This window comes from Nansenia antarctica (assembly GCF_963989245.1).
Source record: "Nansenia antarctica genome assembly, chromosome: 4".
Lineage (NCBI taxonomy): Eukaryota > Metazoa > Chordata > Actinopteri > Argentiniformes > Microstomatidae > Nansenia > Nansenia antarctica.
In genome coordinates, this window is record NC_137689.1 from 75,824,954 (window position 1) to 75,880,489 (window position 55,536).

At 45.8% G+C, this 55,536-nt stretch overlaps 4 protein-coding genes across 4 annotated transcripts in view; all 4 read right to left on the reverse strand.

The window, feature by feature from the left end:
* Positions 1-3,125: 3,125 nt before the first annotated feature.
* nt5c2l1 (5'-nucleotidase, cytosolic II, like 1) lies at positions 3,126-10,322 on the reverse strand (the record flags this gene model as incomplete). The annotated part of the gene is made up of 3 exons (XM_080528581.1): positions 10,227-10,322; positions 5,168-5,241; positions 3,126-3,247 (listed from the first exon to the last, which is right to left on the reverse strand). Exons 1-3 carry the CDS (start codon positions 10,310-10,312, stop codon positions 3,126-3,128), a joined length of 282 nt encoding a protein of 93 aa, XP_080384707.1. The 5' UTR covers positions 10,313-10,322.
* A 2,602-nt stretch (positions 10,323-12,924) lies between these two features.
* LOC308156394 (solute carrier family 2, facilitated glucose transporter member 11-like) lies at positions 12,925-32,821 on the reverse strand (the record flags this gene model as incomplete). The annotated part of the gene is made up of 12 exons (XM_080529732.1): positions 12,925-13,143; positions 14,126-14,253; positions 14,336-14,411; positions 14,961-15,062; positions 25,545-25,655; positions 26,282-26,472; positions 26,947-27,095; positions 27,641-27,770; positions 29,270-29,394; positions 30,187-30,347; positions 31,761-31,880; positions 32,798-32,821. The coding sequence occupies 12 exons, from the start codon at positions 32,819-32,821 to the stop codon at positions 12,925-12,927; spliced, it is 1,536 nt and encodes a 511-aa protein (XP_080385858.1).
* A 6,378-nt stretch (positions 32,822-39,199) lies between these two features.
* ska1 (spindle and kinetochore associated complex subunit 1) lies at positions 39,200-46,291 on the reverse strand (the record flags this gene model as incomplete). Its single annotated transcript, XM_080528580.1, has 6 exons — positions 39,200-39,348; positions 42,209-42,378; positions 43,124-43,258; positions 43,612-43,709; positions 45,639-45,763; positions 46,204-46,291. The coding sequence occupies 6 exons, from the start codon at positions 46,289-46,291 to the stop codon at positions 39,200-39,202; spliced, it is 765 nt and encodes a 254-aa protein (XP_080384706.1).
* Positions 46,292-54,573: 8,282 nt separating this feature from the next.
* smarcad1b (SNF2 related chromatin remodeling ATPase with DExD box 1b) overlaps positions 54,574-55,536 on the reverse strand; it is a 34,742-nt gene continuing 33,779 nt past the window's right edge. The window contains exons 23-24 of the mRNA XM_080529733.1: positions 54,974-55,080; positions 54,574-54,773 (exon numbers count right to left, since the gene is read on the reverse strand). Coding sequence (XP_080385859.1) covers positions 54,712-54,773; positions 54,974-55,080 — 169 coding nt within the window. The 3' untranslated portion in view covers positions 54,574-54,711. The remainder of the gene's footprint in view (positions 54,774-54,973; positions 55,081-55,536) is intronic.

The window sequence follows — 55,536 nt, forward strand, 5'->3', positions numbered from 1 at the left end:
GTCATTATGGTGTGTTATGCAGCAGTGTCAGGGATGGAGGGGCAGGGGATGGAGGGCAGGGATGGAGGGATGGAGGGAGGGCAGGGCCGTTATTATGTTTTATTTATTTGGTCCCGTCTCTTATCACAGGAAGTCTCTAATCTCTCCTCTGCCCTGACCGCTCCTGTCAGCCGCCGCCGAGGACTCTGGGAAAAATACAACCGTGGGAGGTTTGTTTGTCTGATGAGACCTCTGATGTGTCTCCAGCATAGTGCTCCCCTGGGCCGCACACACACACACACACACACACACACACACACACACACACACACTCACACACACACACACACACACACACACACACACAAAAGCACACACTGTAGCGACAAATAACAGTTTGACAGAAGAGGTCATTTTAATAAATGTTTTTTGTTTTTATTTTCCTGTTTGGGGATTTCTTTTTCATTTGAGGAAATATCTCATTGGGACCTGACACCTGACCTGACACACTGCAATGTCACTAAACGACATATATTATTATTATTATTATTAATAATAATAAGTTAAGTCCATATCAGTGAAGAGTCCCATCCGGTGTCTACACTTCCTCATCGACCAACAACTGAATTGTAACTCTTTTATTTGATAAATATAATCAACACTTACTTATTCTAGGGTGTTTCCACAGTTGAAAAGGTGAACAAAAGCAGTATTTACTATGAACACTAACCCTAACCCCAACCCTAACCCCAACCCCAACCCCAACCCCAACCCTACTAAGAACATGGTAAAGGTGGGGTTACCACCACACCAACATATCTGCAGATGTGTCATGAGACGTGTGACGTCAGTGCTGGTCACAAAACAGGACTGCAGAGTCACTGCCTCTCTGCTGCAGTAGACTGAAGACCTCCATCTCTTCAGGCTACATCTACATCTCTACATCTACATCTCTACATCTACATCTACATCTCCCCCCTTTCTCTACTGTAAATAATTCAAGAAATAATAATAATTCTTCCTACTTCTAAAGCGTTATGACTGCCAGGCCCCTGGTCTGAGCATAGATTACTTTTTCCAGCTATGGCTGATGGATAGATGAGTCACTTCCTTGGACAAATGCATTTGTTGTAAGTCTCTTTGGACAAAGGCGTCTGGTCTGGTCTGCTAAACGGCAAGAATGTCAATGTAAACGTAACAAACCTATAAAGCGGGGTGGGGGACATAATTTGTGGAGCCGTGACATATTTACTGTGTGAGTAAGGGCGTTTACTACCTGCTAGTGCAGTGTGTAAATAGTGTGTATCTCCTATCTCCCTCAACCACTCAGAGACTCACCCTCACTCTCCACTTTTAAATCCCACCTCAAGGCCTACCCGTTCTCCCACGCTTACAACCTCCCCTACCCCTAACCATCTCCCCTAACCCTGCCACCCCCCCCCCCCCCGGACATGCATACAACCTCCCCTACCCCTAACCATCTCCCCTAACCCTGCCCCCCCCCTCCTCCCCCCCTGGACATTGCTGTGTTAATTGTTCCCTGTGCCTGTTCGTTAACTCTGTGTTCTATGTGCTCATGTTATCTGTTGCTTGTTGTTTCTGTGTTTTCTGTTTTTCCCATATTGTCAGTGTCTTTGAGCCTCGGAAAAGCTCTATATAAATACAAAGAATGATTATTAATTATTATTATTATCAATTATTATTATTATTATTATTATTATTATTATTATTAAATGTGTAGGGAGATAGGGGACTCACCGCGTGGGGAAGGTAGGGTCGTACATGTAGGGAGATAGGGGACTCACCGCGTGGGGAAGGTAGGGTCGTACATGTAGGGAGATAGGGGACTCACCGCGTGGGGAAGGTGGGGTCGTACATGTAGGGAGATAGGGGACTCACCGCGTGGGGAAGGTAGGATCGTACATGTAGGGAGATAGGGGACTCACCGCGTGGGGAAGGTAGGGTCGTACATGTAGGGAGATAGGGGACTCACCGCGTGGGGAAGGTAGGGTCGTACATGTAGGGAGATAGGGGACTCACCGCGTGGGGAAGGTACGGTCGTACATGTAGGGAGATAGGGGACTCACCGCGTGGGGAAGGTGGGGTCGTACATGTAGGGAGATAGGGGACTCACCGCGTGGGGAAGGTAGGGTCGTACATGTAGGGAGATAGGGGACTCACCGCGTGGGGAAGGTAGGATCGTACATGTAGGGAGATGGGGCGGCTGTGGCGCAGAAGGTAGAGCCACCGTCTAACGATCACAAGGTTAGCAGATCGGTGGTTCGAGCCCCGGCTGGCCACATGTCGAAGTGTCCTTGGGCAAGATACTGAACCCCAAATTGCTCCCAGTGAGCGGGCCGGCGCCTTGTATGGTAGCTTGCCACCATTGGTGTGTGAATGTGTGTGTGAATGGGTGAATGAGAGGCCGTTGTAAAGCGCTTTGGATAAAGGCGCTATATAAGTGCAGTCCGTTTACCGTATAGGGGACTCACCGCGTGGGGAAGGTAGGGTCGTACATGTAGGGAGATAGGGGACTCACCGTGTGGGGAAGGTGGGGTCGTACATGTAGGGAGATAGGGGACTCACCGCGTGGGGAAGGTAGGGTCGTACATGTAGGGAGATAGGGGACTCACCGCGTGGGGAAGGTAGGGTCGTACATGTAGGGAGATAGGGGACTCACCGCGTGGGGAAGGTAGGGTCGTACATGTAGGGAGATAGGGGACTCACCGCGTGGGGAAGGTAGGGTCGTACATGTAGGGAGATAGGGGACTCACCGCGTGGGGAAGGTAGGGTCGTACATGTAGGGAGATAGGGGACTCACCGCGTGGGGAAGGTAGGGTCGTACATGTAGGGAGATAGGGGACTCACCGCGTGGGGAAGGTGGGGTCGTACATGTAGGGAGATAGGGGACTCACCGCGTGGGGAAGGTAGGGTCGTACATGTAGGGAGATAGGGGACTCACCGCGTGGGGAAGGTAGGGTCGTACATGTAGGGAGATAGGGGACTCACCGCGTGGGGAAGGTAGGGTCGTACATGTAGGGAGATAGGGGACTCACCGTGTGGGGAAGGTAGGGTCGTACATGTAGGGAGATAGGGGACTCACCGTGTGGGGAAGGTGGGGTCGTACATGTAGGGAGATAGGGGACTCACCGCGTGGGGAAGGTGGGGTCGTACATGTAGCGCAGCAGCTCGTGGGGGTAGCCGATGGACACCAGCCTGTCTCTGAGCAGCTCAAACCCCAGAGCCTCGTAGTCTGGAGACTTGTACACTACACAGAGACACAGGAAGTGTTAGTTACCTAGTCTGGAGACTTGTACACTACACAGAGACACAGGAAGTGTTAGTTACCTAGTCTGGAGACTTGTACACTACACAGAGACACAGGAAGTGTTAGTTACCTAGTCTGGAGACTTGTACACTACACAGAGACACAGGAAGTGTTAGTTACCTAGTCTGGAGACTTGTACACTACACAGAGAGACAGGAAGTGTTAGTTACCTAGTCTGGAGACTTGTACACTACACAGAGACACAGGAAGTGTTAGTTACCTAGTCTGGAGACTTGTACACTACACAGAGAGACAGGAAGTGTTAGTTACCTAGTCTGGAGACTTGTTCACTACACAGAGACACAGGAAGTGTTAGTTACCTAGTCTGGAGACTTGTACACTACACAGAGAGACAGGAAGTGTTAGTTACCTAGTCTGGAGACTTGTACACTACACAGAGACACAGGAAGTGTTAGTTACCTAGTCTGGAGACTTGTACACTACACAGAGACACAGGAAGTGTTAGTTACCTAGTCTGGAGACTTGTACACTACACAGAGACACAGGAAGTGTTAGTTACCTAGTCTGGAGACTTGTACACTACACAGAGAGACAGGAAGTGTTAGTTACCTAGTCTGGAGACTTGTACACTACACAGAGACACAGGAAGTGTTAGTTACCTAGTCTGGAGACTTGTACACTACACAGAGACACAGGAAGTGTTAGTTACCTAGTCTGGAGACTTGTACACTACACAGAGACACAGGAAGTGTTAGTTACAAGAAACTGTTAGTTACAAATGCAGCTCAAAGTGCTTTACAACAGGGAGATAAAAATATATATAAGCATAAAATGAATATAAAAGCAGGGGAAGTATATAAAACAGTAAAAAGAAGGTAAAAATTAAATACAATAAAAGAACAAGAGACACAGGAAGTGTTAGTTATGTAGTCTGGAGACGTGTACACTACACAGAGAGACAGGAAGTGTTAGTTATGTAGTCTGGAGACTTGTACACTACACAGAGAGACAGGAAGTGTTAGTTACATCCTAGTTACATCCTGGGAGAGGACAACAGCAAGGGGAAACAATGCAAATACTGTTACTGAGAGAATGTTTTTACATTCAGTTCTTCTACGCTTTATATGTAACTATCTCATTTGCTCTAAACGTCCAAGGACAAGGAGGTGTCGCACCTCTCTCTGCTGCCTCTGTGGTTTCTGGCGCTGCACATCATGTTAACCGTGCTGGCGTATCTGAGGCCTACCTTGTGCACTGTTCAACGCTTTTCACAGTCCAGTGATGACAGAATATGTGACACATTTTAATGCTTTGGTCCTCATGTCGGGATCTGATGTAATGATCGGTCTTTTCTTACGAAAAACTTAAACACATTTCCGCTTTGTTGAAAATCAACGACACATCGCTAGTCAACTAACACAGCTTGTTTTGTGAGCCTGTTTACAATGTAGTAGTGTAGTGCTATAAGTAGTGTTATAGTTAACTAGGTAGCAGTGGGAATTACTCAATCCATTGCGTTGTTGCAGTATTTTGGCTTGACTAGCGAGTTTGTGTTGTGATTCTCAACAACGTTGAAACGTAGTTCCGTGTTTCAAAAGAAAAGTCCGAACATTACGATCGGTTGCCGACAAGCGGACCAAATGATCAGACTGTGTCACATATCATCATTATCATATTCAGGTCATCGGCTGAAATCAACACTGACTCCACTAGAATCAGAGCACTCAGGTCAAAGGTCAACCAAGCTGTGTGAGCGTACCTGCCAGTGTGTAGTCCATGCCTGTGTGAGCGTACCTGCCAGTGTGTAGTCCATGCCTGTGTGAGCGTACCTGCCAGTGTGTAGTCCATGCCTGTGTGAGCGTACCTGCCAGTGTGTAGTCCATGCCTGTGTGAGCGTACCTGCCAGTGTGTAGTCCATGTCGAAGCCATAGCATCGGATGTTCTCCAGTGTCAGGCTCCTGTTGACAAACACCCTGCAATCACAGACAACATGACCATCGCACCTCCTTGGGAGATAATCAGGAGGGCAGGTATTTGAGGAGAAACCGGTAGCAGACTTGTTGGGCTTGTTGGAGCTCGTCAACAGCGTTAGAAGGATTTATGGAGAACGGACAACTTGGGCTTTTTCGTGCCTCTCGATCTGACGCAAGAATTAGACCTCAGCCATTCTGACAAACTAACTCAACCAACTTCCCTCTAAACTAACTCCTCTTTCCTCTGAACTAACTCCTCATTCCTCTAAACTAACTCCTCTTTCCTCTAAACCTAACCAGCTAATTATGCGAGTTATTCTATCGATCAAAGCCATTTAATAGTGAAGATACTGCATGATCACAGACATGGCAGACAGTCATTCACCGAGGCTCAGGCCTTATCAGCTCAGTAGCATCTGTCAACAACTCGGCCAACATGGCGTAAGACACACTCAGATAGCCCCGTCAGTGGAGAGGGGGGGTGGGGGTTCGTCTGAGGTGAAGAGATGTTGTGGAAGGAGGCTGCGCTGCCCTGGGCTCGGCTCTGTCCCGGTTTGGCCCCAGTCAGAGTATCTGGATGGATTGGAGATGCTCTCTCTGGGGACACTGATCCCCTACTAGACGCAGGCTTCGCGTGGGGGGGGGGGGGGGGGGTCTGGTGTCGTGTCCTGTGGGGGAGGGGTTCTGGTGTCATGTCCTGTGGGGGGGGGGGCTGGTGTCATGTCAGGTCCCTGACCTCTCTAACCTCTAGGCTACCTGCCTCTCTAACCTCTAGACTACCTGCCTCTCTAACCTCTAGACTACCTGCCTCTCTAACTCTAGACTACCTGCCTCTCTAACCTCTAGGCTACCTGCCTCTCTAACCTCTAGACTAGCTGCCTCTCTAACCTCTAGACTACCTGACCTCTAACCTCTAGGCTACCTGCCTCTCTAACCTCTAGACTACCTGCCTCTCTAACCTCTAGGCTACCTACCTCTCTAACCTCTAGACTACCTGCCTCTCTAACCTCTAGATTACCTGCCTCTATAACCTAGTCTAGGCTACCTGCCTCTCTAACCTCTAGTCTACCTGACCTCTAACCTCTAGACTACCTGACCTCTTTAACCTCTAGGCTACCTGCCTCTCTAACCTCTAACCTACCTGCCTCTCTAACCTCTAGACTACCTGCCTCTCTAACCTCTAGACCACCTGCCTCTCTAACCTCTAGACTACCTGCCTCTCTAACCTCTAGGCTACCTGCCTCTCTAACCTCTAGACTACCTGACCTCTCTAACCTCTAGACTACCTGCCTCTCTAACCTCTAGACCACCTGCCTCTCTAACCTCTAGACTACCTGCCTCTCTAACCTCTAGACTACCTGCCTCTCTAACCTCTAGTCTACCTGCCTCTCTAACCTCTAGTCTACCTGCCTCTCTAACCTCTAGGCTACCTGACCTCTAACCTCTAGACTACCTGCCTCTCTAACCTCTAGGCTACCTGCCTCTCTAACCTCTAGTCTACCTGCCTCTCTAACCTCTATACTACCTGCCTCTCTAACCTCTAGACTACCTGCCTCTCTAACCTCTATACTACCTGCCTCTCTAACCTCTAGGCTACCTGACCTCTAACCTCTAACCTACCTGCCTCTCTAACCTCTAGGCTACCTGCCTCTCTAACCTCTAGACTACCTGACCTCTAACCTCTAGACTACCTGCCTCTCTAACCTCTAGGCTACCTGCCTCTCTAACCTCTAGACTACCTGTCTCTCAAACCTCTAGGCTACCTGCCTCTCTAACCTCTAGGCTACCTGCCTCTCTAACCTCTAGGCTACCTGCCTCTCTAACCTCTAGACTACCTGCCTCTCTAACCTCTAGGCTACCTGCCTCTCTAACCTCTAGGCTACCTGCCTCTCTAACCTCTAGGCTACCTGCCTCTCTAACCTCTAGACTACCTGCCTCTCTAACCTCTAGACTACCTGCCTCTCTAACTTCTAGACTACCTGCCTCTCTAACCTCTAGACTACCTGACCTCTCTAACCTCTAGGCTACCTGCCTCTCTAACCTCTAGTCTACCTGCCTCTCTAACCTCTAGACTACCTGCCTCTCTAACCTCTAGACTACCTGCCTCTCTAACCTCTAGGCTACATGCCTCTCTAACCTCTAGACTACATGCCTCTCTAAACTCTCTAGGAAACTGAATGGACAACCAGTGATATGGACATAAGTCAACTTTAGAGGGTCAGGTCGTACTATAACATCATCTGCTACTACCTCATTGTTTACCCACGAAATACCAAATGACTATCTGAGTGAGGCTGAGTCTCTACATCACTAAGACGCCGTTGTCAGTTAAGCCACGGCCCGGTCGTCACGGTAACCCACGAAGGGCTTCCGGTGTCACATCTTCCTGTGTGTGACATGGAGCCTCTGTCACTAACTACCCCGCCTGTGTCCCCCCCCCAGCCCCCAGCTACCTGCCAACATCAGCCAGTTCAAACATATAAGGTTGCTGTTAATAATTAACCCGCCGGCTCCTATTCTGGAAGTGTGTTGTTGGGGAGAGAGAGGCCTCACGTGAGATAAGACAGGCTTGTCCTGGGAGCAGGGGGGGGGGTCAGGGCTGAGGGTGGGGTCGGGGGCAGGGCTGAGGGTGGGTGTGTGGTCAGAAGCAACCTCTGAACCCTGATAGTAATATTTAACTGACATTAAGCAGTTCTTATCTGGTGAGGGAAGATATCAGTGCTCATAAGTGTGTGTGTGTGTGTGTGTGTGTGTGTGTGTGTGTGTGTGTGTGTGTGATATACACTAACACACTCTGTTGTCTTTGTTGTCATCCTAATGAGTAGTGTGGTTGCAGGGATTTGCTCCCATTCAGCCAGAGGAGCATTACTGATGTAGGGCGAGAAGGACTGGCTCGCAGTCGGCGTTCCAATTCATCCCAAAGGTGTTGGATGGGGTTGAGGTCAGAGCTCTGTGTGCAAGCCAGTCAAGTTCTCCCAGACCAAACTCAACAAACCATGTCATTATGGGCCTCGCTTTGTGTATGGGGGCGTTGTCATTCTGAAACTGGAAAGGGCCTTCCCCAAACTGCGACCACAAAGTTGGAAGCAGGCACTTCTCTAATGTCTCATTGTCTGCTGTGGCATTGAGATGTCCCTTCACTGGAGCTAATGGGCCCAAACCATGACAACAGCCCCAGACCAGGGTTGTGTCCACATACGTTCGGCAGCTATGTAGTGTGTATGTACACAGTGCTGCCTGAAAGCACGTGAACCCCTCGTGCAATTATAGATTGTTTTTGTTCTTACTATGATATCTTTATTCATCTTATCTTTATCTGGTTGTGAGGGGGAAGCATGCTTCACAATTTCCACAGGAATTGTCCCTCCTGTGTCTAGTTACCATAGTTACTATATTCAAGTCCATATGTTGGTTTAGAGGAAATGTGCGTAGTGAAAAAACTAAATTATAAAACAAATGAGTGCAGGTTCAAAAAGAAGTGAACCCCAAGTTGCCTTGGTTAAATCAAACAGGTCAGTAGAATCAGGTGGGTAATAGTTGGATACCAAATTAACCAATAAAATGAGAGATCTTTAGGAGAGATTTTGGGTGGGACTCTGATAAATAGAGATAAGAAATGTTTTGCGTTACCTAAAGTCTTGCGTTGTGTGTTACCTATAAGGTTTTGCGTTACCTATACAGGTGAATGCAAAACACACCATGCCGAGAGGAAGGGAGATGTCAGAGAGGAAGGGAGATGTCAGAGAGGAAGGGAGATGTCAGAGAAGAAGGGAGATGTCAGAGAGGAAGGGAGATGTCAGAGGACATCAGGAGGAGGGTGGTGAGAGCACTTCAACCTGGGGAAGGCTATAAAATCATCTCAACAACATTGGTGCTCCATCAGGCCGCTGTGAGGCAAATCATTTACAAATGGAGAGATGGAGAGCCTTTATCATGACAGCAACTCGGCCTAGAAGTGGACTTCCAAAACATCCCCAAGAGCCACAAGACAAAGACTAACCCTAACCCTAACATCTGGTGATTTGCAGACCTCCCTTGCTCCCTTATCTCAGGTAAGTGTGTAAGTGTGTAAGTGTGTAAGTGTGTAAGTGTGTAAGTGTGTAAGTCTCTGCTGTCCAAACACACTGGCTGCTCCTCTGGACCTGGACGACTCCACAAGGAGGTTCTTGAACAGAACGTCAAGCCATCAGTCCAGGAGAGCAGAGAGCTAACGCTGGGCTGAAAATGGGTCTTCCAACAAGACAACGACCCAAAGCATTCAAGCAAATCTACCAAAGAATGACTCAGGAGATTTGTGTGTTTGGATTGGCCAAGTCAAAGTTCTGACCTAAATCCAGATGAGACAGGACCTGAGGCGGGCAGTTCACCTGAGGCGGGCAGACACCCTTCAAACCTCGCTCAAGGTGTGGGGGGAATTCCCTCAAAACAGATGTCAGGGACTGATTAGTGGCTATACGAGATGTTCACCCCCGCTAATGGAGGTGCCACAAGCTGTTGACTGAAGAGGTTGACATATTTTTGCACACATGAAATCAGAGTTGAAAATATGTCAGATTTTTGTTTGTGTCACTTATTTGGAATGTTATCTTTATTACAAATTGGGAGTTAAATAAAGATTTAGATTAAGTTAAGTTAAGTTTAGTATTTTATACCAAAAATAATGACCATCCCTGTTCAGAAACTTTCAAGCAGGGCTGTATATATATATATATATATATATAGCCTATATATATGGCCTTAAAATGTATTGCATGCCCATCTGTATAAGACGTGTCTATGAAGTCAGTATTGCTGGTTAAGCAGTGGCTTAGGTTGGGGCTTGTTGGAGTGGTTTCTCTGTCTCTCTGTGTGGTAACTGTTTCAGTAGATAACTGTTTCAGTAGACTCTCTGTGTGGTAACTGTTTCAGTAGATTAACTGTTTCAGTAGATGCTTTCTCTCTGTGTGGTAACTGTTTCAGTAGATGCCTTATAGATCTCAACTCACTTGTGATGATAGTCCCTCAGCAAGAGCAGATCCGACGGAAACTTCGGGTCTGTGTCCAACTTATCAGACTGATCATTGGACTCCATGTCACACCTCTCTGTCCCCCGGCGTGCAACTGTCACCACCTCGGCAGTAACTGAGGAGGCTTTAAAGGGCTAAATTACGACAAGGTTTCCCCCCTGTCGTCAGTCACCAACCCCTCCCTTAAGGACACACGCAGCCCCCCTCTTGTCTAGATGAAACGGTGACGCTCGGAGATTCTGGCGAGCGTTCGTCAATTCGCTCTGGAAATCTGATCAGCACTCGTGGAATGCCTCGTGTCCAATCAAATGACTCGGTCCCTTTATGACGTCGAAGCCAGCGTGCGCTCCGGCGCTCTCAGAGCGAGTTTACGAACGCAGCCCCTGTTATCAGAGGCGCACAGACGCAGAGGGGAGACGCGCTCCTCCAGATTAGTGCAACAGCACAGCTCCTCCTTAACCCTGGACACAGCCAGACATTAACACTAGTTAACACCCTAACCCTGGACACAGACAGACATTAACACTAGTTAACACCTTAACCCTGGACACAGCCAGACATTAACACTAGTTAACACCTTAACCCTGGACACAGCCAGACATTAACACTAGTTAACACCCTAACCCTGGACACAGCCAGACATTAACACTAGTTAACACCTTAACCCTGGACACAGCCAGACATTAACACTAGTTAACACCTTAACCCTGGACACAGCCAGACATTAACACTAGTTAACACCTTAACCCTGGACACAGCCAGACATTAACACTAGTTAACACCTTAACCCTGGACACAGCCAGACATTAACACTAGTTAACACCTTAACCCTGGACACAGCCAGACATTAACACTAGTTAACACCCTAACCCTGGACACAGCCAGACATTAACACTAGTTAACACCTTAACCCTGGACACAGCCAGACATTAACACTAGTTAACACCTTAACCCTGGACACAGCCAGACATTAACACTAGTTAACACCCTAACCCTGGACACAGCCAGACATTAACACTAGTTAACACTGTGTCTGTTCCAGATACGGCCTAAGGCATAACATTTATTGATGTTTTTTAAGACATCGGAGGCAACCGTTTTTAATATCACGTATTTCCACAATACAATACGATTACAGTAAACATACTGCGGTTCCTGTTGTTTTTGTTGTTAGTATTAATTATTATTAATTAATTAGCCAAATTTTTAGCCTAATTTTTAGCCTAATAATAATAATAACAAGAATAATAATAAATCACTCAGGTAGAGACCTCCAGAACCAGAATGTCAGGTAGAGAGCTCTAGAACCAGGATGTCAGGTAGAGACCTCCAGAACCAGGATGTCAGGTAGAGAGCTCTAGAACCAGGATATCAGGTAGAGACCTCCAGAACCAGTATGTCAGGTAGAGACCTCCAGAACCAGAATGTCAGGTAGAGAGCTCTAGAACCAGAATGTCAGGTAGAGAGCTCTAGAACCAGAATGTCAGGTAGAGAGCTCTAGAACCAGAATGTCAGGTAGAGAGCTCTAGAACCAGAATGTCAGGTAGAGAGCTCTAGAACCAGAATGTCAGGTAGAGAGCTCTAGAACCAGAATGTCAGGTAGAGAGCTCTAGAACCAGAATGTCAGGAAGAGACCTCCATAATCAGAATCACAATTACTTTTATTGCCAAGTATATTTGCACATACAGGAAATTGACTTGGTGCGGTTGGTGCATAGGACATAAAAAACAACAATATACAAGCAAACACAATTTAAAAGACAAAGGCAAAAACAGCAAAGACAACAGTCTGAACAGGCCTAGGGTTGTCAGGGAGAGAGTTTCAACAGGCTGAACAGGAATCAGGTTGTCAGGGAGAGAGTTTCAACAGTCTGAACAGGAATCAGGTTGTCAGGGAGAGAGTTTCAACAGTCTGAACAGGAATCAGGTTGTCAGGGAGAGAGTTTCAACAGGCTGAACAGGAATCAGGTTGTCAGGTAGAGAGTTCCAAAGGTGTGGAGCCTGGTTCTGGTTCATTAATGGAAAGAGTCCATGTCAATAAAATGGGATATAAAAACCATTAAATAAATATATGGCAGAAACAGGTCCTGGTTTATGACTGTTGGCTGTTGGAGGTACACCCTCCCTCATGTCTGTTTGCCTCGGTGACAACCTCACCCTCAACCTCAGACACCTAGGCTTGGTGACAACCTCACCCTCACCCTCACCCTCAGACCTCTGGGCTTGGTGACAAACACTAAACAAACCAATCACGTTAGCCTTGGAGGCCCAGAGGCTCAAGGATGTCATTAGCCTGTACGCACAATCCATCTTTTAATGTTTCCAAGTTAAAACCAGTTTAACGATTTACCATTAAAACGGCTAGCAAACAGGAAATGGCTCGGAGGTTGAGCAAATCTTAATTGCAGAGGAGTGTCAATGTAATGCACACGGTTAGGTTGTCATCAATCTTTAAGCAGGAAAAGAGAAAACCCAGTGTGACACACAGGCGAGTCATTTTTATAATTGCAAACAGCTGAGGCCACGGGCCGTTCATTATGTGGATCACTGTAGCCGGTCCCAAACACATAACGCAATAATGATTTTTGCCTCGTACTTCGTTTCAAACACACCATTATTTATGTTGGTGCTATATTTACATCTCAATACCAAGAAGACACAAAGGCAATATCAGCTTTCAGAGTTTAGTGGCTCTGCAATACTCTGTGTCGCCGGCTTCTAACTGCCTGGGTTTGCTCTCTCCTGAGAGGGGGTGTCGGGGGTGCATCCGGCTGAACTCAGACGTGATCTCCAGGATGGTCCGGTTCTTGGTCTCAGGGACGTTGTACCACACAAACACCCCGGACAGGAAACAGAAGCACAAGAAGATGAGGAAACAAAAGTAGTCCAAATGTTCCTGCAACAAAAATACACATTTTGTTTGAGTGTGTGTGTGTGTGTGTGTGTGTGTGTGAGCTTTTATAAGTGGACATCTGGTGCCATTACAGTCCAAATAAAAAAGATTGGTCAAACCTCCGTTTCATGTCATGAATCAAACTTATTCAAGACATCTTCTGTCATTTCAGGATTCAATGCGAATGAATGAATGTATTTTTCTTTACTACAGAAGTAAAGTAGTAAACTGTAAATGTCTGAGGCTCCAGGTTCCAGAGAAAGGGACAGGCAACAACTGTTACAATTACAACTATTGAATCCTGCCAGATACTGTTCTTAATTATACAACCAGATGTGACTGTTCTTAATTATACAACTACCTCTTTTTTGCCAGACTTCTAGTTAGGTTTTCTCAGTAGATGTGAGTACAGGTTCACTACCCTGGCTCCCCGCTGGTGGAATGAGCTTCCCACGGCTGTCAGGACTGCAGAGTCACTCACTACCCATCTTCCATCGGAGACTGAAAACCTCCATCTCTTCAGGTTACACCTTAACTGCTCCTCCTGAGACATCCACTACCCCCCTGTACTGTGTCACCTGAGACACCTGATACCTGACAACTGTTCCTGAGTTGCGTAATTTTTCAAATGTCAGTTATTTTTCAAATGTCAGTTATTTTTCAAATGTCAGTTATTTTTCAAATCTTACTCTCCTGTCAATGGGGCTGCCTTCGTAAATTCGCTCTCAGAGCGCCGAGTGCACACTGGGTTCAACATCATAAAGAGCCCAAGTGATTTGATTGGACAAAAGGGCATTCCATGAGTGCTGATCAGATTTCCAGAGTGAATTTTCGAACGCAGCTGATGACTGATTCACTTGCTTAGTCAAGTGTAGCGATTGTAAGTCGCTTTGGGATAAGGCGATAAGGCGTCTGCTAAATGGCCAAAATCTAAAATGAATGAATGAAGGTGCAGAAGGTGTGTGGGTCCAGAGGAGCAGCTCACCACTATGAGAGGGAAGGTCAGGCCCAGGAGGAACAGGCCGGTCCAGTTGAGCGTGGTGGCGATGGTGAAGCCCGCTGACTTGTAGCGCTGAGAGAAGATCTCCCCTGGCAGAGGACCTGTCACTCCAGCTAGGGAGCCAATCACACGGCAGGGATTAGAACATGTAGGGTCGGCTTCACAGGCGAGGCTTAAACCTGACCCTAGACCCACCTGGTCCGCTGGAGAAGAGGAAGATGAAGATGAAGATGAGGACCATACTGCAGTACGGCATCCAGGAGACGTGTTTCTGAGGAACAACACATCATCACCTGGGTTCATTTTATATTTAGTTTTATTTACGAGCTATTGATTCTGTAAACCAGAATCATAACGAAACTATGACCAGAACTAACCTTCTAGTTAGTTATAGTTTCGTAGTATAGTAGTAGTAATAGTTTCGTTATGATTCTGTCGGTATGATTCACACAATCGGTTGTTGGGTTCATAGTTTGTTAATAATATATACTATAGTATGTATAGTATTGTAGTATAGTATAGTAATAATATAGTATTAACAAACTATGAACCCAATAAGTGACTGTGTGTTGAACCAGGGTGTGGAGAGGCGTACCTGCAGGTAGAGAGACAGAGAGGAGGAGGAGAGACGTACCTGCAGGTAGAGAGACAGAGAGGAGGAGAGGCGTACCTGCAGTTAGAGAGACAGAGAGGAGGAGAGGCGTACCTGCATGTAGAGAGACAGAGAGGAGGAGGAGAGGCGTACCTGCAGGTAGAGTGACAGTGAGGAGGAGAGGTGTACCTGCAGGCAGAGAGACAGAGAGGAGGAGGAGAGGCGTACCTGCAGGTAGAGGGTGACAGTGAGGAGGCCCAGAGCTGCCGCCATGCAGAGGTACCCCCGGTAGAGGAGCAGCTTCTTCCCTGTGCTCTCGATGACCATGACCTATGACCCCGGAAGAAGGTGTCAGAGTTTCACAGTTAACACTGTCGGGGGCGGCAATCAGAGGGTCGCTGGTTCGATCCCCCGCCTCAGGAGGGAGCTGCATGTGAGCTGGTGACTGGAGGGCTGCTGCCATCATAACTAAGGTGCCTAACGCTGCCGTTGTGCCCTTGAGCAAGGCACTTAACCCCTAATTGCTCCAGGGGCGCTGACTATGGCTAACCCTGTGTCTAGAGCAAAAAATACATGTCGCTGTACTCTGCAATGACAAAGGTTGAATCTAATCTAAATCTAATGTTCACCATCAACTGCACCAGGTGCACATGTAACAGAGTTGGGAATGTATGTTTAGTTGTGGTGAATATAGATGAGTTTCGCCGTGCTTGAGCAGCCCTGGTTGTTGTTGGAGCCCCCCTTTGGAGTTTGGGTGTACTGCAGGTCTGCGTGTTCTTTTGTCCTTCTCTTGTTGCCGTACTTACGGTGGAACTAGAACATGGCCGCCATCTCAATGGGTATGTGCGCTATGTAAAATGCTCCTCGTGTTTTGTTGTTTGTATGGAGAATCTTGTAATGTAGGGTGAAGGTGTTGGTGTAGTACTGTGCTGTTTGTTTTTACATGTATTGTGATGATGTGATGTATTGTGATGATGTGAAACAGAACATTTATTGTATGTTGTTTTGAACATGCAGATTCACAAGCAGACCAGAGAAGAATTGTGTTCTATATGTCTTCTCTGCAGGTATGTCGCTCCACATGTTGTTTGTAATTGTTATTTGTAATGTTTGAGGGAAGTTTGTGTTCTTTCTGTGAACAAATTGTCCTGATGTGAAATGTACATAGACGGTGGTGGGAGAACATGGCCGCCATCTCAATGGATTCACAAGCAGACCAGAGAAGAATTGTGTTCTATATGTCTTCTCTGCAGGTCAAATAAACGAATTAAATGAAAGAAGTTTGGCTGTTTGACCATCGTTACACTGGTGCCGTGACACGTCGATCTCAAGATCAGCTGAACGCCGATCTCCGTGGATGCTGCGTGGATGCCAGGTCTTAGTGTGATAGATCAAGTGTGGTCAGAGTATTATAGTAAATGGTCATTCAGTCTGAGGTCTGTGATTATATCAGTTTAAAAAGTGCTTTGATTGTTTTGGTTTTTATGTCCTGCTGTAACTTTATATTTTTTTTTAAACATTATTATTATTATTATTTTTTTCATTCAGTAATATTACACAACGCAAGTCTGTACCACTATGGCTCAGAGGCCAGGTTTTAATGATGAGATTTTTGCCAGTCCAGTGTTGCCTATGGGGAGGGGTGCATGGGGGGCATGTCAGAGCAGAGCAGACAGTGCCGTCATAGACATCGACAGTGACATTGACATTGACAGTGCTGTCAATAGTAGGGAGGTGGGGTGTTCCCAGTTGTTTATTGACAGTGGTAGAGGCACAGGGTCAGGTCAGGACCCAGGTTGTGCTGCTGTCGGACAGTTTACAGGGGAGGCTCCTCCCACATCCACACCCAGTGTTAATGACACTGAAGCTCTTCATCACCTTTCAGACATGATGGGTCAGCTAGGTGCTCAGATTGGCGAGTCCATTGTAACCAAGTTAATTTCAGCTGGTGTAGTTCACTCAAGTAGTATGAGCAGTGCACACCTCAACTGCACATCGCCTCCAGATCCTGTAACTGATCCTAATGTTGTTAGACAGGAGGTTCCGCGCGTTACTGTGAATGTAAAATCAGACAGGGAACCACCAATGTTCCGAGGTGATAGTTCTGATAAGTGTTCAGTCCAGGACTGGATTGACATGTCTAAAGCTTATCTGAGAAAGCAGAAATGTCCAATGCATGAACAGGCTGAGGAGATACTGGCAAGGCTGATGGGTAAGGCAAAGGATGTCGTGAGGGTTGGTTTGCGTAGCGATCAGACACTTGATGTGAAGCAGAACCCTGATCTCATCTATGATATCCTTCTCAAGTACTTCAGTGATGTGTCATCATGCCTCCCGTTGTCAGATTTCTATGCCACTCTACCCAGACCCAATGAGAACCCTGTAGACTACTGGTTGAGGATCAACAAAGCAGCTGATGTAGCTGGTGAGGGCCTTCGCAGACAAGGTAGGAGGATGGAGAACGTGGGTGAAGAGGTAGCACGGATGTTTGTCAGGCATTGCCCGGACTCTGGACTATCCCGTATTCTGGAATGCAAGGCTATTGAGGAGTGGAGCTCACGAGACATACAGTTGAAGATTGATAATTATCAGAGAGAGCTGAGAGCCTCTGGCAGGACCGGTAGTTCTGTGCCATTGAAGAGCCATGCCACCGCCCTCCACACTGTGCAGTCTCATCCAGAGCCTTCGATTCAGTCTGTGTCTGAGCAGTGTTCCACCCAGTACCCCCCTGCTCCTGCCCATGGTCCAGTGTACCACACACAGTGTCCGCCTTCTACCCTCATTCCTTCCCAGGACCATGCTTTAGGCCAGCTTCCGTGCCCCTCCTCCGCGACTGCTGTGGCCCAGAACACTCAGCAATCTGAAGACAGGATTCTTGCTCGCATTATGGAGAGGCTGGAGCAGATGATGGGGAAAGTGCAGCAGCGTGACAGTGCTCCTCGTGGCGGAAGATACCAGGGTGGCGCCCGTGAGAAGGCCTGCCGAGTCTGTGATGACAGTAGACACACTACCATCTCACACTGCATGTCAGAGAGGCTGTGCTTTGTCTGTTTAGCCCCAGGTCACACAAAAGTTGAGTGTCCCACCAGGTCGTCCCGAGCACCTCAGCCCCAGGGAAACTAGGTGGCCTGTATTCAGAGGGAGAAAGTATAGGTCGCCAAGTAAACTCCCATTGTGAGGACGAATCTAGTGCTGAGACAGTGTATATAGCTCTCAAAAGCTCAAGTGATAACTCTGAAGATATTGTTTATCAGAATACGCATACAATTAGTGGTAGTGACAGCCTTTTCTACACACCTGTGACAGTTGGTAATACAGTGACTCTAAATGCTATGCTAGACAGTGGGTCTATGGCTTGTACAATGAGTAAGACGGCAGAGGGAAAGCTTAGAGAGGTTGGAGTTGCTACAGAGCATAACCAGTTCAGTTCAAATGTGGTGCTTGTTGGCTGTGGTGGTCGCCGTGTCAAGCCTGAGTCAGCTTTCAACGTGGAAATGGAGGTGTATGGCTGTAGGATTATGGTTCCCACTCTGGTAGTTGAAGGCCAGCATGATGAGTTGATACTAGGCACCAATGTTATTAAATATATCCTCCGGCAGTATAAGCAATGTGATGGCTACTGGAAGGCTGTGTCTACGCCCTGTCCTGCTGGCGATCCAGAATCTGAACAGTTTCTCTCGATGCTCGCTGGTCTGAACCGTTGGCGAGGTGACGTCATACCTGACAAGATAGGCACAGTCAGGTGCAACTCAGCCGTGTGTCTTGAGCCTGGTCGGGAGTACCTGATGTGGGGCAAGCTACCCAAGTCCACTATTGTGTCTCCTGGTAGCGCTGTGATGACAGAGCCCACATCGTGTCGCTCAGCTCCAAGAGGGGTTCTGGTGGCCAGAGTTGTTACTCCTTTGTGGGGAGACGGATGGGTTCCATTGAAGCTGATCAATTCGTCCGACAGGCCCGTCTTGGTAAGACGCAATGCTAAATTGGCCGACGTCTTCTCCTGCATTGCGCTCGAGGACATGGATGAGACCGGACCTGCTGAGGTCCCACTACTCAGTTGCTGTCAAGTAACCCCGTCCAGTGAAAATGCGGCCCGCACTGTTGATGAGGAACTGAAGTACATGGGATTGAGTGGGCTCGACATACACTCCTGTGACGTGTCTGAACAGTGTAGAAGCAAGATGGCTGACCTGGTTGTGCGCTACAAGGACATCTTCTCACGCCATCACCTGGATTGTGGAGAGGCAAAGGGCTTCATACATCGCATTCACCTCTCAGATCACAGGCCATTCCGGCTCCCATTCAGACGAGTGCCCCCCAGTCAGTATCAGAAGTTGCGCCAAGTACTGAGTGAGATGGAGGAGAAAGATATAATCAGGAAGTCAACCAGTGAATATGCATCTCCGTTGGTTCTTGTATGGAAAAAGAACGGAGATCTCCGTATCTGTACAGACTTTCGCTGGCTGAACAAGAGGACCCTGAAGGATGCTCACCCTCTCCCTCACCAGGCCGACTGCTTAGCTGCACTTGGAGGTAACTCCTTGTTTAGTACTATGGATCTAACCTCAGGGTTTTATAACATGCCACTACACGAGGATGACAGAAAGTACTCTGCCTTTACAACACCTATGGGCTTGTATGAGTATAATCGCCTCCCGCAGGGCCTCTGTAATAGTCCTGGGAGCTTCATGCGTATGATGACTAGCATTTTCGGAGACCAGAACTATCTGAGCTTACTGGTTTACCTGGATGATTTATTGGTGTACGCCCCTGATGAGAGGACAGCTCTGGAACGCTTGGAGATGGTGTTCAGTAGACTGCGTGGTCATAACCTGAAATTGGCCCCCAAGAAGTGTTTTTTTCTCCGGAAATCCGTCAAATTCCTCGGCCACATAATTAATGACAACGGTGTGTTGACTGATCCCAGCAAAGTTGAGAGCATCGCAAAGATGACAAGTGCTGACCTGATGGAAGCGGACGGTGTAACCCCCTCACAGAAACGAATCAGATCTTTCTTGGGGATGATCAATTATTACCAGCACTTTGTGCCTAGCTTCTCCGCTATTGCAAAGCCTCTCTTCTCTCTGTTGACGGGCCAGAAGAGAAAAGGGAAGGTGAAACAGTCCAAACAAAGGTCACAAAGCAGGAAGTTGAAGGTTACTGACTGGACCCCCGAAACGGAGCAGGCTTTCCAGAAGCTGAAAACGGCGCTGGTTGAGACGGCTGTCCTGGCTCACCCTGATTTCAGCCGTCCCTTCATGCTGTCAACGGACGCGTCCCTTGATGGCATCGGTGCTGTCCTGTCGCAGATCCAAGAGGGTGAAGACCGAGCGAGGCCAATCGCATTCGCCAGCAAGTCCCTCTCTCAGTCTCAGAGAAACTACCCAGCCCATCGGTTGGAATTCCTAGCCTTGAAGTGGAGTGTCTGTGACAAGTTTAGCCATTGGTTGAAGGGGCATGATTTCACTGTTTGGACGGACAATAATCCATTGACTCATATCATGACGAAGCCCAAGCTGGACTGCTGCGAGCAACGATGGGTGGCTAAGTTAGCGAGCTATAACTTCGACATCAAGTACGTGCCAGGCCCACAGAATGTTGTCGCTGATGCCTTGAGTCGTGTGCCTTTCGTCAAGCAGAGAGTCAGTCACAGATTACTTGAAGAGCCCTACAAGAATCTCCTCTCCGAAGTCCAGGATGTGTCGAGTGCTTCTGTACAGGACGCCTTCCGGTCGTCCAATGATAGTGGTGACACTCCACGCCAGGCAGAGAGTTACGCTCAAAGTGTCCCATCACCTCTGCATGTCCACGCTCAGTCTATGGAGATGGATGAAGTGTCTGTTGTTCTACAGTCATATGACGATCTGTGGGAGGTCGGAGCAAGAACGCGTGCTGTAGCAGTCTTGCACCATTTGCCTCAGTTAGTCCCAGGTGGTCAGGACTCACTTCCTGCTTACAGTGAGAAGGAACTCCGGGATGAACAGCTCAGAGACAGAACTCTCTCTCGAGTCTTGTACTATGTGGAGAGACATCGGAGACCCTCCAGGAGAGAGAGAGATAAGGAATCAGTCACAGTCATGAGGTACCTGAAGCACTGGGAGAAACTTGTTGTGAGCAATGGGATACTCTACAGAGTCTCGAGGGATCAAGTCGTGAAGTCAAAACGCCGCCAGTATGTGGTTCCTGAGTCTAAGAAAGTTGAAGTTCTGAGAGGTGTTCATGACCATGCCGGCCATCAAGGTCAGTTCAGGAGTCTTGGCTTGGCCAGACAGAGGTTCTTCTGGCTCAACCTCGACAGAGACGTAAGAGACTACGTCCGTAACTGCCAGCGGTGTATTGTCAGTAAGACTGTTGAACCTGCTGCGAGGGCGCCTTTGCAGAGTATCACATCAACCAGGCCACTTCAGCTGGTTTGCATTGATTTCTGGTCAGCGGAGGACTCAAGGAACAAGTCAGTTGATGTGTTAGTTGTTACTGACCATTTTACAAGAATGGCCCAGGCATTCCCCTGCAAAGATCAGTCAGCCAAACAGGTGGCGAGAGTTCTATGGGACAAGTTCTTCTGCGTCTTTGGGTTCCCAGAACGTATCCACAGCGACCAGGGAGCTAGCTTCGAGAGTCAACTAGTGAGTGAGCTGCTCAGAGTCTCCGGTGTCAGAAAGTCGCACACAACCCCGTATCACCCGATGGGTAACGGTAGTGTGGAACGTTTCAATAGAACTCTCGGTAACATGATCCGAGCGCTTGAACCAGAGGCAAAAATCAACTGGCCGAGGCGTTTGCAAACTCTGACGTTCATGTACAATAGCACAGCGCATGAGTCAACTGGCTATGCACCTTTCTATCTGATGTTTGGGCGTACTCCTCGTCTCCCTGTCGATATACTCTTCCGGACAGTCCTGAATGATCCAGCTGTGGTCAGCTACGACAAGTATGTGATGTCTCTCACGAAGGATCTGAGAGAAGCTATGGTCATAGCCCAGGAACATGTCATAAAAGAACAGCACCGTCACACAGAGCTCTACAACAGACGAGTGAAAGGGCCCACCATTGACGTCGGAGACCGTGTGCTGTTGGCGAACAAGAGAGAGAGAGGAAAGAGAAAGGTGGCTGACCGTTGGGAGTCTACTGTATATACTGTGGTGGATAGGAACTCTGAGACTCACACATATAGGATACAAGACACTGTCACTGGACGAGAGAAGGTAGTCCACCGTAATCTATTGTTGTTGGTGAACTTTCTGCCGGTGTATGATACGAGTGTGATCTCTGACCCAGTTTCATCCCTGTCTGCTGTTCATACATCAAATGAGCCAAGTGACATGTCCGTGTCGGAAGTGGAACAGGATTCCTTGCCTGGGGAAGTGAGTAGAGGAACCGCGTTCGAGTCGGAGAGAGTGGATTCCTGTCCTGGGAGTGAGGGAGGGGAGGTTGAAGACATGGAGTATGGGGGTAGAGCTGTTCGGGAGAGGGATGTTCCCTTGACTGTTCCAGAGCCCAAGGATCCCAAGGGAAGAACCCTGGAGTGGGTCACCCAGTTACCATTCCCTGACCACTCACGGACAGAGGCTACTAACACTGTAGTGTCTTCAGTCTCGTTTGCCCCTCAGAGGGTTCCCGAGCAGATGGCTGAGGAGCAAATGGTAGATCAGTCCATTAACTCTGATTCTAGATTTGTGGTTAGCGCTGATGATTGTACTGATGTTTCTGGTAACACGAATCAGATAGATGATGCTAGTGACACACAGCGTACTGACACTCTAGCTTCTGTTACACAGTGCGAACATCCTAGTACAGTCACACAGGTCAAGTCCAAGTTTGGTCGCCTTATCAAACCAGTTGACAGATTGATTTATACTATGTCAGGACAAGACATTATCCAAGACACTAAGTCAAACATTCGAGCTGTTTGTAGGTCAGTGTTTCAGGCTTCCCACAGTTAGATAAGCCGAAGCTCAGTTCAGTGCATGTATACACTGTGCACACTGACATCCTATGACATATAGGTTTGTTCGTTATTCTGATTGTTTCATAAGAGGTTGTGGCCTCTTGAAGGCTAGTAATACACAGAAAAAAAAAAAAAAAGGGTCTTGTGGGGTGTAGAACGCATCCTACCGCCAGTAGTTGGTTGGAGAGATAGGTTACCTCTCTTTCCACTTCATCCTTATAGGATACTTTTCAAGTTGGCTGTCCTGTCCTTTGGCGGCCCTATGTAATAGTGTAAAAAGTAAAAAGTAGTGTTTAAATGTATAGTTGCTGCTCAAGGTTGGCGAAATTCAGGGGAGGTGGGTGTAACAGAGTTGGGAATGTATGTTTAGTTGTGGTGAATATAGATGAGTTTCGCCGTGCTTGAGCAGCCCTGGTTGTTGTTGGAGCCCCCCTTTGGAGTTTGGGTGTACTGCAGGTCTGCGTGTTCTTTTGTCCTTCTCTTGTTGCCGTACTTACGGTGGAACTAGAACATGGCCGCCATCTCAATGGGTATGTGCGCTATGTAAAATGCTCCTCGTGTTTTGTTGTTTGTATGGAGAATCTTGTAATGTAGGGTGAAGGTGTTGGTGTAGTACTGTGCTGTTTGTTTTTACATGTATTGTGATGATGTGATGTATTGTGATGATGTGAAACAGAACATTTATTGTATGTTGTTTTGAACATGCAGATTCACAAGCAGACCAGAGAAGAATTGTGTTCTATATGTCTTCTCTGCAGGTATGTCGCTCCACATGTTGTTTGTAATTGTTATTTGTAATGTTTGAGGGAAGTTTGTGTTCTTTCTGTGAACAAATTGTCCTGATGTGAAATGTACATAGACGGTGGTGGGAGAACATGGCCGCCATCTCAATGGATTCACAAGCAGACCAGAGAAGAATTGTGTTCTATATGTCTTCTCTGCAGGTCAAATAAACGAATTAAATGAAAGAAGTTTGGCTGTTTGACCATCGTTACACACACAATTAACACGCCACAGGGGGGCGCTATTAGTGCATAATAACAGGCGGTGTCATCATGACTAAACAAATGGTGTCAAGGTGAGCCCTGTGGATGTTCTGACTCTCAACAGATACAGGTGAGATACAGGTGAGACACAGGTGAGACACAGGTAAGACACAGGTAAGACACAGGTAAGACGCAGGTAAGACACAGGTAAGACACTTTTCATTGTGACAACAGATCTGACATGTGAGAACATATGTGACACAGTCTGGTCATCTGGTCCGCATGTCGGCAACCAATCAAAATGTTCAGACTTTTCTTTTGAAACACGGAACTACGTTTCAACGTTGTTGAGAATCACAAGAGAAAACTCAAGCCAAAATGCTGCAAGGCAATGGATTGGGCGAGTAATCCCCCACTGCTACCTAGTTAACTAGAACACTACTTTACATTATTACCTAGTTAACTAGAACACTACTTTACATTGTTACCTAGTTAACTACAACACTACTTTACATTGTTACCTAGTTAACTAGAACACTACTTTACATTGTTACCTAGTTAACTAGAACACTACTTTACATTGTTAGCAGGCTCACAAAACAAACTGTGTTAGTTGACTAGCGATGTGTCGTTGATTTTCAACAACGCAGAAACGTATTCACATTTTTCTAAAGAAAAGTCAGATCATTACATCAGATCCTGACATGAGGACCAAAGCATTAGAACGTGTCACATATGCCCCCCCCCAGTATAACAGGGCCCCCCGGTGTGGCACTGCCAAATGTGCCATAAATATATATGGTGTACTATAATTAATTACCCAGAAAATAACGTATGAAAGGGGTTATTGAAATGAAATGTCCTCAAAGGTGTATATGGTGTGGGTAAATGAAAAAGAAACATGTCATGTGTGGTGAAAGGTCATTTGTTTCTGTCCATGTTCAATACTATGTCCATTGGCAATGTACGGGTCGATCGGGGAAAGACGCGACTTTTGGAGGCACCTGTCCACTATAAGGGAGGGGTCAAGTAGGAAGCAAAGGGGGTTGTTTTGGGAGAAATATTTGGAGAGAAGCAGATACGAGCGCGCCAGTTTTAGTATTGCAGCGGCTTAAGTTACCACACTGACGGACTAAAGTTTGAACCGTTGATCCGGGGAAATCAAGTTAGTTTATTACACGGAGATCACAGAGACACTTTTTATCACCGTCGTATGTGGATTACCTGGTCATCGCAAGAGTTGACCAAACCAATTCTACTCAACGCTCATCGCTGTTCCACATCTCTCCCAAGGAACGGGTGAGAGCGATCTATTTTGTTTTCTTTTGGGTTTTATGCAATTGCCTTTTTGGGGGGGTTTAATTAAGACTGATCAGTCTCGTTGCGCCGTGCGTTTTTCCGTCCTGCGTTGGACAAAATGACTTTGATTCAGCCTGGAACCCTGTGGACGGGCCTAATAGGCTAGGGTTGTTGAGACTCATTCTCTTTGATCCAGCTATAGTTCGCATTGCGGACAAACGGGACTGGTTAGGGATTGTTATTTGTGTTGTATATATTTTGTTGTGAACTTTCATTTGATTTCGAAATACAGTTTATTGATGATTCAAGCCATTTTTCTCATGTCATGTATCATTTCATTACTTAAGCAGGGGGAAGTTAACATTATCCTTAAAAGAATCGATTTTGCTATAGCACAGACTGGCTCACTACAGGTCTGATTGTCCTCCTAAATTTCGTTGTTTGGTACCTGTACTGTAGCAATGACAATAAAGTCCATTCATTCATCATACCAGTATAACAGGGCCCCCCCAGTATAACAGCCCCCCCCCCCCCTAGTATAAGGGGGGACACAGAGCTGTGGTGAGACACAGGAGGACTCACACACGCCACGGAGGTGCAGATCTCACACAGGCCCGTTCCCAAGGCAACCTGCCGCAGCTGGCCGGCCGGGATCCCCGCTGCGCTGAACACGTCAAAGGAGTAGAGGTACACCTGCACACACACACACACACACACACACACACACACACACACACACACACACACACACACACACACACACACACACACACACAGAGACAGACACACACACACACAGAGACAGACACACACACACACACACAGACACACACACACACACACACAGACACACACACACACACACACACACACAGAGAGACACACACACAGAGACACACACAGAGACACACACACACACACACACACACACACACACACACAAAGTAAAGGTAAATGGACTGCACTTACAGTATATAGCGCCTTTCTCCAAAGCGCTTTCCAACAGCCTCTCATTCACCCATTCACACACCAATGGCAGCAAGCTACCATGCAAGGCTGATTGCCAGGGGTCATGTGACTGCCAGAGGTCATGAGGCTGCCAGGGGTCATGTGACTGCCAGGGGTCATGTGACTGCCAGGGGTCATGTGACTGCCAGAGGTCATGAGGCTGCCAGGGGTCATGTGACTGCCAGGGGTCATGTGACTGCCAGAGGTCATGTGACTGCCAGAGGTCATGTGACTGCCAGAGTTCATGTGACTGCCAGGGGTCATGTGACTGCCAGGGGTCATGTGACCAGGGGCGGGGGGGCGTGACTCACAGCGTTGATGCCGCAGAGCTGCAGGGTGGAGAAGGTGACCAGGATGGTCAGCAGCTGCCAGCGCATGGCCGCATCCCTCAGCAGCTGCACCACCGTGTGGCTGCAGACGCCCTTCTGGGCCGCGTGCTCCTGCAGCATCTCCTCCACCTCCCCGCTGTGGTCCCGGCTGCCCCCCCACAACCTGCGCACCGCTACGGGGGGGGGGCGGGGGACAAAACACATGAAGGACAGACCAGAAAGACTCACGTTATCATATGAATAATGGAAGTTTCTTTATTTATCCCCGAGGGGGGAATGTCTTTCTCACAGCAGAGAGATTTAATAGAGTATGGGGGGGATAAAGAGACACATAATAGATCATGAATAAAAATAGGGAATAAATAGAATGGAAAAAGGGAATAAATATAGAGAGTGGACACAACAGGACGACAGAGACTAACACACAGTTACGCATATTAACAACATTGTTAAAGAATACAGTGTGAGGTCAGAAATGATGATGATGATGATGATGATGATGGTGATATTGACTCTGTTCTATGTGCTGTTGCTTGTTGTTTCTGTGTTTTCTGTTTTTACCATATTGTCAGCATCTTTGAGCCCCGGAAAAACGCTATATAAATACAATGAATTATTATTGTTATTATTTCTCCTCCCTGGCGTACCGTCCTCACAGCCCTGGCGGTCCCCGCGGTCCAGCAGCAGGTATCGGGGCGACTCGGGGAGGAAGGGCAGGGTGAGGAGCTGGAGGAGGGCGGTCGCCCCGCTGAACCCCAGCAGCCAGGGCCACCTCTCCTCCGTCCCCAGCAGCTCGCTGCAGGGGGTCAACCAATCACATCATCACACGCTGTCAGCTGTCCTTACCTGGGGGGTGTTCCATCAACGTTACTAAAGGACAATCCAGGCTTGATTTTGATAAATCCCCAGAGATTTAGACCAAATCCAACCCAGCCTTATTTTGATAATGTTCTCCAGAGATTTAGACAAAATAAGCCTGGATTTTCCTTTAGCGACGTTGATGGAATACCCCCCTGGTTAGTAGGGTAAACAGGTTAAAACTGAGGGCCAATCTCCGATAAGTACAACCCACAACAACACAAGCAGACATGGCCCCACAGACAACAAACACTCGCATCTCAGTGTAAACAGTGTTTATTTATTTATAAAGTAGTCTGACTGTCATCTGGAATGTAAAACCATCCCTGCTGACACCTGACCCCCACCTACCTCACCTGACCTCACCTGACCTCACCTGACCTCACCTCACCTCACCTGACCTCACCTGACCTACCTGACCCCCACCTACCTGACCTCACCTGAGCCCCAGGTACCCCCCGCCCACCCCAGGTATTTCCTCACCTGAGCCCCAGAAGTTGACCAGAGAACCTCCCCAGGGAGACGAAGGTGGCGACACACACGCCCACCATCCCCCGCAGACGCCGGGGGGCGCACTCCACCAGGTACATGGTGTGGACCGTCAGGCTGACCCCTGCACAACACAACACAACCCCAGGTACATCAGAGAGGCTGACCCCTGACCCCTGACCCTGCACAACACAACCCCAGGTACATCAGAGAGGCTGACCCCTGACCTCTGACCCCTGACCCTGCACAACACAACCCCAGGTACATGGTGTGAATAGAGAGCAGGGTTCCCACACCTTCTGAAACATCAAACTCAAGCCCCTTTCAAGGACTTTCAAGACTCAATTCCCTCAAATTCAAGGACCCAACACGGCATAGTTTGAGACAGATCTAAATGAGAGTTTATATAATAGGAACTATCCGCTCACAGACAACAATTAAAAAGAGAGGCGTGTGTGTGAACACTAGATGGTCTCTTGCCTTCTCTACCACAGCACAGCAAAACAATATATTGTGAAATATGTGTAAAGTTAAGCAATACAGAGACTTATTTACTAGTTGACGAGCTAAGTAAAACATTTTTGAATATAGATTTTTTGAGAGAGAGAGAGAGAGAGAGAGAGAGAGAGAGAGAGTGGAATTCAAGCACTTTCAATGACCCATGTCTATTTTCAAAGACTTTTAAAACTTTTTTTTTTCTCTCAAATTCACAAACTATACAATAAGCAGGATATAATCAAATCAAATCAGTTTTTATTTGTATAGCGTATTTCTCACAAAATGTGAACCAATGTGCTTCACGAAGAGCAAAGAAGATAAAGCAACAACTGAGATGGACATTTAAAACCACATGATGACAGAACACGCAAGCAAGCAAGCAAGCAAGCAAGGGCGAATATCCAGGAACACTCCCTTGCAGCCCTCTACTCAGAGCGACTGCCTCCAGTTTGCCCGCCAGCGCACAGCAGCGGCCCCCAAACCCCCAAAGGATATAAACAACAATCAATAGCGTCAATAATAGAACAGGTGATAGCAGCAGAATGCTAATCAGCATATCGACATTCTCAATGTGAACAAAACCAGCACGGAGAGTTCAGATTGGAGTATCAGGTTGTGCAGAAAAGGCTGTGCAGGTTACAGTGCCATGTGACACACCGTCATAGTAGGTATGATGATTCATTGGGACAGGTTTTGTGCTGAGTCATACCCTGATGGACAGACCAGGGCGTTAGGCAGGGTTCCTACAAGTTTCAACAAGTCAAATTTAAGACCTTTTTAGACCTTTTTTTACCTCTTTGAATAGAATTTTAGACCTATTCGCGACACCATGCGAGAGCTTTTTGTCATCCTGCCGTAGCTTCGTTCGCCAATAATTTCTCCCAGGGCAGCGAATTGCATTTTTTTGGGTTCCAGCTTCATTCATTTCCACGTAAATAGATGTGGCCGGACTGATTTCCTTGCAGGAAAGAGCTGCACCTGTTTAGACCTAGCACCTAATGTTTTAGACCTAATAACTGAAACTTGCGCCCTTTTTAGGCCTTATAAATCGGATTGCTGGATTTTAGACTTTAAGGCTTTTTAAGACCAGCGCGGGAACCCTGGTCAGGGCTGTCTGCAGCTCACCTGCGTTGATGCCGTAGAGCAGCCGTCCAACCATGATCATCTCAAAGGACACGGCCATCTTGCTCAGCAGCATCATCACAGCTCCTACCATGGCCACCACGTTGTTCAGTAGCAGACATCTCTTCCTGAGAGGGACAGACAGACAGACAGACAATAATGAAATAATAATAAATAATAATAGTTTTATTTCCCATGCAATCAACTTGTCAGTCAATTGTTGGAATTAGTTTTTTCTTTTGCTCTAGTCACAGGGTCAGCCATAGTCGGCGCCCCTGGAGCAATTAGGGGTTAAGTGCCTTGCTCAAGGGCACATGCTCTAGACTACTGCTGCCCCTATAGAACCGCTGGCCAGGACTGCCCTCCCTTTGCCCACTCCATTCTGCCATGCGGGGGTGGGGGGGGGGTGGTAGCCTACAGGCTAGAGAGGCCGGCTAGCAGAATCAGAAGGTCGCTGGTTCGATCCCCGCCTCAGGAGGGAGCTGCATGTGCCCTTGAGCAAGGCGCCGACTATGGCTGACCCTGTGACTAGAGCAGACAAATACCACATTCCAACAGATGCCTGCATCAGGGCCTATAGCACGATGTTATGATGTCATCATGGCCTATAGCACGATGTTATGATGTCATCAGGGCCTATAGCACGATGTTATGATGTCATCATGGCCTATAGCACGATGTTATGACTGCATCAGGGCCTATAGCACGATGTTATGATGTCATCATGGCCTATAGCACGATGTTATGATGTCATCATGGCCTATAGCACGATGTTATGATGTCATCATGGCCTATAGCACGATGTTACGACTGCATCATGGCCTATAGCACGATGTTATGACTGCATCATGGCCTATAGCACGATGTTATGATGTCATCATGGCCTATAGCACGACGTTCACTGTTGTTCTGGAACTTACCGTCCGTATGTGGAGGTGAGCGGCCCGGCGGCCAGCGACCCCAGCAGCCCCCCGACGCAGAAGATGGAGACGATGAAGGACCAGATGAGGCTGACCTGCCTCTCCTCCAGGGGCCCGCCGTACCGACGCACGCAGGTGGTGTTCACCAGCTCCTTAATGAACTACAAACACATCACCAGCTCCTTAATGAACTACAAACACCAGCTCCTTAATGAACTACAAACACCAGCTCCTTAATGAACTACAAACACCAGCTCCTTAATGAACTACAAATACCAGCTCCTTAATGAACTACAAACACCAGCTCCTTAATGAACTACAAACACCAGCTCCTTAATGAACTACAAACACATCACCAGCTCCTTAATGAACTACAAATACCAGCTCCATAATGAACTACAAACACCAGCTCCTTAATGAACTACAAACACCAGCTCCTTAATGAACTACAAATACCAGCTCCTTAATGAACTACAAACACCAGCTCCTTAATGAACTACAAACACCAGCTCCTTAATGAACTACAAACACCAGCTCCTTAATGAACTACAAACACCAGCTCCTTAATGAACTACAAACACCAGCTCCTTAATGAACTACAAACACCAGCTCCTTAATGAACTACAAACACCAGCTCCTTAATGAACTACAAACACCAGCTCCTTAATGAACTACAAACACCAGCTCCTTAATTAATGAACTACAAACTATAATAATATATGCCATTTAGCTGAAGCTTTTATCCAAAGCAACGTACCTGCAGTGAGTTGCAGTGAGTGCATACATTTTCAACATACTGACAACATGGTCCCAGCAGGAATCGAACCCACAACCTAAGCGTTGTCAGCACCATGCTCTACCAGCTGAGCCACAGAGGAGCAGCAGCCATGTGACCTCCCACACACAGCAGTGAACGTGTCATTCAGTAACTTCCCAATTCCAGACCTTCTCTCTCATTTCACACATTTATTTAATTATTTTTTTTAACCAACTGGAGATTGATCTGTTTTACTGTGTAGTGATTCATCAAACAGCTCCACATCATTTGCGTCCGACAATGATTTAGACTGTTTTAGCAGGGCGACATCAATCTCCTGGCGTTCAGATGGTAAATGTACTGACTTAAATAGCGTCTTATTCCAAAGCTCTTTACAACGGCCTCTCATTCACCCATTCACACACACATTCACACACCAATGGCGACAAGCTACCATGCAAGGCGCCGGCCCGCTCATTGGAAGCAATTTGGGGTTCAGTGTCTTGCTCAAGGACACTTCGACATGTGGCCAGCCGGGGCTCGAACTGCTGATCTGCCGACCTTGCGATCATTAGACGCCGACTCTACCTCCTGCGCCACAGCCGCCCCTACGGGGGTCTACCGCCCCTACGGTGGTCTACCAATGTCTACGGTGGTCTACCATTCTCTACGGTGGTCTACCAATGTCTACGGTGGTCTACCTACGGTGGTCTACCATTCCTCTACGGTGGTCTACCATTCCTCTACGGTGGTCTACCATTCTCTACGGTGGTCTACCATTCTCCTACATCGACACCAGTGAAGTGGATCAACTCACAGACGAGGGGGACGTCAGGACAGAGATCTGGAAGCCGTACTGGAACGTTCCGCCGATCCCAGTGATGAAGATGGCTGCAACAAGAACAGGGCTCTCCAGCTGCATGGAGAAGAGGGAGCATCATCATAATAATAATAATAATAATACTAATAATAATAATAATAATTCATTGTATTTATATAGAGCTTTTCCGAGGCTCAAAGACGCTGACAATATGGGAAAAACACAAGACACAGAAACAACAAAGCAACAGATAACATGAGCACATAGAACACAGAGTTAACCAACAGGGAACAAATTAACACAGCAATGTCCAGGGGGGGAGGGGGGGGGCAGGGTTAGGGGAGATGGTTCGTGTTAGGGGAGATGGTTAGCAATCATTAGCAGGGGGTAGCAAGGGGTGTGGATTTGTACATGGAGAAAGATGATGGGGGATGAAGGTTAGGGGGGAATCTGGCCCTCCCTTCCTTACAGTATAACAAAGGTGAGGAATGATGGCACCAGAGTGAACATGCTTGCTCTAGTCTAGACAGTCAATTTACTGTTGTGAGTTTTAAGTCTTAAATGTAGAAAAATGTCTTATTGCATATAATAACTTTCTCCTACAGTATGCATGGGAGAACAGGTAGGTTTTGAGATGGGATTTAAAAGTGGAGAGTGAGGGTGAGTCTCTGAGTGGCTGAGGATGATTTTACTAATAAGATATATAAATAATAATAATATACGCCATTTATCTGAATTTATTTACCCAAAGCAACTTACATTGCAGTGAATGCATATTTTCAGTATATATATATATATATATATATATATATATATATATATATATATATATATATATGGTTCCAGCGGGAATCGAACCCACAACCTAAGCGTTGTTAGCACCATTCTCTACCCACTGAACCACAGAGGACCACATAACAGTAACATGTTTAAACAAGAATGTCAAACTGGCAGTTCATGTACAGTTTATCTGTCAAAAAACAATGTAAACAATTTTAAAAATAGATAGACAGTATAATCACTTAAGGACTTACCAGGGTCGCTAAGGCGTGGGACATGGCTGGACTGTTGCTGTGTTCTAGAATGAAGACACCACTGGCTAAACTGAGAGATGCCTAACCGTCGGTTGTGAAATGGAAGCTCTTCCTGAAACATTAACTTCTACACTTCTACCCCAGAATGATAAGACTGCAGACAACACACCTGTTTGACTACTGCACTCTCAGAATGCGCGAAAAAAACGGGAAAATGACCTTGCCCTCCTTGGGGATTTTTTCTACCAGACCCTGTCACAGTTTATGTACTTTATTGCAGTAAAGTACTTAAAATGCAGTTTAGCTCACAAGGTGTTCTGGGTTCACACACACACACACACACACACACACACACACACACACACACACACCACACACACACACACACACACACACACACACACACACACACACACACACACACACACACACACACACCCTTCCTCCTGGAATTCTTTACAGCAGAGTCTGAAACTGTCTCATCTTCTGATCCCTCTTTCCAGTTTCAAGCTCGAGTCTATGATTTGTTCTTGCAATTGAGTTGACCCTCCCCTTTGCCCATTGCTGACCCCTCCCTGTCCCTAGCTCTTTAGCTGTCTAGTTTTAGGTTTTGTAGTTTTAGTTTAGGTTTAGACTATCTTAGACTGTTTTAGACTAGTTTTAGTTTTAGACTATGTAGTTTTAGTTTAGTTTTAGACTATGTAGTTTTAGTTTAGTTTTAGACTATGTAGGTCAGGTTTTGTATTGTATTTGTTTGTGGTGGATGTATCAGTCTGTCTCGTTCCAGCGAGTCAACTCATGTTGACTCAATAAGACATGCGCTTGATGGGGGGACGGTTGATGGCTCGATCGTTTCCGATCAATGAACAAAGACATCGGGTTCCCCCACCCCAGCCACACACCACATTTTACATTTACATTTACGTTTTTGGCATTTAGCAGACGCCTTATTCCAAAGCGACTTACAATCAATACATTTGAATACTAAGCATGTGAATCAGCAGTCCACCATTCGTTGCAGGAAGAGTACTCTAGCTCGGGCCCGGGGCCACTGATAGAAGGAAAAACCTTCTCCCTATTATCGCCTTCTACTAAAACATTTTTTTTTTTTTATTGCCGGAGAAACTGAGAAACAGTACAAGGGGGGCAATAGAAGTTCTTAGGGACACATAGCATACCTCCGCCCTATATGTATTTATCATCATATTTCTCAATATAAAACGGAGGTACGATATATGGCAGATAATATGTATGGTATATTATGGCAGTTTCTGGCGCCTGTCCCGTTCTGTTGTTCAAAGAATATAATATAAAACGCATCACTGCACTGCTGTCTGTCCTGTGTTGTTTTGTTTGCATTGCATTTTAGCACAGTGCGCCGATTAGATAGAAGATGTTCTACAGAGGGTGATGTAACCCCTCCCTCCCCTCCCTTCCCCCACCCCTCCCCTGCTGTTGTGTCTCGTTTCCCCCTCCCCCCTTTTCTTCGTTTTGTAATCTTTGGTTGTGTTATGTTCTATTGTAAAGCGCTTTGAGTTGCATTTCATGTACGAAAGGCGCTATATAAATAAAGCTTTACTTTACTTTACTTTACTTTACTTTGTATGCCTGTGAACAGGGCCCTGTTCCACTAAGCGAGATTATCTTCTAAGCCTCGATAAAGTTCTAAGCCTCGATAATGTTAGCTTCGGTTCCATCAATGTGGCTCAAATAATTCGCTGCTTGGTTGAGCTCCTTCTGAGTCAGATATAATTAGCCTGGTCACGAGCAGGCTAAAACACTGGCTAAAGTAATACGTGCGTCAAAAAAGCCTCACAGGCGGAAACTACATCCCGAACAACAGTTCCTCTTTTAGGAAATATTAGTTCCCACTTCACACGAGATAGATAGATAGATTGGTTGACTGTGTCATAGATAGATAATTTTATATTTTGAAAGCGTGATCGATCGATAGATAGTTTGATTGTGTGATAGATAACTTGATATTTTGAAAGTGTGATAGATAGATCGATAGATCAATAACAGGGCTTAAAGAGGGGAAAAATCCTGTGCCTGAAACTTTTTCTTGGGGAGGGGGGTCACAAACTGATTAAATCACTTAAGGCCAAACTGATTGCATCACTTATTAAGCCACTATCACTAAAACAATAGATCAATAGATCTCCATCAAGTAGAATACTGATGACTAGTGACCAGTCATGCACGAGGGCTGACGAGTTGGCGATGTTTACTTTCCTGCTGACTAGGTGTTGTGTTGTTACTTTGGCCAGATCATCATCAAAAAATCGAACAAGGACATTGAGGATTTTGTCCATGTTAAGATTAGTAGCTTCGTTGATATTCATTGAAAACGTTGCTTTTTTTAAGCTTTTCACACAGCCGTTTTTTCAATTCCGGGACAAAGGCCATGTGTGTTTAAATAACTGGCGTGCTTATTGGAAACGGACAGCTTTGTCAGTGCATTTCTGTCTTCTGATAGCTTCTTGCACAAATCGACGAGTGGCTGAGCCATTGTGAAAGACAGATCATGTTCAGCTATAAACGCGCACACTCGGATCTTTTGCTCGCAAACACGGTCGGTCATTGAAGATGAAGTGGTAGGCTACCTGTCGCCGTCGCTCCCGGCAAGGTTGTTGTATGAGCAAGCGCTCGAACCGAAGCTTGGTGACCGGGATCTGAGGCATGTCGAGCAATAACCTTTTTCCCACTACTATACTTTATACTATACGATATATATGTATATATATACTGCCGTAGACGAGTTTCTTTGAGCACGGCGTACAGAAACAAGCACCCGGCTCCCTCAGTTTGAGGCACCACGTCCCATAAGGCTTCCCGTCACTACTCTCCTCTATCCATGCCCAGCGCCATTTATTCCTTACTCCTCGTTCTAGTATAGCTGTGTCTTCGCCATGTTTAAGAAACTTGGCTTCCATTTTAATAGACTCTTACTAAAGTTAGCGAGATAGCGGGCTGCTAAAAGCGAACGTCTCTACAAGCTAACATTACACTCATTCAAACTTCTTAAGGCCCGCCCCACTACTCTGCCTCCGATTGGCTAGAAGTCGTTGGTTGGCTTGAGCAATGTGATACCATTGGTAGGCGGAACTGTCTCTTTGCTGAAGATGACTCTTTAAATTACGATGCAAATAGCATGTTTTTATTTTTTATTTTATTGCTCAAAATTCCCCCGCGCCGGAAATCCGGCACCGTGCCGGAGAACTTTAAGCCCTGCAATAAATAAAAGAGTGTAAAAAAAAACAACGGTAATTGTTTCAACTTGCATTGCTGTCATCACAGCGGTCTGGCTGGCGCAGTGGTTAAGGCAGCCAGCTAGAGTTCCAAAGGTTGTGTGTTCGAGACTTGACTACGTTATTTATTTATTTTTTTTACATTTAACCGAAGCCTTCATGCAAAGGCTTAAACACCATTGTAATCGTGTCAGTTCTTGTAAATTAGCCTGCACCATAATTTTATAGCCTACATACTTTTTTAGATGAGATTTTAGATTAGATTCAGACAACGAAATGCGGTAAAAAGTGTGTCCGAAGAGGGATTCGAACCACCGTCTAAAAATGACGAATAAATACCATGGCAGTGGTCGGTACCACTAGGCCATTGTGACGATATGACGGTTTGTAGCCTGCTGCTGATATCACCACAGTAGTAAATATTCATTTATTAAAATATGAACATATAACAATAACTGGGGCTAGTATGACCTACGCATTTAATCGGTCAGCAATTTCTTGCCAAACCATTTCCCTCGCCTTGTTAATTGCGGCAGTATTGCACTATTTTACATCTTATTTTTCCGTCTTCATAAAGATCAATAATTCGGAATGCTGCGCAAATGTAGGACCCCTGCAGAGTGGAGTATCTTCATTTCGACAGATCGACTCTTCGGGGCTCTTTATGTCTGCGTGCACGCGCCCATATCGAAGATTTGTAAGCCTGTCTTCTGTGAACACATAAAAAGCCCTGAAGTGTCGATCTGTCGAAATGAAGATACTCCACTCTGCAGGGGTACTACATTTGCGCAGCATTCCGAATTATTGATTTTTATGAAGACGGAAAAATAAGATGTAAAATAGTGCAATACTGCCGCAATTAACAAGGCGAGGGAAATGGTTTGGCAAGAAATTGCTGACCGATTAAATGCGTAGGTCATACTAGCCCCAGTTATTGTTATATGTTCATATTTTAATAAATGAATATTACTACTGTGGTGATATCCGCAGCAGGCTACAAACCGTCATATCGCCACAATGGCCTAGTGGTATCGACCGCTGCCACAGGATTTATTCGTCATTTTATATCGGTGGTTCAAATCCCTCTTCAGACGCACTTTTTACTGCATTTCGTTGTCTGAATCTAATCTAAAATCTCATCTAAAAAAGTATGTAGGCTATAAAATTATGGTGCAGGCTAATTTACAAGAACTGACACGATTACAATGGTGTTGGAAGCCTTTGCATGAAATCTTCGGTTAAATGTAAAAACATTTAAAAAAAAAAACTTAGTCAAGTCTCAAACTCGCAACCTTTGGAACCCCAACCGACTGCCTTAACCACTACGCCAGCCAGACCACTGTGATGACAGCAATGCAAGTTGATAGACATACCTATTCATTTTATTTTATTTTTTACACTTTTTAATTTATGTATCCATCGATCTATCTATCTATCACACTTTCAAAATATCAAGTTATCTATCACACAATCAAAATATCAAGTTATCGATCACACTTTCAAATGATCAAATTATCTATCTATCACACAGTCAACCAATCTATCTATCTATCTCGTGTGAAGTGGGAACTAATATTTCCTAGGGAGGAACTGTCGTTCGGGGTTTAGTTTCCGCCTGTGAGGCTTTTTTGACGCGCGTCTTACCATAGCCTGTGTTTTAGCCTGCTCGCGACCAGGCTAATTACATCTGACTCAGAAGGAGCTCAACCAAGCAGCGAATTATTTGAGCCACATTGATGGCACCGAACGCAAGCTAACATTTTCGAGGCTAAGAACTTTATCGAGGCTTAGAACTTTATCGAGCTTCGTGGAATAGGGCCCTGTACGCTGCTTCAGACTGGATGACCTGTACGCTGCTTCAGACTGGATGACCTGTACGCTGCTTCAGACAGGATGACCTGTACGCTGCTTCAGACTGGATGACCTGTACGCTGCTTCAGACTGGATGATCTGTACGCTGCTTCAGACTGGATGACCTGTACGCTGCTTCAGACTGGATGACCTGTATGCTGCTTCAGACTGGATGACCTGTACGCTGCTTCAGACTGGATGACCTGTACGCTGCTTCAGACTGGATGACCTGTACGCTGCTTCAGACTGGATGACCTGTACGCTGCTTCAGACTGGATGACCTGTACGCTGCTTCAGACTGGATGATCTGTACGCTGCTTCAGACTGGATGACCTGTACGCTGCTTCAGACTGGATGACAGGGGATGGTGAATGGTAAATGGACTGCCTTATATAGCATCTTATTCCAAAGCGCTTTACAACGGCCTCTCATTCACCCATTCACACACATTCACACACCAATGGCAACAAGCTTCCATGCAAGACGCCAGCCCGCTCATTGGGAGCAATTTGGGGTCAGCCGGGGTTCGAACTGCCAACATGCCGACCTTGCGATCATTAGACGCTGGCTCTACCTCCTGAACCACAGCCGCCCCAAAATGGCAGAACAGTAGAACAGGAAATGGAACAGAACAGAACTCTGTTGGACCCGGAGGATCCAACCTTGGCTGCGTTCGTAAATTCGCTCTGGAAATCTGATCAGCACTCATGTCCATCAATCAAATTACTCGGTCCCTCTATGACGTTGGTTGAACCCAGCAGTGTGCGCTCCGGCGCTCTCAGAGTGAATTTACGAACGAACAGGCCTAGACATTGTTCATATACTATCATTCCATGAGTCTCAATCAATGTTTAGCAAAAACAACTTATAGTCTTTATTCACCACATACAGTACACAGGCTAGAGACACTCAACTTCATCGTCACAAAATATTCAGTTATCTAGTTTGAATTAAAAGCTGTGTCACATGACACACTTGTGTTCAAATGATTTCCCCAACAAATCCCACAGAAATACCTGTGTACACCTACCAGACAGATGAAATACCTGTTACACCTTCCAGACAGGTGAAAGTGCTGTTCTTGAAAGCCACAACCACTGTCCATAGAAGGCGCACTTTCTTCAAAACCTCTCCCCCCTCCATCCCTCCCACTCCGCCATTCTCCCTCCATCCCTTTCCCTCCATCCCTCCCTTTCCCTCCATCCCTCCCCCTCCCTCCATCCCTCTGCATCGTGTCCAGCTGTCCTGTTACTGTCCACATACACACACACACCCCCCTCCCCAACACCCCCCCCGCCCTTCACAGCAGGACGTAGCGTGTGATGCGCCCCCCCCTCAGCTCCCTCAGCCTCTGGCAGTGGCGCAGCATGTTCATCATCCCCTGGAAGCGCTTGTCCACCTTGGTCTGGGTGAACTCCACGATGTCCGCCTCCACCACAAAGAACTGACCTGTAGGGGGCGCCAGAGACAAGCCACAACAAGAGATTAGGTTAGATTAGGTTAGATTAGACTGGATTAGGTTAGATTCTGCATTTGGTTGTTTCTCAGAAAGCTGCTCTGTTTGCACAGCCTGTGACAGGACATCAGAGTCGACCTTCAAGAACTTTATTCCACAACTTCCACAGTCTCTACACATTATTAACTGAATGATTCCACAGTCTCTACACATTATTAACTGAATGATTCCACAGTCTCTACACATTATTAACTGAATGATTCCACAGTCTCTACACATTATTAACTGAATGATTCCACAGTCTCTACACATTATTAACTGAATGATTCCACAGTCTCTACACATTATTAACTGAATGATTCCACAGTCTCTACACATTATTAACTGAATGATTCCACAGTCTCTACACATTATTAACTGAATGATTCCACAGTCTCTACACATTATTAACTGAATGATTCCACAGTCTCTACACATTATTAACTGAATGATTCCACAGTCTCTACACATTATTAACTGAATGATTCCACAGTCTCTACACATTATTAACTGAATGATTCCACAGTCTCTACACATTATTAACTGAATGATTCCACAGTCTCTACACATTATTAACTGAATGATTCCACAGTCTCTACACATTATTAACTGAATGATTCCACAGTCTCTACACATTATTAACTGAATGATTCCACAGTCTCTACACATTATTAACTGAATGATTCCACAGTCTCTACACATTATTAACTGAATGATTCCACAGTCTCTACACATTATTAACTGAATGATTCCACAGTCTCTACACATTATTAACTGAATGATTCCACAGTCTCTACACATTATTAACTGAATGATTCCACAGTCTCTACACATTATTAACTGAATGATTCCACAGTCTCTACACATTATTAACTGAATGATTCCACAGTCTCTACACATTATTAACTGAATGATTCCACAGTCTCTACACATTATTAACTGAATGATTCCACAGTCTCTACACATTATTAACTGAATGATTCCACAGTCTCTACACATTATTAACTGAATGATTCCACAGTCTCTACACATTATTAACTGAATGATTCCACAGTCTCTACACATTATTAACTGAATGATTCCACAGTCTCTACACATTATTAACTGAATGATTCCACAGTCTCTACACATTATTAACTGAATGATTCCACAGTCTCTACACATTATTAACTGAATGATTCCACAGTCTCTACACATTATTAACTGAATGATTCCACAGTCTCTACACATTATTAACTGAATGATTCCACAGTCTCTACACATTATTAACTGAATGATTCCACAGTCTCTACACATTATTAACTGAATGATTCCACAGTCTCTACACATTATTAACTGAATGATTCCACAGTCTCTACACATTATTAACTGAATGATTCCACAGTCTCTACACATTATTAACTGAATGATTCCACAGTCTCTACACATTATTAACTGAATGATTCCACAGTCTCTACACATTATTAACTGAATGATTCCACAGTCTCTACACATTATTAACTGAATGATTCCACAGTCTCTACACATTATTAACTGAATGATTCCACAGTCTCTACACATTATTAACTGAATGATTCCACAGTCTCTACACATTATTAACTGAATGATTCCACAGTCTCTACACATTATTAACTGAATGATTCCACAGTCTCTACACATTATTAACTGAATGATTCCACAGTCTCTACACATTATTAACTGAATGATTCCACAGTCTCTACACATTATTAACTGAATGATTCCACAGTCTCTACACATTATTAACTGAATGATTCCACAGTCTCTACACATTATTAACTGAATGATTCCACAGTCTCTACACATTATTAACTGAATGATTCCACAGTCTCTACACATTATTAACTGAATGATTCCACCCATATCTACCGTCTGCAGCAATGTACAGTGGGGGAAATACGTATCGTCCAGTAAACATGCACCAGACTTTGGTATTAACTCAAACAACCCAGACAAAAAAATCTAAACATTAAAGTCCATATGTAAATAAAGTTATGCGTAATTAAGTGGAATGACACAGGACAAAAGTATTGAACACACTAAGAAAAAGCAGAGCACCACAGCAAGGAAAGGCAAGGAACCAGCTGAAAACCAGAACTGATTAGGAGGAAACTCTACGATCAAACCCTGCTGCTGCTGTGTGATACACAAGCCAAGGAGCCCTGCGTTATCCAGAGTGTTGCTTCAAGGGGCTAATGATCGCAAGGTCTGCGGTTCAAGCCCCAGCTGGCTACATGTCGAGGTGTCCTTGGGCAAGACACTGAACCCCAAATTGCGCCTTGCATGGTAGCTTGGCCGCCATGGGTGTGTGAATGTGTGTGTGAATGGGTGAATGAGAGGCCGTTGTAAAGCGCTTTGGAATAAGGCACTATACAGTCCAAGTCAGTCCATTTTTACCATTACTTTTTAAAAATAATATAACACATAATATAAAAAAAAAGAAAGAAAGAAGAGTGCTGCCTCAGCAGAGGACAGACCGCAGGAGAGGACAGACCTCAGGAGAGGACAGACCTCAGGAGAGGACAGACCTCAGGAGAGGACAGACCTCAGGAGAGGACAGACCTCAGGAGAGGACAGACCTCAGGAGAGGACAGACCTGAGCAGAGCAGAGACCTACAGACCTCAGGAGAGGACAGACCTACAGCCCTGAGCAGAGGACAGACCTACAGCCCTGAGCAGAGGACAGACCTACAGCCCTGAGCAGAGGACAGACCTACAGCCCTGAGCAGAGGACAGACCTACAGCCCTGAGCAGAGGACAGACCTACAGCCCTGAGCAGAGGACAGAGCGACAGACCTTTGGTGTCCTTGTTCTCCTGGTCTTTGAAGCGCTGCCGCAGCGTTCTGGAGGAGCTGCTCAGGGTCCGGGCCCCCTGGTGGAGGATGCGGTACTTCCCCTGGACCGCCTGGTTTAGACTGCAAACCACGCCGTTCAGCTGCTCGTACGTTATACGCCCCTTCATGTACCTGAGGGAAGGGTGTGTGTGTGTGTGCGTGTGTGTGTGTGTGTGTGTGTGGGTGGAAAGAGAGAGAGAAAGGGGATGTCTTACAACACTACTTCCACTACCTGTAATGCTAAATTGTATCCTGTCTTATTTGTCTCCTACAACTTGTCACTCGTCCAATGGACCTGTCGCTAAGCCACGGCCCAAAATAGAAATTGTCCAATCATATCACAGCAAAAGTCACTACAGGCAGAAAACTCGGACAAACAACTCACTAATATCTGATGGTGAAAAGCTTCTAGACGGAATATTGTTGTCATCTTTAGAAAACATGTCTATTACTAGCTGTTGTAAATCAGAAATCGGCGGTTCGAACCCCAGCTGGCCACATGTCGAGGTGTCCTTGGGCAAGACACTGAACCCCAAAATTGCTCCCAGTGAGCGGGCCGGCGCCTTGCATGGTAGCTTGGCCGCCATTGGTGTGTGAATGAGAGGCCGTTGTAAAGCGCTTTGGCTAAAAGGCATAGCTATATAAGTGCAGTCCATTTACCTCTCTATCCCCTTTTTTTCCCATTTATGTGTTTTTGTGGACTACTTTTTCCTTATCTATTCATTCCCTATTTCCATTCTATTCATTCCCTATTTTTATTCATGATCTATTATGTGTCTTTTTATCCTCCCCATACTCTTTTATATCTCGTTGCTGTGAGAAAGACATTCCCTCGGGGATAAATAGAGAAGTTGGTTCTCCGTGCGTTCAGACTCACTGAGGGATGCTCTCGTACTCCGGCGCGGTGATGAACTCCATCTCTCTGATGTGATGCTTCTGGGACTTCCTGGGTTGCTGGGCAACCGGCTGCACCTCTGCAGGTCCGTTGTGACTGGAGGCAGCGCCACTTCCACTGGGACGAGGAGGAGGGGGCAGAAACATAAGATAAGAAGATAATACACTGACCTGTCAACAGCAGAGAGGCTGCACTGGGATCACACGTTTATCACCACTGCCAACCTGACACAGAGACAGACAGAGAGAGAGAGAGACAGAGAGAGAGACAGAGACAGAGAGAGACAGAGAGACAGACACAGAGACAGACACAGAGAGAGAGAGAGACAGCGAGACAGACACAGAGACAGCGAGAGAGACAGAGACAGAGAGACAGAGACAGACACAGACACACACAGACAGAGAGAGACAGACACACAGACAGACAGACACACACAGAAACACAGGCTCCTAATCCTGCCGTGTCCTTACGTCAGGGCTGTCTGTCCCCTGCGGGGCATGTGCGTGGGCGTGTTGTCCCTGAGGTGTCCCACGTCCTGGACATCCTCCTGGAAGAACTCCTCAAGATCCTGGGGAACAAATGAGCAACAATCGTCAGTAATCCCCAAGGGTGCTATTCGGTTGTGAATAAGTCGTGACGTGTTTCCGGGTCCAACGTTGGCTGAGGTGCTCTCTTGGTAATACCGCAGTAATAATAATAATTCATTATATTTGTATAGCGCTTTTCCGAGGCTCAAAGACGCTGACAAATATGGGAAAAACGGGAAAGTGCTGCGTCCCTTGTATGAATAGATCCCAGTCTAAAAAACTATTGAACTGTCATTCTACCGCTTTAGTACACTGGTACTCTGGCACGCGTGACGTCACACTTAACAACCGAATAATAATAATAATCATCATCATCATCATAATAATAATAATGCATGTTATTTAGGGGCGCCTTTCAAAGCACTCAAGGACACCTTACACAGCATAATTAAAAACAAGCAGCGGACCAAATTCAAACAAACAAAAACAAAACAAGACAAAACTAAAGACTTAAAAACAACAACCAGTTAGAAATACGCCAGTTTAACAAGGTGGGTTTTCAGGCAGGAAGATATTGAAGGTGGACAGAGAGTCAATGTTGCGGATGTCTTGTGGAAGAGAGTTATGGGGAGAAGAACTATCCAGCACATCAGAATTCACATAAACATAAAGTAAAACATGTTTATGTTTTTATTTAGCACAAAAAAGTATTCATACACACAATAACCATAACACATCCTAGAGAGGAGGAGAGGAAGACACGAAACCCTGAGGGGTTTATGGAGCGTCTCCCTGGGTCATAGAAGGTGATGTTACAGATGAGGGCATCTGACATCTGCCAGGCTGTTCACCTCAGTCAGGCAGGAACATCTCACCTTTAGATACTTCAGTCAGGCAGGAACATCTCACCTTTAGATGCTTCAGTCAGGCAGGAACATCTCACCTTCAGATGCTTCAGTCAGGTGAGGAACATCTCACCTTTAGATACTTCAGTCAGACAGGAATATCTCACCTTTAGATGCTTCAGTCAGGTGAGGAACATCTCACCTTCAGATACTTCAGTCAGGTGAGGAACATCTCACCTTCAGATACTTCAGTCAGGCAGGAACATCTCACCTTCAGATACTTCAGTCAGGTGAGGAACATCTCACCTTCAGATACTTCAGTCAGACAGGAACATCTCACCTTCAGATACTTCAGTCAGGCAGGAACATCTCACCTTCAGATACTTCAGTCAGACAGGAACATCTCACCTTCAGATACTTCAGTCAGGCAGGAACATCTCACCTTCAGATACTTCAGTCAGGCAGGAACATCTCACCTTCAGATACTTCAGTCAGACAGGAACATCTCACCTTCAGATACTTCAGTCAGACAGGAACATCTCACCTTCAGATACTTCAGTCAGGCAGGAACATCTCACCTTCAGATGCTTCAGTCAGGCAGGAAGATCTCACCTTTAGATACTTCAGTCAGACAGGAACATCTCACCTTCAGATACTTCAGTCAGACAGGAACATCTCACCTTTAGATACTTCAGTCAGACAGGAACATCTCACCTTTAGATACTTCAGTCAGACAGGAACATCTCACCTTCAGATACTTCAGTCAGGCAGGAACATCTCACCTTTAGATACTTCAGTCAGACAGGAACATCTCACCTTCAGATACTTCAGTCAGGTGAGGAACATCTCACTTTTAGATACTTCAGTCAGACAGGAACATCTCACCTTTAGATACTTCAGTCAGACAGGAACATCTCACCTTTAGATACTTCAGTCAGACAGGAACATCTCACCTTCAGATACTTCAGTCAGGTGAGGAACATCTCACTTTTAGATACTTCAGTCAGACAGGAACATCTCACCTTCAGATGCTTCAGTCAGACAGGAACATCTCACCTTCAGATACTTCAGTCAGACAGGAACATCTCACCTTTAGATACTTCAGTCAGGTGAGGAACATCTCACCTTTAGATACTTCAGCTGGTCTCTCTGTCGGCCAACGAGGTTCTCAAACTGGTCCAGCAGCCCGTCGATGGCCAGGACGTCTCTCCCAACCTTCCTCAGGATGACACGCTTGTCTTCATCTTTCGCTGAATAATAAAGGAGTGAAAATGACCCGTTACATCTTCATAACAAGAGGATAACAACGAGGCTCAATCTCACACTCAAGCCTGGAGGAACCACTCACACAACACACACAACACACACACTAAACACACACTAAAACACACACTGAAACATCAACCCTGCTAGTGGTCTCCAGAGTACGCGACTCCATCAAGCATCTCATCATTAGATTAGATTAGATTCAACTTTATTGCCATTGCAGCGTACAAGTACTAAATGCCGTTTAGCATCTAACCAGACGTGCAAACAGTGATAGAAGGGCAAGATATAAATAGAACAAGAGGTAGTGATAGGTAACTACAGTATGTAGTATACAGTATGTACAGAGGTAGTATTGTAAACATCAGTATAGTTTAGAGGTAGTCTATATACACTTATGGGTTATATACAGTTATGACATTACCAATGACCCGCAGCTCCAAGACCCGTCTGATGGCTGAGATCCTGTCGTTTATGTGCCGAGTTATCTCCTCAAGCTCACAATGACTCATATTCCTGAAACAGGAGACAGACAGGTGGACAAATGAAACAGGAGAGAAGTGGACAAATTAAACAGGAGACAGACGGAAAAATGAAACAGGAGACAGACGGAAAAATGAAACAGGAGACAGACAGGTGGACAAATGAAACAGGAGACAGACAGGTGGACAAATGAAACAGGAGACAGACAGGTGGACAAATGAAACAGGAGACAGACAGGAGGACAAATGAAACAGGAGACAGACAGGTGGACAGATGAAACAGGAGACAGACAGGTGGACAAATGAAACAGGAGACAGACAGGTGGACAAATGAAACAGGAGACAGACAGGTGGACAAATGAAACAGGAGACAGACAGGTGGACAAATGAAACAGGAGACAGGTGGACAAATGAAACAGGAGACAGACAGGTGGACAAATGAAACAGGAGACAGACAGGAGGACAAATGAAACAGGAGACAGACAGGTGGACAAATGAAACAGGAGACAGACAGGTGGACAAATGAAACAGGAGACAGACAGGTGGACAAATGAAACAGGAGACAGACAGGTGGACAAATGAAACAGGAGACAGGCAGGTGGACAAATGAAACAGGAGACAGACAGGTGGACAGATGAAACAGGAGACAGACAGGTGGACATGTTTGGACACACGTTGAAAGGTGGGCAAGATGGAAATCTATGTTTATTTTTTTTACTAATCTTACTATCCTTGTATCTATTTTCAGCTTTTTGTTTTGGTCTTGTGTGTTTGTATGTGCTATCCTGCCTTTCTGCCCGATGGATATGATTTTGTTTGTGGCTTATTTTCTCTTATTGACGTGCAGTAAGTGTCCCTTGATGTTTATTTGAAACATAGACATTGACGTGGAGTGGAACTCTGTACAAGCCTCTGGGCTTCGTTCCCTCCTTGCACAATCTCTTGTGTGCTAAATAAATAAACTAAACTAAACTAAACTAGACGTCAGCTTGGGTTAGCCACCTAGCTACTTCTTATTGATTCTGCAAAGACAACATGTTGCCGTTTTAAACATGTAAACATCTCTAATGTAAACATCTCTGTAACTTACACAACTTTGACTTACTTGGTGGAGTCGAGTTCACAATCACAATCACGCATCCAACGGACTTGACTTGACAGTGTCTTCTTAGCGAGATGAAAACAGCTGTGTTGTGTGTGTGTGTGTGTGTGTTGTGTGTGTTGAGTGTGTGTGAGTGTGGCGCGCACGATTCGAATCCTTGGCTGTGTTCAGAGACATCCTCGCCGCACTGCGGCTGCGCAGACCGCGAGGCTCCGTGGCTGTGTTCAGAGACATCCTTGCAGCACTGGGGCTGCGCAGCCAGACCGTCGAGGTGTGTTTGTTTGTTCATTTCAGTCACACGGTCACATCTGTGCTAGAGTCACGTTTATACACACACTACATTGAACGTTGTTTTTTTTATTTTTTTTTACATGCTACACAAATGTCTCAATTTCAAATATGAGAGAGGTCTCAGATGTGTCCTAGGACACATCTAACCGCTGCTCATTTTTTTGAGCCTTGATTGGCTACGAGTAGTTGACAGAGTGCAGCAGCTTGCACTGGGCCTGGTCTTCAAGATACGCTACACCACAAAGACACCCAAGTACCTGTCAACATACTTCCAAAAAGTGAACAACGTGCCTAAACTGGACCAAATCAGAGAAATGTTCCATGACAGCAAGGTTCACATTTTGAGCTTCTCTGAGACCAAGTTTCATGAATCCATCAAAGACCCAGAGATTGAAATAGTTAACTACACAGTCATCAGAAACGACAGAAACAGGTATGGGGGTGGTGTCTGCATGTACATTCACAACGATATTATCTTTAACACCCGGGATGACCTGAATCGTGACAAATTAGAATCTGTTTGGGTTGAAATTATCTTTAACAAAGCAAAACCGGTGCTGGTTGGTACTATCTACAGACCTCCCGATCAGAATGATTTCTATGATATTCTTGAGGGGTGCTTGGATGACGTTGACTGTGTGGAAAAGATTCTTATTGGAGATTTGAACACGGACATGCTCAGAAATGAAGCATCCGTTTTCAAATCCTTCACTAGGTTTTCTGAATTACACGGTCTCCGTCAACAAATTACCAAACCCACTAGGGTGTGTATTTCTACTCAAACCACCATAGATCTCATTCTAACATCGGATGAGTCCAAAATCTCCAAGAGTGGGGTTATTGTATGTGGGCTAAGTGATCATTACATGATCTTTTGCACTCGTAAAAAACATAAACCCAAGGCTGGCGGTCATAAAACTGTAACCACTAGATCCCTTAAATCCTATTCTAGTGAGGCCTTAAACCATAAACTGGAGAATCAAGACTGGTTAGATGAACTAAAATGCACACAGGTTGAAGAGGCATGGCTAGGTTTCAAAACCAAATTCCTAAATATTATTGACAGTATAGCCCCCATGAGAACCACCAGGGTTAAAGCCCGATCGGAACCATGGATGAATTCGGACATTCTAAATGCTATGAAAGTCAGAGACCTAAAATGCTCTGAAGTTCAAAAATGCAAATCAAAATTAGTGAAACACTTAAACGAAGATCACAAAACCCACTTTGAGAAAATTAAAAAACAATGCAACAAACTATGCAATCAGGTAATTACCATGACCAAATCTGCTAAGAAAGAATACCTCGATAACAAAATCGAAGAAAACTTAAACAAACCACGTGACCTTTGGAAGCTACTTAATAGCCAACTAGGTTGCAGTCAAAAACTCAAAGCCAGGTCTACAAACATCAGCATAAAATCTGGTGATTCTCTCCTTACAGACAAGCTGGATGTGGCTAAGTGCTTAAACACTTTCTTTACAACCATAGCCACTAAATTAGTTAACAATCTACCACCCCACTCAGGGCGTTATGGTGTAGAGCACATCCGTGCGTTCTACAATAAACTGGGTGTACGCAATGATGATTTTAAACTCTCCATGGTGTCAAACGATGAGGTGTTTAAAAAGCTAGGCGCTCTACACTCAGAAAAGGCCACGGGCCATGACAATATTCCAGCCAGATTTCTAAAAGACTCAGCTGCCTCCATTACCCCAATCATCACCCACATAATAAACCTCTCCATCAAACAGGGACACGTCCCCCTTGACTTTAAAATAGCAAGGGTAACCCCACTGTATAAAAAAGGAAGCAAATTAGACCCAGGCAACTACCGACCTGTTTCTATTCTTAATTCCATCTCGAAACTTATGGAAAAAATAGTTTATGAACAGGTTGATAGGTACCTTAGCGAAAAAAATCTGATGTATGAATTTCAATCAGGATTCAGAACATCCCATTCCACTGACACATGCCTTCTCTATTTGAACGACCACATCAACCATGAGGTGGACTCGGGCAAGTACTGCGGCATGGTCATGCTGGACCTCCAGAAGGCCTTCGACACAGTAGATCACCACATTTTGTTAGATAAACTGAAAGCAATTGGGTTCGATAGAACATCGGTGAGCTGGATGCAATCCTACTTAGAGGGGAGGGAACAGGTGGTTAGTGTGAACGGAACACTGTCCCCCCCCCTCCCAGTGACCTGCGGCGTTCCACAAGGAAGCATATTGGGACCTTTACTGTTCCTAATATATGTGAATGACATGTCATCAGCATGTAATTGCAATTTGTTCCTGTTCGCGGATGACTCGGCTCTGCTGGTCTCTGACAGGGACATATTGCAGGTGGAAAAAGCGCTAAGCACTGAACTGAGTAGAATCTGCATCTGGCTAGCTGACAATAAACTATCAATACACCTAGGTAAAACTGAAACCATCCTATACGGATCCCCATCTAAACTCAGAAAGGCTGAAAATTTTAAAATAAAAGTGGGTAACATTAATATCACAAGAAAAGAGGATATTACATACCTGGGCTCCATCTTAGAGGCAAATCTTTCCGGAGATAAAATGGCAGCAAAAGTAATCAAAAAAGTGAACCATAGAACTAGATTCTTGTACAGGATATCCTCACTTGTCAGTAAAAACACACTGAGGACCCTATCAGGAGCTCTCATTCAATGTCACTTCGACTATGCCGTAACATCATGGTACTATAGAACCACAAAGGCCCATAAAACAAGACTCCAGACAGCCCAAAATAAACTGGTTAGGCTTCTGCTAGGCCTCAACCCTAGGACACATCTAACCGCTGCTCATTTTTTGAGCCTTGATTGGCTACGAGTAGTTGACAGAGTGCAGCAGCTTGCACTGGGCCTGGTCTTCAAGATACGCTACACCACAAAGACACCCAAGTACCTGTCAACATACTTCCAAAAAGTGAACAACGTCCACACATACAACACCAGAGGAAGCTCCACGAACCACGTTCAACCGCGATGCACCACAAACAAGGGGTTAAACTCGTTTGCAAACTATGCAGTAAAGATGTGGAACGCCCTTCCTATAATCTTAAAGGAGTGCAAAACACTGCCCACCTTCAAAACCACTCTCAAAAAACATTTACAGGAGGCTGCAATCCGTAACTGGACCCTCTAAAACAAAAATCAGATTAAAAGACCCGAACTACCCACTGTACATACTTTGTGTTTTGTCCCCCGCCCCCACCTGTGGTGTATGTCCCCACCTGTCCTACCCGCTGTACATACCTTATGTTTTGTTGTATTGTTCTTCCCATGATGGATGTACGTTTATCTTGTAGATAGTAATAGTTATTTGTCTGTATTATCTTGTAGATAGTACTAGTTCTTTTCTTATGTCTGTCTTACATGTAACGATGAATTGAGAATCAAGGACCCCAATTGAAATAAGCCAGTGGCTTTCTTGGGTTTTTATCCTATTAGTTGACCTTGTATGTAATATGTACTTTCATGTACCTACTTCTGCAAATCTTCTAATAAAGTTTTCAATCAATCAATCAAATGTTTCAGTGAGAGAGACTAGTTTATTAAAACAGTATTGCAACAGTGACAATGTAAAAACAGAACCAAAAAAAAGAACCACAAGGCCATTAGAACAAGGCCATTAGAACAAGGGGAGAACACCATTCAGGGAAAGGCCATGTACAGTGAGTGCGCTCGCACGCACGCACGCACGCACGCACGCACGCACGCACGCACGCACGCACGCACGCACGCACGCACGCACGCACGCACGCACGCACGCACGCACGCACGCACGCACGCACGCACGCACGCACGCACGCACGCACGCACGCACGCACGCACGCACACACACACACACACACACACACACACACACACACACACACACACACACACACACACACACACACACACACACACACACACACCCCAGAGTACTGGTGTTCCAGCATCTTCCCTCTCTGTCTCTGTTGAGCCTCGCCTACCAAGATGGCGTCTCCTGGCTGCCGGGGTGTTGCTGCTGTTGTTTTTTTAGCTTTTATTTTTGTTTATTGTGACATTCGTATATTTGTTTATTCCACTCGGAATGTATGCACCAACCTCACCAAGTCAATTTCCTGTACGTGCAAATACTTGGCAATAACAATAATTCAGATTCTGATTCTGTCTCCCCCCCCCTCCTGACCTCCCCTCCCCCCTCCTCCTGACCTCCCCCTCGCTGTCTCTGTGTTTTTCTGTTTTGGTCTGTCATGACTTCCTTTCTGTAAATTCTCTAAAGCGTCCTTGGGTTTGTGGGTTGGACAGGTGGACAAATGAAACAGGAGACAGACAGGTGGACAAATGAAACAGGAGACAGACAGGTGGACAAATGAAACAAGAGACAGACAGGTGGACAAATGAAACAGGAGACAGACAGGTGGACAAATGAAACAGGAGACAGACAGGTGGACAAATGAAACAGGAGACAGACAGGAGGACAAATGAAACAGGAGACAGACAGGAGGACAAATGAAACAGGAGACAGACAGGTGGACAAATGAAACAGGAGACAGGTGGACAAATGAAACAGGAGACAGACAGGAGGACAAATGAAACAGGAGACAGACAGGTGGACACATGAAACAGGAGACAGACAGGTGGACAAATGAAACAGGAGACAGACAGGTGGACAAATGAAACAGGAGACAGACAGGAGGACAAATGAAACAGGAGACAGACAGGTGGACAAATGAAACAGGAGACAGACAGGTGGACAGATGAAACAGGAGACAGACAGGTGGACAGATGAAACAGGAGACAGACAGGTGGACAAATGAAACAGGAGACAGACAGGTGGACAAATGAGACAGGAGACAGACAGGTGGACACATGAAACAGGAGACAGGTGGACATGTTTGGACACACGTTGAAAGGTGGGCAAGATGGAAATCTATGTTGATTTTTTTACTAATCTTACTATCCTTGTATCTATTTTCAGCTTTTTGTTTTGGTCTTGTGTGTTTGTATGTGCTACCCTGCCTTTCTGCCCGATGGATATGATTTTGTTTGTGGTTTATTTTCTCCTATTGACGTGCAGTAAGTGTCCCTTGATGTTTATTTGAAACATAGACATTGACGTGGAGTGGAACTCTGTACAAGCCTTCTGGGCTTCGTTCCCTCCTTGCACAATCTCTTGTGTGCTAAATAAATAAACTAAACTTAAACTAAACTAGATGTCAGCTTGGGTTAGCCACCTAGCTACTTCTTATTGATTCTGCAAAGACAACATGTTGCTGTTTTAAACATCTAAACATGTAAATGTAAACATCTCTAATGTAAACATCTAAACATCTCTGTAACTTACACAACTTTGACTTACTTGGTGGAGTCGAGTTCACAATCACAAACACGCATCCTTCTTCTTCTTCTTCTTTTTTCAATTGGCGGTTGACAACCAAATGGTGTATTACCGCCACCGCTGGACTGGAGTGTGGCACAGGACTTGCTTTACTAACTTAAATTATTTTTAAAAGCCCTGTTTCCCTTAAAAAGAAAAACAACAACTTTAAAATCTTCCCTTCCCTTCTCTGTAAAATATATTTCATCTCAAATACTTCTTTATTTTCCTCCACCTGAGCAATAAACCTACGCCTTTCGTTATGGTACTTTTGGCAGTGTATTAAAACATGTTCCACTGTTTCTGGTTTATTCCATAGACACTGCTCACAGTTGCCATCTGCATGCTTGTTTATTAAAAACAGGGTACTATTTAAATTGGTATGTCCAATCCTTAACCTGGCCAGCACCACCTCTTCACGCCTGGACCTGCATGTACTATTATCCACCCTCACTTTTGGTTGAAAATAAAATAGGTGTCTCCCAGAGGTCCCACTGTTCCAAATATACTGCCATTTCTCATACGATTTTGCTTTTATAATACTTTTTACCTCTGCCTTACTGTATTTAATTTCCACCTCCACTCTCTCTTTTTCTACTGCTTTCTTGGCATAGGTGTCAGCCAACTCATTTCCCTCCACCCCTATGTGAGCTGGCACCCACAGGAAGAAAATTTAAAACCTGCTTTTAACATCCCACTTGCTAATTGTAAAATTTCTAAAATAATATCCATCCTGGATGCTGAGTAGGCATTTTGCATACTTAAAAGAGCAGAGCTGGAGTCAGATGCTATTACTGCTTGCCTACAAACACGCATCAATGGAGTTGACTGGACTTGGACAGAATCTTCTAGCGAGATGAAAACAGCTGTGTTGTGTGTGTGTGTGTGTGTGTATGAGTGTGTGTGTGAGTGTGAGTGTGTGAGTGTGGCGCGCACGATTCGAATCCTTGGCTGTGTTCAGAGACATCCTTGCAGCAATTACGCTGCGCTGCGGCAGCCAGACCGCCGAGGTGTGTTTGTTTGTTTGCTCATTTCAGTCACACGGTCACATCTGTGCTAGTCACGTTTATACACACACTACATTGAACGAATACTTTTTTTATTTTTTAAACATAAGCTACACAAATGTCTCAATTTCAAATATGAGAGAGGTCTCAGTATGTCAAATGTTTCAGTGAGAGACTAGTTTATTAAAACAGTATTGCAACAGTGACAATGTAAAAACAGAACCAAAAAAAAGAACCACAAGGCCATTAGAACAAGGCCATTAAGAAAGTATTCTCACATCGCCTAAAAAACAGAATGAACATTTCAGATATGAGGCTTTCCTTACAGTAGAAATTCAAATTCGAACAGTGTATGAACGATGAACGACGTGATGTTGAGTAACTAACTAAGAATGTTCCAGTACAGTAATGTAACAGGATGGAACAATAACCCTGAAACACCACGTCTGGGAGGGGGGGGGGGAGGAGGGGAGGGGAGGAGGGGAGGCTGGGAGGGGGGGAGGAGTGGAGGCAGGGAGGGGGGGAGGAGGGGAGAGGAGGAGGGGAGGGGAGGGGGGGAGGCTGGGCTGGCTGGGCTGGCTGAGACCCAGACAGAGAGGAAGACAGAGTGTCCCTGGTTGTCCACCATGTCCCTGTGGAGGTCTCAGGGTGGAGGAGGAGGTCTCACAGCCCCAGCGAGGCCTTCAGCAGAGAGGCCATGTCGTCTGGTATGGAGTCCTCGTCTCCTGATGAAAGGAAATACTCGTTTTAAGAAAATGTCAAATGAAACTTTGCAGCTTGTATGTATGTTATGATAATTATGATTATTATTATTATGTGAGAGGTAGGAGTAGAGAGACACTGTGGTCATGTCATGGTCTCTAACCCTCCTGTGTGGTCATGTCATGGTCTCTTACCCTCCTGTGTGGTCATGTCATGGTCTTACCCTCCTGTGTGGTCATGTCCTGCTCCAGTTTGAGTTTCTTCTGGCCGATGCGCAGCATGTTGTCCTCGATGGAGCCCTTACTGATCAGCTTGAGCACCTTCACTGTCCTGTGGGGGGGGGGGGGGGGGGGAGGGGGGCGGGGAGGTGGGGGGGGGGCGGGGAGGGGGGGGGGGCGGGGAGGGGGGGGGGGGCGGGGAGAACACCATTCAGGGAAAGGCCATGTACAGTGAGTGCGCTCGCACACACGCACGCACGCACACACACACACACACACACACACACACACACACACACACACACACACACACACACACACACACACACACACACACACACACACCCCAGAGTACTGGTGTTCCAGCATCTTCCCTCTCTGTCTCTGTTGAGCCTCGCCTACCAAGATGGCGTCTCCTGGCTGCCGGGGTGTTGCTGCTGCTGTTTTTTAGCTTTTAATTTTGTTTATTGTGACATTCGTATATTTGTTTATTCCACTCGGAATGTATGCACCAACCTCACCAAGTCAATTTCCTGTACGTGCAAATACTTGGCAATAACAATAATTC